The 59544-nt window shown below is 43.6% G+C and overlaps 1 protein-coding gene across 1 annotated transcript; it reads right to left on the reverse strand.

The window, feature by feature from the left end:
• Positions 1 to 12403: 12403 nt before the first annotated feature.
• On the reverse strand, positions 12404 to 47589 carry PPT1 (palmitoyl-protein thioesterase 1). Its single transcript, XM_068265385.1, has 9 exons — positions 47438 to 47589; positions 47213 to 47322; positions 35853 to 35980; positions 32409 to 32479; positions 29561 to 29663; positions 29350 to 29440; positions 25298 to 25396; positions 18179 to 18250; positions 12404 to 12767 (listed from the first exon to the last, which is right to left on the reverse strand). Exons 1-9 carry the CDS (start codon positions 47550 to 47552, stop codon positions 12645 to 12647), a joined length of 912 nt encoding a protein of 303 aa, XP_068121486.1. The 5' UTR covers positions 47553 to 47589; the 3' UTR covers positions 12404 to 12644.
• Positions 47590 to 59544: the final 11955 nt, after the last annotated feature.

Below are 59544 nucleotides of genomic sequence, written 5' to 3' on the forward strand. Positions count from 1 at the left end.
TTAACGCAGGAAGAAGTGAAGGCAAGACTAAATAAATTAAAAATAGACAAGGCACCTGGCCCGGATGGCATGCATCCTCGGGTCCTAAAGGAATTAAGTTCAGTTATAGATAAACCCCTTTATCTTATCTTTTGTGACTCTCTTGCAACTGGCACAGTCCCAGTGGATTGGCGTACAGCCCATGTTTTCCCATTATTTAAGAAGGGCAAAAAATCTGATCCAGGAAATTATAGACCTGTAAGTTTAACATCAGTTGTATGCAAACTATTTGAGGGGTTACTAAGAGATACTATACATGACTTCATAGTAGAAAATAATCTTATTTCTCAGCATCAACATGGGTTTACTAAAGACAGGTCCTGTTTGACTAACATGCTCAGCTTTTATGAGGTAGTGAATGCTAATATGGATATTGGGAATGCTGTAGATGTGATATACTTGGACTTTGCAAAGGCCTTCGACACTGTTCCCCACAAAAGTCTGGTGCAAAAGTTGAGGATGCAAGGACTGGGGAAGAGTCTGTGTTCATGGATAGGGAACTGGCTAATGGACAGAAAACACAGAGTTGTGGTCAATGGATCGTACTCAAAATGGGAGACTGTTAGCAGTGGGGTCCCACAAGGGTCTGTTCTGGGTCCAGTGCTCTTCAATTTATTTATTAATGACCTAGTAGATGCAGTAGTGAGCAATGTTGCTATTTTTGCAGATGATACAAAATTGTGCAGAATCATCAACTCTCAGGAAGATAGTGTCATATTGCAACAGGATCTGGATAGGATGGCTATATGGGCACATACATGGCAGATGAAATTCAATGTTGACAAATGTAAGGTCATGCATTTTGGACGTACTAATGGTCTAGCACCATACAAAATAAATGGGATACAGTTGGGGACATCAAACTTGAAGGACTTAGGAGTACTCATTGACAACAAGTTAAATAATCATACTCAATGCCAAGCAGCTGCAGCTAAAGCTAACAAAATTTTGGGATGCATTAAAAGGGAAATAAAAACTCGAGATGCTAGCATAATATTGCCCCTGTTTAACCCTCTAGTAAGGCCACATCTGGAATATGGAATTCAGTTCTGGGCACCACATTACAAAAAAGATATTGCAGTTTTAGAGCAGGTGCAGAGACGAGCAACAAAATTGATGCGTGGGATGGAAGGTCTCACTTATCAAGAAAGGTTAGATAAACTGGGTTTATTTAGTCTAGAGAAAAGACGCCTTAGAGGGGATCTAATTAACATGTATAAATACATCAGAGGGCAATATAATAGCTTGGCGGATGAGCTTTTTGTCCCTAGGCCTTCTCAAAGGACTAGAGGACATGATCTGCGCATGGAGGAAAAACGTTTTAGCCATTTATTTAGGAAAGGGTTCTTTACAGTTAGAGTGATTAAGATGTGGAATGCATTGCCACAGGAAGTAGTTATGGCAAACTCTATACCTGCATTTAAAGGGGGCTTAGATGCTTTCCTTGCGTTGAAAGACATCCATGGCTACAATTACTAGGTAATGCCTAATGATGTTGATCCAGGGATTTTATCTGATTGCCATCTGGAGTCGGGAAGGAATTTTTCCCTTTAGGGGCTAATTGGACCATGCCTTGTAAGGGTTTTTTTTGCCTTCCTCTGGATCAACAGGGATATGTGAGGGAGCAGGCTGGTGTTGTGCTTTATACTGGTTGAACTCGATGGACGTATGTCTTTTTTCAACCAAAATAACTATGTAACTATGAACTCACCATACTCAAACGGAATACCTTGGGGTGTCTTCTTTCTAAAAATGGGGTCACTTGTGGGGTTCCTATACTGCCCTGGCATTTTAGGGGCCCTAAACTGTGAGGAGTAGTCTTGAAACCAAATGCCTCAAAATGACCTGTGAATAGGACGTTGAGCCCCTTAGCGCACCTAGGCTGCAAAAAAGTGTCACATGTGCACTGGTATCGCCGTACTCAGGAGAAGTAATATGTGTTTTGGGGTGTATTACACATACCCATGCTGGGTGGGAGAAATATCTCTGTAAATGACAATTTTTTTTTTTTTTTTTTTTTTTTTTTTTTTACACACAATTGTCCATTTACAGAGATATTTCTTCCACCCAGCATGGGTATGTGTAATACACCCCAAAACACATTATACTACTTCTCCTGAGTATGGCTATACCACGTGTGGCACTTTTTTGCACCCTAACTGCACTAAGGGGCCCAAAGTCCAATGAGTACCTTTAGGATTTCACAGGTCATTTTGAGACATTTGGTTTCAAGACTACTCCTCACGGTTTAGGGCCCCTAAAATGCCAGGGAAGTATAGGAACCCCACAAATGACCCCATTTTAGAAAGAAGACACCCTAATGTATTCTGTTAAGAGTATGGTGAGTTCATAGATTTTATTTTGTCACAAGTTTGTGAAAAAAAACAGTCAGTTTCCGCCAACTTGTGACAAAAAAATAAAATCTATGAACTCGCCATACTTTTATAACAGAATACCTTGGGGTGTCTTCTTTCTAAAATGGGGTTATTTGTAGGGTTCCTATGCTGCCCTGGCATTTTAGGGGTCCTTAACCGTGAGGAGTAGTCTTGAAACCAAATGTCTCAAAATGACCTGTGAAATCCTAAAGGTACTCATTGGACTTTGGGCCCCTTGGCGCAGTTAGGGTGCAAAAAAGTGCCACACATGTGGTATCGCTGTACTCGGGAAAAGTAGTATGTGTTTTGGGGTGTATTTTTTTACACATACCCATGCTGGACAATGGAAAATTGTGTGTGTAAAAAAAAAAATAATAATAATTCTCATTTACAGAGATATTTCTCCCACCCAGCATGGGTATGTGTAAAAATACACCCCAAAACACATTCTACTATTTATCCTGAGTACGGCGATACCACATGTGTGACACTTTTTTGCAGCCTAGGTGTGCTAAGGGGCCTAAAGTCCTATGAGCACCTTTAGGCTTTACAGGGCTGCTTACAATTTAGCACCCCCCAAAATGCCAGATCAGTAAACACACCCCACAAATGACCCCATTTTGGAAAGTAGACATCCCAAAGTATTCGGAGAGGGGCATGGTGAGTCCATGGCAGATTTCTTTGTTTGTCACAAATTAGATTTTAATTTTGTCACAATTTTTTTTTTTTTATAATTTCTGCTAACTTGTGACAAACAAAAAAGAAATCTGCCACGGACTCACCATGCCCCTCTCTGAATACTTTGGGATGTCTACTTTCCAAAATGGGGTCATTTGTGGGGTGTGTTCACTGTCCTGGCATTTTGGGGGGGTGCTAAATTGTAAGCACCCCTGTAAAGGCCCCTGAGGCGCTACACCTGATATTGTCAAAGTTCTGTTTTGTCCCCATGTTTATTGCCTGATGAAGCAGGCTGGGCCTGCGAAACGCTTTGCACTTTTTTGGGGTACTATTTAATAAATGTGATTGCTGCTATTCAGACAGTCTTTAGTGTCTGCTTTATGGAGGCAAGTCCACCACTTCCTCCCAGCAAATTTTAAAGTTTTTATCTGCTTTTATCCTGCTGGCGCCTCTGTTCTCCTACTGCTATACCGTGTCCACCCCTGGTGGAGGGGTGATCTACCCCCTTTCGCCTCTACAGAGAGCAACTTGTTATCCCTGAGTGAGGACAGGTCTAATCTCCTCACCTGCATATACAGTGGTTGCCTTTGTGGTAACCCATGTTTGTGAGTATAATTTTCTCACGATAACCTTTACTTCATTTATGCTTAACATTCTACACTATATTGGGCTCTCAGTTTCTCTACATTTTTTGTCAAAGTGTCATTTTCTGCTAACTTGTGACAATAAAATCTTCTATGAACTCACCATGCCTCTCAGTGAATACTTTGGGATGTCTTCTTTCCAAAATGGGATCATTTATACTATCCTGGAATTCTAGCACCTCATGAAACCTGACAGGTGCTCAGAAAAGTCAGAGATGCTTCAAAATGGGAAAATTCACTTTTTGCACCATAGTTTGTAAATGCTATAACTTTTACCCAAACCAATAAATATACACCGAATGGGTTTTTTTTAATCAGACATGTAGCACAAATTTGGATACAAAAATTTTTCTTTATTTAACAAATGTTATCACAGAAAGTTAAAAAGAAATTTTGTTACATTTGTCTTTTTTGATGAATATAATAAAAACTAAAAATCACAGCAGCAATCAAATAGCACCAAAAGAAAGCTGTATTCGTGACAAGAAAAGGAGGTAAAATTCATTTAGGTGGTAGGTTGTATGACCGAGCAATAAACAGTTAAAGCTGCAGTGGTCTGAATGGGAAAAACAGTATCTAGTCCTTAAGGGGTTAAGAATGGTCTACAATGTTTGAGGTATAAGATGTGTTGTGTGGTAATGTATTCTCCAGAAAAAAAAAATGTGCACTGCAGTAACACAGGGCAAAGTACCACAACAGAGGTGTGAAAAGATCAGGCAATTTAACTTATAACAAGCTGGTTGTACAACTGAGCTATATTTTTCTAGTGAAATGTATATGCTTATGTGGAGAACTTCTTATATATTGTTTATTTGTTATATATATATTATATACTATGCCATTGGATACTTACATAACTTGTATGCTGAAAAATTTTTCAATAAAAATTGTGAAAAAAAAAAAAGATCAGGCAAAATCAGACTCTTTCTGCATGTGCTGCCTACTGCATTGCAATGTATCACACAGGACTTAAAGAGACACTGAAGCGGAAAAAAAATGATATGATTTGTATGTGTAGTACAGCTAAGAAATAAAACATTAAGATCAGATACATCAGTCTAATGGTTTCCAGTACAGGAAGAGTTAAACTCCAGTTATCTCTATGGAAAAAAGCCATTAAGCTCTACGACTTTCAAAGTGGTGGAGAGGGCTGTTATCTGACGTTTATTATCTCAACTGTTACTAAACAAATTCCTTTTTCTCTGCCAGAGGAGAGGTCATTAGTTTACAGACTGCTCTGAAAGAATCATTTTGAATGCTGAGTGTTGTGTAATCTGCACATATTATAGAATGATGCAATGTTAGAAAAAAACACTATATACCTGAAAATAAAAATATGAGAATATTTTCTTTGCTGCTAATCTTCTAGTAATTATTCATAGTACACAACCAATTCATTATATCTTTTTTTGCTTCAGTGTCTCTTTAAGGGGTTGATGCATTGCTGGTAAAGTGGCTGCGCACACAGCTATACTACCAGGGCCGTGGAGTCGGTACAAAAATCCTCGACTTCTCAGGTTAGGATTCCATATACTAATTTGCTTAATTACAATCTTGTTGATTGAAAGTATGTAACATAAAAGGCATTTCATCATTGCCAAAGCTTAGGAATTGTAAAGCTTTATTAAGATGGCATCTTCTTTTGGTAACAAAACGCTCCTGGCCAGAAAGCTGACGCTGTCAGCCATCCTAGTCTGTCAATGCCTTTGTATGTTTGTAGAAGATTCGCCAGAGCCCCATATCTGCTGGGTACCAGTGTGTAGCCCTGACACTTTGCAGAAAAAGGACTTACTTTTTCTATATCTGATATAGAAAAGGCTAAGGCTATTTTCTGCAAGGAACCAGAACTATGCACCAAATGACTTACAGTGGAACTAAATAAAAAATACAAGATTTCAGAAATAAAATCTATTTTCTAAATTATAATAGCAGCCTTTTTTCAGCTGCATGATGAAAAATATAAAATATTTTACATTTATTGGAGGAACCCCTCCCTTTCATATTGCCAGGACAGAATCCTGCAGACTGGTGGAAGAGATAAAAAAACAAAACACAGGCTGCTACTGATGTCACAGGGGAGGTCATCCAAAGGTGCGTACACACATGCGACTATAGTCGTTTGTAACGATCGTTCCCCGATCTTTACCAACGACGATCGTTACAAAAAACGAACCACCGACTATTAAGGCAAACGACGAACGAGCCAAATCGCTACAAAAGAAAGTTCTGTCTCGGCGGATTTTAACCAACGACGATCGTTTGCAAAAGTAGTACATCGTTGGAAACGGTCGTTCGTACTAGGCTTGACATGCGCATTTCCCAATTTCTCCGTGAAACTTCTCATTTTTATGCGCAGGCGCAATAGTTGCTTTACGTGATGTAACGTTCGTTCTAACGATCAGATCGTTACACACCTTTTAAAACTAACTTTACTTAGGTCGTTCTTTTATCAATTAAAAGTTCGTTCGTCGTCCTCAACGAACGATCGTTGTCGCATGTGTGTACGTAGCATTAGCTTGTGTGAGATTTCACATAGACAATGCCCCTGTGAGGGAGGGTAGTTGATGACAAACACACCCATGATCTAAAACCTCCTACTAAGCTCAGAAGTAATGGCTGCCACCTGTATAACCATAGTTGTGAAAAAGCATGCACTGAAATGCACATAGGCTTGAAGAAGTGTTTATCTCTGTATGTATCAGAGTGGTGCAACTAAATATTTTGAATTTAAAAAAAATTGTTTGGGTCTGCTTTAACCACTTGCCGACCGCACGCTTATACCGTGCGTCGGCAAAGTGGCAGCTGCCGGACCAGCGACGCAGTATTGCGTCGCCAGCTGCAGGCTGATTAATCAGGAGGCAGCCGCTCGTGCGAGCGGCTGCTTCCTGTCAATTCACGGCGGGGGGCTCCGTGAATAGCCTGCGGGCCGCCGATGGCGGCTCGCAGGCTAAATGTAAACACAAGCGGAAATAATCCGCTTTGTTTACATTGTACGGCGCTGCTGCGCAGCAGCGCCGTAAGGCAGATCGGCAATCCCCGGCCAATCAGCGGCCGGGGATCGCCGCCATGTGACAGGAGACAGCCTGTCACTGGCTGCACAGGACGGATAGCGTCCTGTGCAGCCCGGATCTCCAGGGGGGGCCAGGTAGGAGAGGGAGGGGGAGGATTTCGCCGCGGAGGGGGGCTTTGAGGTGCCCCCCCCCCGCAACACCCGGCAGGCAGGAGCGATCAGACCCCCCCAGCACATCATCCCCCTAGTGGGGAAAAAAGGGGGGCGATCTGGTCGCTCTGCCTGCACGCTGATCTGTGCTGGGGGCTGCAGAGCCCACCCAGCACAGATCAGCTGAAACAGCGCTGGTCCTTAAGGGGGGGTAAAGGGTGGGTCCTCAAGTGGTTAAAGATATTCCACAATTTTATATATAAATCTACTTTAAGTTTTTTTTTACTATTGTATTTGCTCAATGACCCATTCATTGAAGTATGCCACAGCTAAAATCTACTATATACTACACACGCCTTGAGAAAGGGGGACCCTGCGAGGCCCCGAAACAATTGTCGGTCATCACTGTGGATATGTCAGCTCAATAAAAGAGCGTGAATTTTTTGAGAAATTGGAGTGCTGGTATATTTGAACACCAAAATCTACTATTGACCCTTTTCATCTCTTTCCTGCTCTCAGCCATTTTCTGCCAGGAAAGTGTTTTATAGTTGTAATTTCTTATCAGTGAGGGTCACACTATAGTCTGACCCAGACAAGAAGTGCCACTTACTTACCTGATGATTAACTTTCAGGCAGGGAAAGAAAAGAACACAGCATAGTTAGTTATGTGCTAGGCACTGTACATATGTCTAGCTCATGTCATCTAGGGTATCATTTAAGCATTAGTGTATTTTTTATTTTTATGTACACCAGAGATATATTTTAACTAAACTTAGGATATTGTTGTAGAGTAGCTGTTAAATAGAAATCAAAACCAGTCCTTAGTAAGTGTACTGGTAAAGCGTACAGACGGGAACAAAAAACATCCATAAGACCCTAGGCCAGTGATCTGCAAACTTTACTCTCCAGCTGTTAAAGGGGAACTGAAGAAAGAGGTATATGGAGGCTGCCATGTTTATTTCCTTTTAAGTAATACCAGTTGCCTGGTTGTCCTGCTGATCCTCTGCCTCTAATACTATTAGCCATAGCCCCTGAACAAGCATGCAGCAGATCAGGTGTTTCAGCCTTTAAAGTCAGATCTGACAAGACTAGCTGCATGCTTGTTTCTGGTGTTATTCAGATACTACTGCGTGCAGCGGTGAAAGAGGGTCCCCCCCCCCCAGCCGCCCGAGCCCAGCGCAGCCGGACCAAACTGTTCCGGCCAGCGCTAAGGCTGAAGTCCCTCCGCTCATCGCCATGGCGACGAGAAAAGCATAACAAGAAGGGCCGCTCATCGCGGCCTTTCTTGTTACTTCTGATCGCCGCAGGCGATCAGAAGTACGCATTAGGAGCACCCTCTAGTGGGCTTTCATGCAGCCAACTTTTAGTTGGCTGCATGCAATCGTTTTTTTTCTATTAAAAAAAAAAAAAAAAAAGTCCAGTCGCCAGCCTGACTATCTTAATAGAACGCCAGGCTGGTTAAATGTGTTTATGGGGTGGGAGGAAGCCATAAGTGAGTATCAAATCTTTAATTTACCTGGTCTCTGGTTTACTTTAACTGTGGGTACAGCTAACCGTGATGTGCAGGTATTCTGCAGCAGAATGAGGGGATTATTCCTCTTTTACATATGTACAATCTGAACCAGGTTTGCAGGTGATAGAAAGCACCTCTGCGATCATTGTGCAAAACATTCTCAATAGATTCCCTACAGCTCTGTGGGCAGTGCATATGTAGAGTATAATACCACTGTATATCCCCAAATTAAACATAGCAGATTGATTTCATGAGTAGAGATGGCCCAAACCTCCGATTTTCGGTTCGCGAACTTCCTCAAAAGTTCGGTTCGCGTGAACTTTTGCGAACCGCAATAGATTTCAATGGGGAGGCGAACTTGGAAAACTAGAAAAAATTATGTTGGCCAGAAAAGTGATGGAAAAGATGTTTCAAGGGGTCTAATACCTGCAGGGGGACATGGTGGAGTGGAATACATGCCAAAAGTAAAAAAAAAAAAAAAAAATCTGAATTTGATGCAAAGCAGCATTTTAAGGGCAGAAATCACATTGAATGCTAAATTGCATTCCTAAAGTGCTTTCACACATCTTGCATGTGTTTACATCAATCAGGGAGTGTAATCCTTCCTTCCCTCCCTTCCTCCTCCTCTCTTGTCTTGTCTTCCAGGGATTTGTAGGATGTCAAAAGCCAGCTTACATACATTGGCCAGGAATCAAATCCAGGTCAACTGCTTTGAAGGCAGCTATGCTCACCACTGTACCACCAACGCTACATGCTGAAGCCAGCCTAGCATGTACCATTGTGATGTACACAAGAGAAAAATGAGCTTGCTTATTTGCCTAATTTGCTAGATGAAAGCAGTGGGACACATGGTGATACTGCTTACAGGCTTCAATTCAAGACTTCAGAAAGATCATGTGCCCCCCTGGATGATGCTGGTGTAACACACACAGCAAAGGACAGCAATTTGAAGTGTGGAAGATTCCAGGGCAAGAGTGGGAAGGATGAAAAGCTAGGTGGCCATGCAACCATTCCTGCTAACCTAAAGCTTACTTGTGGCTTACAACACATTGGCTTAAGACTTTACCAAATCCAATGCTCCAATATGGGGAAGCTTCTCTGTTTTCTGTTTTTTTTTTTTTTTGTGGTTTGTTTTTTCTTAAGTGTGGTGTCACAGTTCACTCATCTCTTTAACTACAAGAAAGGCCCAGGAGTAGTCTTAGCTACCCTAATGTCTATGTTACGGCAGGGCCCTTATTACACTTTCTCTTACAGGGCTATGGAAACTGTTTTGCGCTTGCGATAAAGCGAGGAGAAAAAATGAAATCATACCTAGCAGAGGATGGTTTAGAACCATTAACCTCTGGGTTATGGGCCCAGCACACTTCCGCTGCACCACTCTGCTGCTGTACAGCAGATGCTTCGTTGTAGGAAAAAGTGAGTGAGACCGCTTAGCCATTCGGAAAAATGGGCACTCCTTTGCCTACTTCTTTCTGGCCTTTGTCATCATGAAAGGATCATAGAAATATATGTAGAAATTTGATATATACAGTTTTTTGTTTAAAGTGGCGTTAAACTTCTTGGAGCAGACTTTTTTCCTCCCTCCACAAGACGCACATGCATCCACATAAAATCATTTAGAATCAACTGTGTGCACAGTCTCTGTCGTTCAATCAGTTCGCGTGTTCGGATGTTAACCGAGGGTTGGTGGTTCAAGCCCAGAGAGAGAAAGATGATTCTACATGGCTATCTGGGGTACTCTTTGGACAACTGTTGAATGCAAAAGGCAAGGCTGTCCCTGGGTGGGCTTGAACCACCAACCTTTCGGTTAACAGCTGAATGCACTAACAGATTGTGCCACAGAGACTATGTGTGTCTTTTGGAGGGAGGAAGTAAGTCTGCTCCAAGAAGTTTTAGCATGTAGCGTTGGTGGTATAGTGGTGAGCATAGCTGCCTTCAAAGCAGTTGACCTGGGTTCGATTCCCAGCCAATGTATGTGAGGTTGCTTTTGACATCCTACAAATCCCTAAGCAAGCTCATTTTTCTCTTGGGTACATCACAATGGTACATGCTAGGCTGGCTTCAGCATGTAGTGTTGGTGGTATAGTGGTGAGCATAGCTGCCTTAAAAGCAGTTGACCTAGGTTTGATTCCAGGCCAATGTATGCAAGCTGGCTTTTGACATCCTACAAATCCCTGGAGGAGGAGAGGGAGGAAGGTGGAAGGAAAAAAAAAGCACAAGATTAGCTCTCAAAAGAGATGTTGTGGGGTGCTATTTTAGGAATAAGAATCAGCCAGGAGCAAGCTAACAAGCTTACAAGAGCCTAACTAATCTTTCCCTGTGAGAGTCTGCCAGCAGCTTTCCCTTCACTAATTACTACAGGGACACGAACGACTATAATGGCCGGCGCTGCCTGCCTTATATAAGGGGTGGGGTGGCTCCAGGAGATAGTGTAGCCTGATTGGCTACAACGGGCCTGCTGACTGATGTAGAGGGTCAAAGTTGACCCAAATGGTGCACTATGGGGGCGACCGAACTTCTGGGAAAGTTCACGTTCACATGCGATCGCAAGCCACCCAAAGTTCGCCGGCCAACTGTTCGGGCCATCTCTATTCATGAGGGAGTCCCTGCAAAATTTGCATAAACCTGCATCAATACAAAATTATTTGCAGCTCCTTGACCATCCTTACTAGTGACACAACTACGCATCAGGCTTTAGTCTTATAACAGAGATGTTCTTTATTATATATAAAAGATTCCAGTGTACACAAAGATAGTCACAATCTGATATGTATATCTGATTTTAAAAATACAGTGACTGCTTTATTGCAGAGGCACCAGTAACTTGTTTTTTGATTAATTTCATTTTTGTGGACTAAACACTACTTACTGTATTTATGGTGACTTATCAGACATAAAACTTTTTTAAATTACAGTCTAAATTTATTAGAAGTCAAAGCATTTTGTTTCCATCTCCACTGCCCTACCACCAGGTGCAATGGCATAGCCCACAGTATATGGATAATACAGGTTACTGTAATAATGCTTGGGATAAAAATCGTACTGCGTGTCATGCAAATTGCGTAACACTAGATACTACACACGACTTACCAGCAGTTAGTGCATTAACACCTTTGTGTAAGGTACCTAAATCCACAATGAAATTAGGAGAGAAAAAAAATGGAAGACTAATGCAAAACAAAAAGAGCCATATAGCTTCAGATTAAAGTGAGACCAAAAGCCATGTATAAATAACTCTCATATGCATGGTAATAACATTTGCATATTTATAAGTTATTATATTGCTAATCAGTCCACCACTAATATAAAATAAACAGTTACATACCCAAAGTGACATTATGAGATAGACGTGTATGTACAGTGCCTAGCACACACATAACTATGCTGTGTTCCTTTTTTTTTCCTCTCTCTGCCTAAAAGAGTTAAATATCAGGTATGCAAGTGACTGACTCAGTCAGGAAGTGACTACAGTGTGACCCTCACTGATAAATTCCAACTATAAAAAAACACTTTTCTAGCAGAAAATGGCTTCTGAGAGCAAGAAAGAGGTAAAAAGGGGGGATTTCTTCTTATCAGTCAGGGTCACACTAGACACTTCCTGTCTGAGTCACCCACTTACATACCTGATATTTAACTCTTTCAGGCACAGAAAGAAAAAATTGGAACACAGCATAGTTATTTGTGTGCTAGGCACTGTACAAACATGTCTATCTCATGTCACTTTGGGTATCCTTTAAAGGGACACTGTAAAGCAGCCACTCACCGATGCTTCGGCCCCTCCTCCAGTTTACTTCTGGAATTTCAGACTTTAAAGTCTGAAAACCACTGCGCCTGCGTTGCCATGTACTCAATCCCGCTGTTGTCACCAGGAGCGTACTGCGCAGACACAGACCATACTGGGCTTGTGCTATACACTCCTGGTGACATCAGCGGGATCGAGGACACAGCAACGCAGGTGCAGTGGTTTTCAGACTTTAAAGTCTGAAATTCCAGAAGTGAACTGGAGGCGGGGCTGGAGCATTGGTGAGTGGCTGCGCGGGCGCAGGATGTCTGTGGGGGACCATTAGAAGCCCCGGGTAAGTTCAACTCATTTTCCCCCCAACCCCCCTACAGTGTCCCTTTAATGGAGACTTTCACTTTGGAATGTAGTCTTCATTGCTAGAGGTATAAGCAAGAGTGCAATTAGTAATCCAGTGCAATTTCTTTTCTAGTAACTTTGCTATAGCCAGAAAAAACTAGTGAAGAAAGGGCAAAATTTTCTCATTGAACCATTCCTCTGAAAACTGCAGATGGTCACCTTCTGTGGCCAAGAACACCAGCTTTCCAGCCTTATCCATTTCTCTCAAACCCAACCGATCCTACAAAAAAAATAAATAAAATAAAATCAGAATGTACTTAGTAAACTACTAGCCTCCCTCACCACCATAATGAACACTTGTTCCCTGCACCAAAACAGGGTTTTAATCAGAAATCTAAAATAAATTAAAAGATCTTTCATCTTCATAATTAACTACTCTATATATACAGTAGGATTAAAATAAACTGATCTACTAAAACTCTGGCTATTAGTAAACTCGGTCCCAGACAGCATATGATGAATTCTGATCAGGGCTCTAGAGTCTGCACAAAAATCATGAAACGGCTACGTGCCCAAAATGGCTCAGACTCCTTAGTCTAATACTTACTAGGGCTGTGGATTTCATACAAAAATCATCCGACTCCTCAGTTTATGAAACAGTCTCCACGGCCCTGATTCTGATATAGTAATTTACTTGGCAAGGAAAGCAATGCTGCTCACCCTGAGAAGAACACGATTACAACCTTCTCTTAAGGAGAGGTACATTAAAAAAATAAAAAGGTACTTAGTTCATTTTAAGGTGCCCATACATGCACAGATTGTAATTAGGTGGCAATCAATGCAGCTCATAATGCTATACATTTCTGGCAGATTCAGAGTGGTCAGATCTGATGGGGAAAATGTATTGGTATGTGTCTGGCCTGCTTTAAATTTTCCACTCAATAGATGGGTCTTTTTCAAACCTGATTTCTGATATGCACCTGCCATGTCAAGAACATTGCATAACCATCACAACTCTCCAGTGGTTAATGGTAAAACTCTTCTTTACTATTGCATCAGCTCACTGCTGGCTAAAGCAAGGCCTACAGTCCATACAGGCAAGTAACCAGATGGGAGACCAGCTTTCGTGTGTTTGCCAGTCTACCATGTGCAGATTAAAGTTGCCAGTCTATGGCTACTTTGCAGTCTGAACAGACAACAATCTGATATATTTACATGGCCAAGTTATGTTGCTCATAGCTTAACTGCCAACATCCTCTATTTGCAGTGCCTGGCACGTATAACCATTCTGTTTGTCTGTAACAGTCAGATATGTAATGGGCAGATGAAGTTACTTTACTGCAAACCAAAAAAAGTTTCAAGCACCAGGTTTAAAATGCAAAACCAGCTACTCTACCAGCCCTTCGTTGTGACAAGTCACAGTATATAACTTTGGTATATGCTAGCAGGAAGCAAAACTTACACAGGTACTATGACACGATAGCCGACAAGCTCACCATACACTTACAGCAGAGCTATGGTCTACACGCACAAATGTGATCTTTCCAGTTTGTCCAATATAGTTTAGCTTCACTAAAAATACAAAGTACCTAATAGACCCAAAATTGAACAAGCAAATTCAATAAAGCTAATAAGTACAACCGACACTTCCTGTAACCGATGCAATGTTTTAGTTCTACACCATGAAGCCAATGTTTCTAAACCACCAAGGATCTCTTTATCAAGGCAAAGAAAGGTCAAAAGCCCAGTCTACAAAACAAACCAAAAAACGTGATGGGAAATCAACTGAACTATGTACTTGCTGTTAAAGGACCCACACGGACCAATTGGTTAAATGGGGCCATTGTCACGGCTAATGTTGCAGCACACAACACACTGCCGCATGCATTTTTAGCACACAACAGGCTGCTATTTGATAAATTGAATGGCATTTTTGTTGAAACGGAGAAGCTGTGCACTGCTTTAAAATGTAATACAATGTAGATGCACAATGTAAACTGGGATTCGAATTTAGAGATGGAACAGAAACAATTTATTGTGGATGCTATAAAATTCATACTCGGTCATAATTTTTTTGAATATGAGGGGGAGTGGTTCCTCCAGACGAGTGGGACGGCGATGGGGACCAGGTTCGCTCCGGGATATGCCAATTTGTTTATGGCGTATTGGGAGGCGGGCAATGTTTTCTGCCCGGATGGTCCCGGGGAGAGCCTGGTCCTATGGAAAAGGTTTATAGATGACGTCCTATTCGTCTGGAGGGGCACGGAGAGTTCCCTAAGAGACTTTCTGAGCAGCATTAATGACAACGATAGGAATATCCATTTCACAGCAACCACCAGTCGAGAAACCGTTAACTTTTTGGACCTGAAGATTTATGTAGAGGATGCATTTTTAAAAACCAGTACCTATAAAAAGCCCACTGATGTGAATGGCTATATCCTCGCGACAAGCTGCCACCTCCCTGTATGGCTTAATAATGTCCCAAAAGGACAATTTATCAGGTTAAAAAGAAATTGTACGGATGATAAACAGTACAGAAAGGAGAGAGACATATTGGGTGAACAATTCCAACAAAAAGGGTACGATGAAAAAATAATCGAGCAGGCGAAACAAGCCGTAGAACAACTAAATCGTAAAGATCTCCTTGTTAAAAGATGTAGAGATACAACTAAGGATCATAGTTTAAAGATTAATCTTAAATACTCTGCACAGAGCCATGCAGTCAAAAAATTGATCGCGAAACACTGGCATATATTAAGAGAAGATAGGTCTTTGAATGAATTATTGTCTGATTATCCAGAATTTATCTATAGGAAACCTGGGAATGTAGGTCTAATGGTTGCAACAGCAGCCATGAACCAGAAAGATAAAGTACAATTACAGTCAGGTGGCGGATTTGTAAGATGTGGGAGATGTAAAAACTGTCAGAGTACCCAGGGCTATAAAAAGATTGAAACAGTAGAAGGCCCATCAGAAAAGTATACTATTAAACAGTTGATAACTTGTGACACTAAGGGGGTTATATACTGTCTAATTTGTCCCTGTGGGAAAAAATATATTGGACGAACAAAAAGAGAGCTCCATAAAAGGATAGGGGAGCATTTTAACAATATACGGAAAGGCTGGGTTGAACATCCCCTCTCTAAACATTTTAAGAAATACCATGCTTGCAGTGTACATAAAATATTATATTTTGGTATTGAGGTGATCAAGCGGGACACAAGGGGAGGGGACTTTATAGCCAAGATGTCTAGAGCTGAAAGCAGATGGATCTTCAACTTGGAATCCCTTGCTCCTAAGGGATTGAATGAGGAAATGGAAATCTTTGGCTTTTTATGAGGACTGTATATGATAGAGTAAGTTATGTAATAGTATGTAAGGGGAGTCATTATGGTGATCCTGAGGAGCATTGGTGTCCTTTGGTTTTTTATTATTATTATAATTTTATATTTATATTTATTTTCATTTTTTTCTCTATTCTCATTTTTTGATCTATATTTATTTATTTTTATTTTTTATTTTTTCCTTACCCACTGTATAGTCTAAGTATCCATGTATGGACTTTGGGGTCGTGTATGCAATATCACATACATGCATATTGAGGCAAGTTCCATATGCATATATATAGCTAATGGTTTTTTGCACTAGATGTTAACTCGAGTAATTGAATAACTTTATTTGGAGAGGAACAAAGGGGAAAAGGGGGCGGCACAAAGAAAGGAGGAAGAGGAGGATCCTATAGGATTTATAAAGATGGAAGCCACTAGTGAACAGGAGGTACTGATTCTGAGGAAGACAATAGTTATTGTCGAAACATGTCAATCAAAGTCAGTCTGTAGGGGCGCCCCATTGACTGCTGAAGTACCGAGCACTAGGAGGTTTGACTGACATCTGAAGTTGATGCTAAAAAATCTGCTGTTTATTTCAACTCTTGCAATCCAGGAAGCGCTGTGGAACGCATCCAATCCAGGAAGCACCGTGGAACGCAAAACAGCAAGGTGAAAACCCGGAGCTTAACACAAAATAGAGCGGACCAATACGCAGCTCCATACCACTGGGAAAAGACGTGACGTCACCGCGCAGGAGCGCTCTGAGTTGTATGACTGGAGAGTCCGGCGAGTTCCCGCGAGACTATAGGAGAACTCGGCCGGTGACACCGTCCAGTACCTACGTGGAGCCACGGAGATCAAAGCGTAGCTCGCCGCTACCCAGGTCGGGAGTTCAAAACGAACTAAGCATCAGGAATACCACAGTGTCAGGTGACATCAACCTTTTTTTTCAAAACCCACCAAACAGTATATATAGTGCATATTTGTGGACAACAATTTGTTTGGGACATAAACATATACAGGGTAAGCTGATAACAGCCACGGAACTGTGGGATTGATTAGAGATACTCTTTCAGTCTTTTAGTATTTTTAAAGAAAAACCCTGCGGAGTCTCTAAGTATATATGTAATTTACACATTTTTTAATGGACACCATATGACTCCCATGCATGTGGATACAGTGTGATTGAGGGTAATGCATGTGCATTATGCATGTAATTTTGACTTTTATAATAAAATATTGATCCATTTATTATCGATTAATTCTCCATCCATATTATTCAGCACCTGCGCACCCATAATTAGGATTTGAAAACAATGTAAACTGGCCCTTTCTGAACAGGAAGCAAGCAAGCTGCAAGGTTCTGACATCTGTATGGATATATAGCTGCTGGCAAGCAGACCTAAGACGTTTTTACATTTGAAAGTACAGTGGCAAAAGATATATATTTATTACAAGGCATGAATAGATAGCTATATGTTTTTCATGCTGGACAATCCAAGATTTGAAGTTTTGCTAAACTGAGATCATCTGCTCAACTGAAAGTGTTACAGTATTAAAGAATTTTATTCTGATAAAAAAGGTCGTTATGACTTAGTCAATGGATTTTGACTGCAAGTTTTTGTTTTGTTATGAAATACCTGTAGTGAAATTTTACATCCTGTTGTGCAAGTAAAAAAAAAAAAACATAAAAAAAACTTGAATGCCTACCAAAATCCCCTTTTTAAAAAATGCTTGGAAAGTAAAATCTCCATTCTCCCCATTGCCATCTGCATTTCACTGATGATGAACTGGGGTCTTCTGTGTACCCCCCACATGCACTGTGTGCTCATGCCTGCAAGCTATTATGTAATCCTGCCAGCATGCTCTGTGGCTGCACCTATACTGTACAGAGGGAAGGCATGGAATGTAGTTGGGGAGTGGGCAGGACAAGCGTGGCACTTCAGGACAGACACCTCTCAGGCTCCACCATCACTGGACCTGCAGAGAAGCCACAGAAGGCAAGAATACATTTTTTCACCTCAACCTTAAATGGTTTCCCTTTTAGAGAAAATGCAGGCAATAAGGATGAGTATACATGTACTCTTTTGTTGCCCAAGCATTATACCAGTATGGTCTAGAAATGACAGCTCATCTTGAATGGAATCCCTCCATTTACTGCCAAATGGTAGTTTGTCTGCCGCCAGCTAGGCAATGATCTAGGTTACAAGAAGGTGACTATTATGAGTTATTATGACCAAAGTAATCATATATTACATAGGGTTCCTTTACTAGGCTCTCATAAATAATGAACCACATGAAATTAGATTATATCAACACTAGTAATGTGTATCACTTGAAACAGCGGTTTTCTGTTTCTTACCTCTGAATATAGGGAGCTCTCTTGCAGAGTGATTGTCTCTTTGCCTTGTCCTGGTTTATAGAATCCAAACCACTACAGAAACAGATGAGAATTGTCAGCAATTGTGAGTGAATACACTATAACTAGAGATGAGATTAGATTGTGAGCCCCTTTGAGCGACAGTTGGTAACATGACTATAGTTTGTGGAAGATGTTCACACTATATGAATACACAATAATAACAACACAGAAGCTGCTTTTCATCCAGTCCAAACACAAAAATGGCTGACACAAGCACTGGCACAGAATTGTAATCTAGACGTAAAGGTGGACATACACTGATGGAATTTGTTGTTCGATTAAAAGAATCAATGCTTTTATCAATTTTTATTGATTCAAAATTTGCAGGTTTTACAAACAAACCAATCAATCTTGGCCAGATAATGGAAAAACACAATCAAACAGAATAGAAAATTTCTGTTGATTGTACAAGAATGAAGTGCATTTCAGTTATACTTATACTCTGCATCATTACCTTGGTGGAGGAGAGAGGCCTGGCCTCATGACTTGCATCAACTGTGTGACAGACCACACATTATTTAACAACATTTATCAGATGTCAATTCCAGTTTGTGGAATACTAGATCAGCTAACCGTTTTCTGATTTAAAAAGAAAAAAATTGGAACATTGATTGGACATAGTTCCATTGGTTTATGGCCACCTTAAAGAGTAACTGTCAGGCTGCAGAAGCTAATTTAAACCTCTATTCTCCTGTGTTAAACAGTTTAGAAGGAAGCCCAAAAGCAATTAGTGAAGATAAAAATCTCAGTTACCTTTGATGTGTGCTTATCAGCAAGTCTGTTATTCTTAAGAAGACGCAAGCCGCATACCATACTGCAAAGCATTCTGGGGCTCTCCCCTCGGCTGCTAATGAGACGTTACAGCAGCTTGTAATCGCGTAGCACTGATAAATCTCGGGCAGAGTACACTGCAGGAGTCAGCTATTGTTCCTAGCCACATGGCTCATTAATATTCACTGCACACTGTGTTATTTAGTACCAGCTTATCTGTGATCAGGAAGCAGGCAGGACATGACGACACATTTGACAGAAAAACATGGAGCCTGCCATGAGCTGTCAGGAGCATCTATCTCTGCATATACTATATACAAATTCTGTGAAATCCAAACGTGGACAGTGAAATGCATATGTAATGTAAGTACAGCCAATCTTTAGCTACTGATATATGTGTTTATTTTCTCTGAGACCTTATACCTAACAGCTCCTCTTTAAATCAATCCCAGAGAAGTCATTTATTATTCCCTTAGTACAGAACGTGAGGACTGCTGAAAGGGTACTAAACTGGTGTATGCCTACTGCCGTTTGATTGCAGACAATTCTTATAGTCTAGGTTTGCTGAATCATCCAAGGAGAACTCAAAGGATATAACTAGGGAGTACCCAGTTGCAGAACAGATAAAATAAGGACCCTTTTAACTTTTCAGCACAAATGCTGTCATCAGTCTTTTCTCAGCCAAGTAACGGTTTTGTTTTCGATTTACTTTTCAAGACATTAAGCTTAAAGGGACCCAGAACAGAGCTGAAAAATGGAATACTGAATACTCAGTGTCTTCTGGGTCCCATCTGTTTTTCCACGATGGACCTGTAGGTGGTGCGACTAGGCCAGGAGTTGTGCGCAACTGCGCATGCGGGGCCTGTCCGCGCACCCACTGTGATCACGTGCCAGTTGCTGTGAGCATTATTAGGAGAACCGCTCGTACGCAGAACGCTCATGGCAATGGGTGCTCAGACAGGCCACGCATGGGCAGTTGCGCATGACTCCCGACTGGGTCACACAGCTTACGTTGCCACCAGCAGGAGAAAGGAGGGGACCCAGAGGACACTGAGGGACCTCATGCGCTAAAGGGGGCTGGAGGATGTCCCAGGTAAGTTCATTATTCCATTTTTCAGCTCTGTTCAGGGTTACTTTAACTCCACTTTCTATTTGATTGCATCATTAGCACAGATATACTGTATATCTTTTACACTTGCTGTAAAGGAACTTTAGACAATGTTTTAGTAGGACTAGTACTATATGTATGTGTGTTTATCCAATGTCAGATGTTCGGTACCTTAACCTTTTGGGGACCGCCTCCTATTATATCCTACGCCGCACTGTTCTAGCCTGATGTGGCGTAGGATCTATGCCGCCCGCCGTTTCCACTCCCGACACCATTGTGCGCACCCGAGAGGGGAGATTAAGCTGTCATATGACAGCCGACATCTCCCCTCAGTGATCAGAAGCCATCTGATCACTACGATCGCTGGCTGATCGTAGTGATCAACTTGACAGCTGCGGCGTTAGGGGGGGGGGTGGATCCACTCACCTCCCTGCCATTCCCGCGACGATAGGTGCTCCCCACCGCTCTTGCCGGCATCTCTGCTCATTGTGACGCAAGTCCCGGGCCGCGGCTTGATGACGTCATCAAGCCACGACCCGGGACTTAGTGTCAGAACGGGCGGGGATGTCGGAGAGAGCTGTGGTGTCCGCAGCGGCTCACCGCTGGAGCCTGGAAGGTGAGTGAAAGCAGCTGCTGAACGGGAAGGGGGGGGGGGGTGGGGGGGTTGACACCTGGCCACAAAGGGGGACACAGCCCAGCAACAGGTAACTGCTGCCTGACCCCCCTCCCCCCTCCCATTCAAAAGTGCCTGGTCCTTAAAGCAGTAGGATCAGCCATACTATGCTAGGGAAAAAAAACACATATAGAAGTAGATAAATACTTGACCTACTTACATAACTCATGTATTATACTTTCCACGTTTTGATTTCAGTAAATGTTATATAGTAAATTACGAGAATTCTGTTCCTGGTGGGGGCCATGTCTTTTGCCCACAGCTGTCATTTCTGCCCTTTACTTTTTTTCTTGTCTCCTCCAATCGCTGAGTCGCCTCAGCCTTGCTTGTAAACACAAGTGAGTAGTGGATTAGGTTTCAGATAAAAAGCTGGCAGGGAAATAAAGGGAAGAGGAGGAATATATTATACATAAAAAGAACCCCCAGCATGCAATTCTTTGGCACGACTACTAAAGGGCCAGTGTTCCTTAAAGTGATACTTAAGTCAAAAATAAAAAATTATTTTTACTCACCTGGGGTATGCCTCAGCCCCCTGAAGCTGTATCGTGCCCTCGCAGCCTCGCTCCGATCCTCCTGTCCCCGCCAGCGGCTACTTCCGGGTTCGGCGACAGCCGCCGACAGGCTGGGAACGCGAGTGATTCTCCACATTCCCAGCCGCTATATCACCCTCTATGCTGCTATAGCGTATAACATATACATAGCAGCATAGAGGGTGATATAGCGGCTGGGAACGCGGAGAATCACTCGCGTTCCCAGCCTGTCGGCGGCTGTCGCCGAACCTGGAAGTAGCCGCCGGCGGGGACAGGAGGATCGGAGCGAGGCTGCGAGGGCACCATACAGCTTCAGGGGGCTGAGGGATGCCCCAGGTGAGTAAAAATCATTTTTTATTTTTGACTTAAGTATCCCTTTAAGTATGTGATAACTCCAAATCATAACAGCAGAAAAAGTTTTGAAAGTTTTGAATGCAGGATTAGCATCTTTATCACTTAATACACTCAGACCAGTTGCTGTTGAAATTTGATTTTTATGGTGACAATACCGCTTTAAAAGGGGGTTAGGCGGCCAGTCCTGAAAGGGTTAAAGTGAACCCAAGGTGAAAGGGATGAGATAAACAATTCCTCCTACTCCTAAAATGATTTTTTTAAATATCCTATGGTTTTCTTTTATATTTAACCATTTACAAAGTAGGTTGAATGTTTTACTTACTCTAGTCAGTGGCAGTCTATTAAAGTGAACCTGTAAAATTATTTAAAAATAAACACGTTGTACCTGCAAATGAATATTACATATCTTACCGTCAGTTCCTCTTAGATGCTCACCTATTTTCTTCTTACAATGATTCTTTCCAGTTCTGACAAGATTCTGCCAGAACTTAAATTTAGCAGTTGCTGTCAGCTATAACTGAAAGGACAATTGATGCGCAAGGTAATTTCCGTGTTTCCCTATGGTTCAAGTGGGCGATATTACAGAAGAACATTGTGCTGACCAGGAAGCTGTTATGGGGTAATGGCCATTTTCAAAATAGAGGACACAGAATTCTATTGATCACAGAGGGCCAGATTTATCAAGAGTCTGAGGCAAAATATTGGTAGGTTTTTAGAAATCCATGCAGAACTGTCTCAGGAACGTTAAGAAATCATTAGGTGCAGATTCCTTCTAAAACTGTTGTGAAATAGGAGCTAAGAAGGTCTGTCAGATAGTGCAGTGTGTGATGGGAATTGCTGTTGCTGAGGAAACCAAATAGAAAAAACAAGAATTGCAGGTGTCTACCAAAAAACAGACTTCCTTTATTCAAAAAATTCTTGATAAATTAACAACCATAGAAAACCCCTCTTATCCCCCCTTAACGTCTTTCTGTTCTGGCGAGGGCCGAGGGAGGACCTTCCGGTTTTCCTCGACCATTTAAATATGAATGATAGAAAAATCAGTCTCACACATACAGTGGATACACATCAAATTAGCTTCCTGGATTTATCCATTAAAAAAAGATGGGGGAATGAAATTAGCCACCTCAACATATAGAAAGCCCACTGCTGGGAACATGCTCCTGCATGCATCGAGCTTCCACCCCTCCAGCTCAGATTAGGGGAATACCCACCGGCCAGTTCCTGCGAGTACGCAGGAACTTTTCCGGTGAGGATGATTTCAAGGTGGAGGCCCGTGCAATGCAGGAGAGGTTTAAACAGTGGGGATACAGTGACTTTACTTTACAGGAGGCAAAAGAAAGAGCTGAGGACACACTGAGAAGAACTCCTCACAAGGAGAAAAGGAAAGAAAAAACAAGGAGTGAGATTGTGTCCGAATGATTACACGCTTCGGTACCCATTTGGGTCAATTGAAAGCTATTCTTTCGCGACACTGGCACCTGCTCACCCTAGATCTCAAGATAGTAGAAGCAGTAGGAGATTTCCCTAGACTGACAGCAAAAAGGGCACCTAACCTGCGTGACATGCTCACACAATCGGATTATCGACTTAAGGGGACATCGGGGTCACGCATGTGGTTGGGGCCCTCAACTCGTCCGAATGGGATGTTTCCTTGCTCTAAATGTAGTGTGTGTCACCTTGTAGAACAAGCTAACCTGTTCATGGATGCTGACTCGAGGTTTCGGTAAGAGATCCGGTCGTTTATTAACTGTGACACTAAGTATGTTTTTGTATACAATTACGTGTCCATGCGGGTTGAAATACGTAGGGGAAACGACAAGTTCCCTTAAGACTCGCATCCAGGGACATGTCAGCATTATTAGGAATGCTGTAGTTGGCACACCATTAGGCAAACATTTTATGCAATACCATAACAGTGATCCAGGTAAATTAAAATTCAAGGGCTTCTTTAAAGGGTTCCAGAAAGAGGAGGTGATTTGGAGAGGATGCTTAAATATAATGAGTTAAAATGGATTTTCAGATTAAATACCCTGATCCCCAGAGGACTTAATTCTGATTTCTCATTGGTTTCCTTTCTACCCCCATAATGGGTAAAGGCTCTGCTATATTGTGTGTAAGGTCCACTGACAGCATGAAGGGCGCCTTTAAGTAATCTATTTGGGACCGGACAGATTTACACTGACAGTAAAGTATATAAGAAACAATGTGGTGTTCTGAAATCTTGCATTCCATAAAAGTTTTGGGGTGAGTGGTTCCATTTTAAGTGATAAATGTGTGGAGTCAGGAGTGATCGATAGTAATTCTGCGCTATGACTAATCACATGTAACACTTGAGATATAAAATGGAAAAAAGTTCCCGTTGTCATCAGTTGCCAGGGAGAACACAGGCTCACTCTGATTTGATGGTACTATGCACCAGTAACTAGAAATGAGGGACTGTGTGTCAAGCCTCACTTTCGTTTGAGAAAGCTCCGTGGGCAGAGCGAAACATGTCACGTGGTACCGACCAGTGACGTCGGCAAGAGTGAGGATCAGCATCGTCAGTGCAACACGCTGAGTGGCGTGTATCTTTGCGGAGGAGCTGCACAGCAGGAGGAAGTACGGGCGGAATTACTTGGGCACACACCATACAGCAGAGAAGCAGAGACGGACGCTATTGGTTCGCTGACGCGGTGGTGGTGAGAACTGTCTGAGTTTAATGCCAACTGCAAACTGCTTTCATGCACCTACTGCTTAGCCTTTGAATTGAGGTATGTTAGCCCACTACTGAGCCAGCTTCCTGATTTTCATGCAGCATACGAGCATAGCATCTAGCCAAGAACTATCACAGCCTGCATCCCTTGTGGCACAATTGATTGAGGCACGTTTCAGCAAAGCTATACAGTAAAGCGGTGGACTTGTGCATATGAATTGCAAGTGATTATAGGATGGCCATCCTGGAACTTTACGGGCCCGTTTCCACTATAGCGTTGCAGAATCGCCGGCGAATGTTTTTTGGTAGACACCTGGAATTCTTGTTTTTTCTATCGGATGTGCTTGTTCCTAGGTGGCTCCCCCGCCATTGTGGGGTAATCAGACAATATATAGTTAGTCATCGCGCTCCTCATTGTTTGGTTTTGCATGAGGTAACCAAATACATTTGCTGTATTGATAGCAGCAGGCTCTGAGGAGGAATTTAGCAGGGGGGAGGAGCACCACACAAATCATATCTAGCCTGCACTCTGAAATCATGTCTAGCCTGCAGTTCTACATCTGTAGAACTGCTATCAAGCACTTCTTAATCTGCGCCAGTTTAGGGATGGATTTGCATTTTTCTTAACTGTAGTGCAGCTATTACCTAGGATTTAAGAAGGTTCTTATCATGCAAAACTGTTCTCCTTGCTGGTTAGAACAGATTAAGACGAAAAAACTGACGGTAATGCGTTAATAAATCTCCCCCACAGAGAAAATGGGATGCAGGAAAGGGTAAAGAAATGGAGGAGTAGACTACACGGGAGGCAAGTATGACGTGTGTATGTTTATTTTGCCTTTTCATTTTTTAGTTCAGGCTTGCTATAAATTTGGGAATTACAAGTACAAATAGAAAAACACATTAGCAAATAAAATAGAAAACATCTAACCTCTGACTCAGGAGGATCCACCATGGTGTCTTTAAGGAATTTCACCATAACAAACTTATTCAAGGTTTGTAAATTGTGCTTGTAGCTCTCATTTATGCCCTAAAAATACACAGTAAAGCCTTTGAGACAAGAAGAAGCCGATCATTTATCATTTGAACTATCAGAACTACACCTGAATGGGTATAAATAGTTAAATCTGCCTTATAATTAACCATTTGTAGGAGAGCCAGGCTTTAGTGCAATGCACATGCTATTCTGGAAATCTGCTTAAAGGACAACTGAAGTGAGGAGTGTATGGAGGTTGCCATATTTATTTTATTTTAAACAATACATGTTGCCTAGCAGCCCTGCTGATCTATTCGGCTGTAGTAGTGTCTGAATCACACCAGAAACAAGCATACAGCTAATATTGTCAGATCTGACAATAATGTCAGAAACACCTGATCTGCTGCAGGCTTGTTCAGGGTCTATTGTTATAAGTATTAGAGGCAGAGGCTGCCAGGCAACTAGTATTGCTAAAAGGATATAAAATATGGCAGCCTCCATATACCTCTTACTTCAGTTGTCCTTTAAAGTGAACCTTAAAGGATACCCGAACTGAAATGTGACATAATGAGATAGACATGTGTATGTACAGTGCCTAGCACAAAAATAAATGCTGAGTTCCTTTTTTTCTTTCTCTGCCTGAAAGAGTTAAATATAAGGTATGGAAGTGGCTGACTCAGTCCTGACTCAGACAGGAAGTGACTACAGTGTGACCCTCACTGATAAGAAATTCCCCTTTTTTACCTCTTTCTTGCTCTCAGAAGCCATTTTCTGCTAGGAAAGGGTTTTATAGTTGGAATTTCTTATTAGTGAGGGTCACACTGTAGTCACTTCCTGTCTGAGTCAGGACTGAGTCAGCCACGTCCATACCTTATATTTAACTCTTTCAGGCAGAGAAAGAAAAAAAGGAACACAGCATAGTTATTTGTGTGCTAGACACTGTACATACACATGTCTATCTCATTATGTCACATTTCAGTTTGGGTATCCTTTAAGTGTAAAAAAATAAATTGAGTTTTACTCACCTGGGGCTTACCTCCGCCCCCTGCAGCTGATCGGTGCCCACGACGAGTCGCTCTGATGCTCCGGGTCCTGCTGGCGGCTGATACTACGCATTCCCAGCCAAAATAGCAACCCTATGCGGCCATATGGCCACATAGGGGTGCTATTTTGGCTGGGAACGCGTAGAAACGGCCGCCATCCCAGCCTGACGGTTCCTGACTGCGAAAACGGAAGTGGCCGCCAGCGGGACCCGGAACATCAGAGCGTCTAGTCGTGGGCTCAGATCAGCTGCAGTGGGCTGAGGTAAGCCCCAAGTGAGTAAAACTCAATTTATTTTTTACACTTAAGGTTCACTTTAAAGAGAATCTGTAATGTCAAAACATCCCATGGGGGGTACTCACCTCGGGTGGGGGAAGCCTCAGGATCCTAATGAGGCTTCCTACGCCGTCCTCCGTCCCTCAGGGGTCTCGCTGTGGCCCTCCGTACAAGATGACGTCATTATTTACCTTCCCGGCTCCTGCTCTGACGGCTGTCGGCTCCGAAGTAGGCGGAAATACCCGATCGCCGTCGGGTCTGCTCTACTGCGCAGGCGCAAGTTTCCGGCGCCTGCGCAGTAGAGCGGACCCGACTGAGATCGGGTATTTCCGTCTACTTCGGAGCCGAAAGCAGCCACAGCGCCCCCGCTGGAGCCAGCAAAGGTAAATATTGAATTGACAGTCGGGTCTGTCGCCGGCTGTTCGGAGGGCTGCAGCGAGACCCCAGTGGGACAGAGGACGGCTTGGGAAGCCTCATTAGGATCCCGAGGCTTCCCCCACCCGAGGTGAGTACCCCCAGGGGATGTTTTTGATGTTACAGAGTCTCTTTAAAAAGCAGAGACCACAATTAAGTTCTCATCAGCATACTGGTGTTCTTCACAGCCCAATTAGGCAGCTGACAACATGCGCATTCTAAAGGTGCGTACACACATGCGACTATAGTCGTTTGTAACGATCGTTCCCCGATCTTTACCAACGACGATCGTTACAAAAAACGAACCACCGACTATTAAGGCAAACGACGAACGAGCCAAATCGCTACAAAAAAAAAGTTCTGTCTCGGCGGATTTTAACCAACGACGATCGTTTGCAAAAGTAGTACATCGTTGGAAACGGTCGTTCGTACTAGGCTTGACATGCGCATTTCACAATTTCTCCATGAAACTTCTCATTTTTATGCGCAGGCGCAATAGTTGCTTTACATGATGTAACGTTCGTTCTAACGATCAGATCGTTACACACCTTTTAAAACTAACTTTACTTAGGTCGTTCATCAATTAAAAGTTCGTTCGTCGTCCTCAACGAACGATCGTTGTCGCATGTGTGTATGTAGCATAAGGCCTGGGGCACACCAGAGGAGTTTTTCTGAGCGTTTTGAGTTTTTGAAACCTCATGCTGATGTTATCCTATGTGTCTATGCAGACTGGAGTGATGAGGTTTTGAAAAAAAAAAAAAAAAAAAAAACCTATAGCATTACATTGGGAAGAGCTTTTGAAACCTCTAGCGTTTGGGGAGCTTTTCTGGTGTGTCTCAGCCCTAAAACTCTGCTTGCTAGAATTGCAGTGGAGAAAAGTGATGCCAGAATTCTCTACAGTGGACCACGGGACTGCCTGGATAGTTTTCAATAGCTTTTGGCAGGTTCACTGGATAGATTAAAAAACGTATTAACAGTATAGAGATGAGGTTTTTCTGTTTGGTCTCACTTCTACAATTTTGTGTCACTCTAAGTTTGGCCTTCTAAACTGTCCAAACACATACTGTACAGTACATCCTCCATAAATATATCCTTCTGCACCATCTACTGGTGGAAATGGGGAACTTCATATAAGTTCTGTGTGCTTCTGCCATCAATAAGGACAGCCAAGTGTACATGGATTCTTGGGGCATTATTCAAAATCCTAATAAATAAAAAAAAGTCAACCAAGATTCTGCTATGTGATCTGGCAGACCGAATGCTCCCTTCAGAATTTTATTAACTGTAAGATGTCTCCAGTTGAGCAAGTCCAAAGGACCTGGGAGAGGTCTCACTGCATAGTTATCCTGCTCTGGTGAAGACAGAGGCTTCTATTTATTTTACCCATGTAAGGTATAATTTGTTCAATAAGCTAAATTTATCGATTGGCTTTGAAAAAAACATTGATCAGGAATGTTTAACCACTTTACCTCTAAGGGTTTCTTTTCCTTAAAAACCAGAGCCAGTTTCACATTTCAGTGCTGCTTTCATTCATTCGTGCAACAATAACTTTATCACTACTTAACCACCCTGGCGTTCTATTAAGATCGCCAGGGCGGCTGCGGGAGGGTTTTCTTTTAATTAAAAAAAAAAAAACTATTCCATGCAGCCAACTGAAAGTTGGCTGCATGAAAGCCCACTAGAGGGCGCTCCGGACGAGTCATTCTGATCGCCTCCGGCATCAGTGCACTACCACACACCGCTGCACCACTCATAAATAGGAAGGGATAAGTATCTACGCCACTGGGAAGTGTAGTTTTCAGGGACCTAGATATTCGTCCCGCGGGAGGTGAATCGGTTAAATTCCTGTTTTTAATGTAAAAGACCAAAGGGTGACCGCACAAAAACATGAAAATAGCTTACAAGTAGGAATGGTTGATGGGATGCAAGTAATTCCGAGGTAAAATCAGGATTATGCAAATTATGTCTTAAAATAGATGTAGCTTGAAAAATTACCAATCGAATTCTGCCAAAGTGAAAATGTGGTCAAGTGGTCAGAGTCAGTGGTCAATTTTCAAGCAGCATACATTTGAATACAGAATTTGCATACTCATGCATCAACTTAGAATTATTTGAATCTCATTGACCATCCCCACTTAAAAGATTAAATATTATGCTCAAGAAACTATAACCAGTGTTTGCTTGCCTTTAGCTGGACTGATGGTGCATTTAGAATCAACCAACCTACATTAGACATCAAAAAATATTTCAAAGAAGGCTGCAGCTTTTTCACTTACCCGTTCCTGATTAATATCTGCAAGAAAAATGCTGCTGTTTCTATATTCCTCTTCATGAATTGGATCATGCCAGTACTCTGCCTGCACCAGGCTAATGAAAAACACATAACGGCAGGGTGACACTATATTCATGTGCTAGTCACACAACAGAAAGCACATATACCCAGTTCATTAGGGGTCTTTAGGCATATACCCATCCCTTTATACTTACTGTTCTTGGATAGTTTTGGTGTAAACACCCAATTTCAAAGCCTCTCTAATCCAGTCACAAATTCGTGTTTTTTCTCCTGGACAACGAGGGAAGCCATACACACCTAAATATATAATATTCATAAGCATCAGTCTCCTAACAATTATATCACACTGTAATATCATGAGCCTGTAAGCATATGGATCCATTATATATATATATATATATATATATATATATATATATATATATATATATATATATATATATATATATATATAAATAAAACTTGCTATGCACTTGCTCGGGAACTGAGAATACATTCAGTGACTGCTGTTCAGCAAACTATTTTTGTTCCAGGGATTTGACTTCCCCTGATTCGACATGGGGAGAAATGGGCTATTTTCCAGGGCCCCCTGCAGGGAATCACAGTAACTTTACTGTCAGTACAGTACTAAAATGTAAGGGGCCCCACATTTTTACACAAAAATCTGTGTCTGCAAAAATACAAATCACAGGGCAGAGATTGCCTTGCAGTTAAGTCCACTTCTCTACTGTATATCAAGTACACATGTACGTGTAAAATGTTTGACTTTCTGGAGAGGAAGCAAGTAAGGATACACATCCAGAGATGGTACCAGGTGGGAAACTGGGGGCATATATTTAAAAGCAGTAAAAGAAATACCTCTAAGAATGGAGTTATTAACTGCACTTATTTTGCACTAGACTAGACTGAACTACAAAAAAAAAAAAACTATTGCACAACATAACTGTGTACACAGAGGTACTAAAGAGGTAAAAGACTAAGCAGAAAGTTCCGAGTTTAGTTCCACTTTAAAGGGAACCTAAACTGAGAAGGATATGGATTTTTCCTTTTAAAAAAATACCAGTTGCCTGACTTCCCTGCTGATCCTGTGTCCCTAATATGGTCAGCCATAACCGCTGAACAAGCATGCAGATCAGATGCTCTTACTGAAGTCAGACTGGATTAGCTGCTTGCTTCTTTCAGGTGTGTGATTCAGCCACTACTGCAGCAAAAGAGATCAGCAGGGCTGCCAGGCAACTGGTATTGTTTAAAAGTAAAAATCTATCCCTCTCAGTTTATGTTCCCTTTAAGAGGTTAGCCACAGCGTGATGACCTTTACGGGAAAAAAAATATCTTCATTACAATTTATGGAATATAGTACAGCCTCCTTGAGAAGCACCTGGAGTTGTGAGCACGTAGGACAGTCTCCCTATCCCTACTTGGTGCCGGTATGTGGGTGAGACAACTACTTTACACATAATCTCTAGCACTATTGCACTTTGTTACTGTATATTGCATAAACTGGCATCTACCTCTTATTAGCACTCCTCACTTTATTGTTATGTGAATTAGCACAGTGTTTTGTTTTTTCTGTTTTTGTTTTTTTATTTTTGAATGCGGTTTTGCACTTGTTTGGGGAAGCACAAACTTCCAGTGGAGGTAATATCATCTTGCTCTGAAATACTATTTGCAGATTTTAATTATGTCTGATTTCAATTGCTTTTAACCACTTCTGTACCAGGGGGGGGGGGGGTTGCCTGATCGGTGCTGCGTGGGCTCTCCAGCCCGCAGCACCGATCAGCTATCAGCCAGGGCGATCAGACTACCCCCCTTTTTTCCCCACTAGGGGGATGTCCTGCTGGGGGGGTCTGATCGCCGCCGGCTGTTTGCGCTTGCGGGGGGGCTCTTCAAAGCCCCCCTCCGCAGCGCTTCCTGGCCTCCTTCCCCTTCCCTCCCCCTCCCCCCCCCCCCCCCCCCCGTGAGCGGCGCAGGACGGAATTCCGTCCTGCGCCGGATAGGACAGGCTTCAGCCTATCAGGTGCCGGCGATTCCCGGCCAATCAGAGGCCGGGGATCGCCGATCTCCGCTACGGCGCTGCTGCGCAGCAGCGCCGTATACATGTAAACAGCGGGGAAGATCTTCCCCGTGTGTTTACATTTACCCTGCGAGCCACGATCGGCGGCTCGCAGGGTGTTCACGGAGACACCCACCGTGAACTGACATGGAACGTTTCCATGGAATCCACTTCAGGATTCAGGGGCGTAGTTAAGCGTACGCCGAATCCTGAAGTGGTTAAGGGATATGTCCCTAATAAACTCAATATTATTGTGACCACTAAGAATGGAATTGTGATGACTTATTTATTTAACCCCATACGGGCATCTTTTTTCCTTGTGTAATGGTTTACACCAGAGATATAAGACACTACTGAATTCTAGCTGTAGTACTGACAAAAAGAGGTAGTGTACACACATCCAATTTTGTTTGGCCAATGAAAGGCCACTTTTACCACCTCCATGCAATATGAGGGCAAACAGATTTTGAATACTATGAACAGACTGTGTAGGTAAGCTCTCATACTACACGGAAGTGGTAAATTGGCCAATAAAAATTGGATGTACGCACAAGGCTTTGCCTCTCAGAAAAAGGGAGAGGAGGCAGACAAGGTCAGGTGATCCGCGCTCACGGGAAAAGTCTAGATGGTCTTTTTATACTCCTAAGCCTGGTACACACTTTCAATTATGATTGGCCAATCACTGACCAATTTTACCACCTCCATGTAAGTATGAGGGTTTACCTACACAATCTGCTCATAGTATCAAATATCTGTGGCCAATCAAAATTGAAAGTGTGTACCTGGGTTAAGGCAGCAGATTATTCTGGATACTTCCAACTTTGCTTTCACTTAAAAATGATGAACTTTTTGTGTTTTAACATTATATTCTACACACTAAAACCCTGGCAGGCTTGAATAATACAGGATTGAAATCCCTTTACACAAAAAGCCAACGTGCTATTCACCATTTCACTACGGTTAATGCAAAAGCAGTGTGGCTCATTTACCTTGATGTTGTCCCCCAATGGAGATGAGATTCTTCATGGGAGGTGAGGGACATCTCTGAGCAACAGTCCTCCTGTAAGACAATGCAACGCATAATAAATCACTGCGCATCAATTTCTCAGCAGAACGGCACAAAGAAACTGGTAACATGTGCGTGGATCTCTATCATAACCGTTCAAACATACTGAATAAAAATGATGGTGCTGACCACAGGAACAAATACACTGTATAATCAGAGCCTGAAGGCCAAAAATCCAGTGTTGCTCTCAAACCCAATCTCACTCACTAGCTACACAAACCGATACATATTTGACAACTATATTAAAATTCAGATAAAAAAATAAAAACCCATAATACAATAAGATGGAAGAAATTAACATTTTATATACACTTGAAAAGGTAATTAAGAGTTTCTAACAGACTAAAATACATGGGTCAGCCAGCTGACTAGAGCCAGTGTTGGAAGCCTCCGGAGCTAGTAACGTTTGAAGGGCACAACATTTTTAATAGGTATACATAAATATTATTCCTGCTTAATGCATAAATCAAAACAGTTCCTGGAGTACTCCCTTAAAGGAAGCCTGAAGTGACAGCAAGTTCCCCAGTTTACCTTACCTAGGGCTTCTTCCAGCCCCCTGTAGGTGTCTTGGTCCATCACCATCCTTCCACTCTTCTCCCTTCAGCCGCTGTGCCCCTCTGAAATCTGGCCAACTCAGCCAGTTACGGGCTACTGCACATGCATGGCCCTAGGCCAACACCAGGCAAACTATGGCCCTCGCATTGTACTTCTGACCTGCTCATAGGCGGACGGATTCCTCTCTTTCGCCTCTCCCTCCCTACAGAGTTGCGAACTTGCGATTAGCAGGGGTTAACTCACCTACATAGCGATTCCTGCTCCACATTTCCATAGTAACAGGCCATCACGTGACACGCATCACATGACTCGCCAGCGAATTGCGCGCTGACCGTGACTCTGCAGGGAGGGAGGGGGGAAAGAGATAGGGGGCGTCCAGGAATGTGGCTCAGGCCATGCAAAGTTTACCCAGGCCATGCGCCTAAGTGTAATTTTGTGAACTTACAGAATGCCCCAGGCAACTGGATCGTAATCGAGGCATGCGCGGCCCAGGGCCACTCATGCAGCTTTTGGAGGGGATAGCAGCTGAAGGGAGAAGAGCGGAAATGGACCAGGATGACAACCCCTGGAAGAACCCCTAGGTTAGTTAGCCTCCGAACCTTACTGTCACTTTAATAAAAAGTGAAATTACACATTAATGTAAATTCTAAAAGCTATTCAATCAAGTGAATATAAACACTGTATAAAAGCAAATTGGTGAGCAGAATATCTTCAAGACTCATGTGTGCCTGTCACTGCAGTACAGCTGGCTTCCTGTCCTCTCCTGAATTAGCTGGTGAGTAGGTCCATCATGTGAACCCATGACTCTCAAAGTAGCAAGGCTAGACTAGATTTGTCAGCATTATATTAGAAAACGTGGCTGAAGGTGGTGGCAAAGGGACATGACAAAGGGCAAGGGTGGCGTATGGAAATAGCAAATACATCTACCGTATATTCCTCATTATTTCTTGCAGGATCATGCTATAGAGGTGTGAGCAGTCTTTCTTTTCTAGTTTTCACATTTATTTCCTTGGCGGCACAGTTCACCACCATCCTCATCCTTATTCAAGTCTATGCACAAGTAACCTGTGGGAGCTTGTTTCAGGCATTACACTGGCACAGACTGCTTTAGGTTTGTAGCTCACATTAAACAAGATTCCACTTTTCTAAACATAAAACCAGCCAATGTAGAATTGTTTAAATCCATATGGTATGTGTATGGCTTCAGGCAAGCATATCTATAAACCCTTTTACATTGAAAACCGCAATAGGAAACACACTGTGATTTTTCTATTTTGCGGCAGGCACTTTTTTGGCTTGATTTTTTTGTGATCAAGGTGCAAATGTGTTTTCCCCACAATACAAAGGAGAAAAAACAACAACACACAAATGCAGAAAGAATGCTGCATGCACTGTGTAATCACAGTGCCCTTGTCATTGGAAATTTGACACCAATCGCAGGTGTTCTGAAAACTGAATTGGAACACGTTGTGGAAAAGGGACTTTTAAGAGGAACCTGAAGTGAAAGGAATGCAGGTTGCCATCTTCATTCCCCTATAAACCATGCCAGTTGGTATACTTTATTTTATAAAAATACATAGTGTGCCGTGGGGGGTAAACTGAAAAGCTGGTAGTGCTATCGCACACAGCAGCTAGAGACTCTAATCTACTTATGGAGGGGTCTTTGCTGATCCCGACTCCTTCCAATATGACTGGTATAGCTATTCCCCACAGACTGGAGCAGTAAATCTTTTTCCAAGAGGAGCCGTGTGAAGATGTACCAATTGTCTAGCATGTAACCTGTCCACTCAGCTCAACGTGTGGCACGAATAGGGGTATTGATAACCTCTGTTGGTCACGTATTGGGTAGCAGCTCTAGTATAAATAAACTGTATAGAGGAGGTGCACAATATATAGAGTGTCTATAAGATTCTACCCCAAAGGGCTTCCTCAGGAAGTGCAACAGTTTACCCAATACATGACCAATAGAATTTATTAGTACCCCTATTCATGCCACGCATTGAGCTGAAGTGGAGGTTATATGCTAGACATTGGTACCTCTAATGTATTCATGCAGCTCTTCTTGGCAGAAAGGTTTACTGCTCTAGTCTGTGGAGTACTGATAGCTATACCACTCCTCAGATTTGAAGGCGTGTGGGATCAGAATCTCTAGCTGCATTGTGATGGCACCAACAGCTTTTCAGTTTGGCTACCACACTACTATGTGTTTTTATAAAATACACTATACTTTATAACTTGTACAATATTAGAGCTAGTTTTGCAGATTGTACTCTCTTGCACCAAATTCAAAGTGTGTGCAAACAATGCCAGTTGCCTGGCTGCGATGCTAAGCTTTTGGCTTTAGTTGTTTTGAGCCACACACGTGCAACAAGCATGCAGCCAGTGGAATCAGACCAGAGTCAAAGGGCATCTACTCTACATGCTCATTTTCTGGGCCAGTGACTTGTAGCATTATGATGGGAATACACCATGAGTTTTTTTTGGCAGATAGATGGCTCTATAGATAATTTCCAACAGGTCTGATCTGATTTAGATCGTTTTTCTGATTGATTTTCGCATAGAAGTGAATGGAAATCGATCAGAAAACTGTCTGGAAAGTAAATCTGCCAAAAAAACGAATTGTGTATTCCCAGCATAAGAAAAGTATCAGCACAGAAGTCCGGCAACTGTCATAGTTTATAATGGAATGAGGATGACAGTCTTTGTATACCTTTCAGTGCAGGTTCCTTTTGATATTTATCAACTTTGACTCATTTAGTCCTCATATGAAAGCAAACCACTGCAGAGGTTTGCAGCTACAGGAATTACTTACAAGAACTGTCCTCCTTGGGAGAAGCCCATGCTGTTGTAGCCCTGCTTTAGATTTGGATCCTTTCCAAGCTGCTCACAAACTAGGTCAACCTGCTTATTTGCATTCAATAAAAAACTGTTCTCCACATCCTGTGCACAGAAAAAAAAAAAAAAAAAGTGAATTATTTTAGATGGTGTCCTGGTAAATATTGTGTATATAAATCACCACACTCTTCTACAGTTATCTTCACAAATTCCCAGCATAAGCTAGACTTTGGCATATGTGGAATTAATGTCCACATTGTAGAGACATCTGAGCTGAACAGAATTGGGTCATTATCCAATAAAGAGAAGAACCCAAAAACAAATCTGAACTATACTTTTCTTCACTTAATCCAGCTTCTTCCATGTTCTACAAACCTAAATAACATTGTTTTACTAATGCACATCATCACCTCACCCTGTTAGGCAGAGCTGCGATGTACTTCCCTGCTCCTCACCTGTTTTTTTAGATTCTATAAAGTCAATCTGAATCCTTGTATACTAGCTAGAGGGAATTCGGCCAAAGTGGCCGTTTGAGGCCATCTAAGCTGAGGACCTACTGTGCACACAGCTGCTCATTAACCTCCTTGGCGGTTAATTTTTTCTGCAAAAATTGCAGAATTCCAATTTTTTTTTATTTTTTTTTTAATGTTTCATGTAAAGCTACCAGAGTGGTAGCTACATGAAACACCACTAGAGGGCGCATGTGGCCCTCTAGTCCGATCGTCGCCGGCATCTATAGCAAACAGGGGAACGCGTATATAACGCGTTCCCCTGTTTGGCTTCTCCTGTCGCCATGGCGACGATCGGGATGACGTCAGCCGACGTCCTGACGTCAGGGACACACGATCCAGCCCATAGCGCTGCCCGGAACTCATTGATCCGGGCAGCGCAGGGCTCTGGCGGCGGGGGGCCCTCTTCAGCCGCTGCATGCGGCCGATCGCCGCAGAGCGGCGGCGATCAAGCTGTGCGCGCGGCTAGCAAAGTGCTGGCTGCGCGCACAGCAATTTACAAAATGAAAATCGCCCCACCAGGGGCTGAGATCTCCCCCTGCGCGACATAGCCCGAGCTCAGCTCGGGCTTACCGCCAGGGAGATTATCAGCCTGTACATACAGAGATGTGAAAAACTATTTGCCCCCTTCCTGATTTCTTATTCTTTTGCATGTTTGTCACACTTAAACGTTTCTGCTCATCAAAAACCGTTAACTATTAGTCAAAGATAACATAATTGAACACAAAATGCAGTTTTAAATGATGGTTTTTATTATTTAGTGAGAAAAAAAACTCAAAATCTACATGGCCCTGTGTGAAAAAGTGATTGCCCCTTGTAACAGCGGTTCTGGAGGTGTGTTTAGCTTCTAAGGGTACAATGGTTAATTTGCATATATTCAGCAGTGGTGCTCTGGGAGACATCTCGAGCTCACTCCAACCTGAATTATCGCAAATTCTTTCTGTTTTAGGAAAGCAAATTTTTGTTTTTCTTAAAAAATAACTTAAAGGGACTCCAAGCAGTGCAGAAACTATGGAAAGATGCATATCATGTTAAAGCTCTCTTTCTCCTCTTTCCAATGATATATAAACCGCTACCCTACGCATTTTAGTTTTCGCTATTTTCGCGATTGAAATTGCCGCGGCCGCAATTTCAATCGCAAAAGTAGAGAAAAGTAAAAGGCGTAGGGCGACGATTTAGGTGTCGTAAGAAAGAGGAAAAAGAGAGCTTTAAAATGATATCCATCTTTCCATAGTTACTTGTATTACACAGGACGACACTTTCTTCAGTGTCAGCAGCTCTATTCAGCAGAATGGAGCTGCTGACTTTAGGAAAAAGTCGCCCTGTGTAATACAATATAACTATGGAAAGATGGATATCATTTTAAAGCTCTCTTTCTCCTCTTTCTGGCGACACCTAAATCGTCGCCCTACGCCTTTTAGTTTTCTCTATTATCGCGATTAAAATTATGGCCGCGGCAATTTCAATCGAAAATAGCAAAAACTAAAATGCGTAGGGTGGCGGTTTATACATCGTTGGAAAGAGGAGAAAGAGAGCTTTAAAATGATATGCATCTTTCTATAGTTTCTGCACTGCTCGGAGTCCCTTTAACTGTGGTTTAGCACACCTGAGTTCAATTTCTGTAGTCACCCCCAGGCCTGATTACTGCCAAACCTGTTTCAATCAAGAAATCACTTAAATAGGAGCTATCTGACACAGAGAAGTAGACCAAAAGCACCTCAAAAGCTAGACATCATGCCAAGATCCAAAGAAATTCAGGAACAAATGAGAACAAAAGTTATTGAGATGTATCAGTCTGGTAAAGGATATAAAGCCATTTCTAAAGCTTTGGGACTCCAGCGAGCCACAGTGAGAGCCATTATCCACAAATGGCAAAAACATGTAACAGTGATGAACCTTCCCAGGAGTGGACGGACGACCAAAATTACCCCAAGAGCGCAGAGAAAACTCATCCGAGAGGCCAAAAAAGACCCCAGGACAACATCTAAAGAACTGCAGGCTCACTTGCCTCAATTAAGGTCAGTGTTCACGACTCCACCATAAGAAAGAGACTGGGCAAAAACGGCCTGCATGGAAGATATCCAAGGCGCAAACCACTTTTAAGCAAAAAGAACATTAAGGCTAGTCTCAATTTTGCTAAAAAAAATCTCAATGATTGCCAAGACTTTGGGGAAAATACCTTGTGGACCGACGAGATAAAAGTTGAACTTTTTGGAAGGTGCGTGTCCCGTTACATCTGGCGTAGAAGTAACACAGCATTTCAGCAAAAGAACATCATACCAACAGTAAAATATGGTGGTGGTAGTGTGATGGTCTGGGGTTGTTTTGCTGCTTCAGGACCTGGAAGGCTTGCTGTGATAGATGGAACCTTGAATTCTACTGTCTACCAAAAAATCCTGAAGGAGAATGTCCGGCCATCTGTTCGTCAACTGAGGCTCGTTTCCACTATTGCGAATCCGCATGCGTCCAACGCATGCGGATTTGCACATGTAATGCAAGTGGATGGGCCTGTTTCCACTGTAGCGTTGTTGAGGTGCGTTTTTTCAGCGGTGAAAAAACGCACAAAAGAGCCGCAGAATTCGCCTGCGAGTGGAATGCATGCGAATCGCATGCAATGTATCCAATAGGGAAATCGCATGCGGTTTCCCCATGCGTTTTTTTGCCGTGAATTCGCATAGGTACCAATGTAAATTCACACAGGCAGTGACATGGTTAAAAAAAAAAAAATCGCATATACCCTCACCTATGCGAATTCGCAGCAAAAACGCATGGGGAATCGCATGCGATTTCATCAGCGGTGGAATCCAGGCGATTCCGCACCGCAATAGTGGAAACGAGCCCTCAAGCTGAAGCGATCTTGGGTGCTGCAGCAGGACAATGACCCAAAACACACCAGCAAATCCACCTCTGAATGGCTTAAGAAAAAACAAAATTAAGACTTCAGTGGCCTAGTCAAAGTCCTGACCTGAATCCTATTGAGATGTTGTGGCATGACCTTAAAAAGGCGGTTCATGCTAGAAAACCCTCAAATAAAGCTGAATTACAACAATTCTGCAAAGATGAGTGGGCCAAAATTCCTCCAGAGCGCTGTAAAAGACTTGTTGCAAGTTATCTCAAACGCTTGATTGCAGTTATTGCTGCTAAGGGTGGCCCAACCAGTTATTAAGTTCAGGGGGCAATTTCTTTTTCACACAGTGCCATGTAGGTTTTGAGTTTTATTTCTCACTAAATAATAAAAACCATCATTTAAAACTGCATTTTATGTTCAATTATGTTATCTTTGACTAATGGTTAACGGTTTTTGATGAGCAGAAACATTTAAGTGTGACAAACATGCAAAAGAATAAGAAATCAGGAAGGGGGCAAATAGTTTTTCACATCACTGTATATGCTGAATGTTTATATGACAATATACAAGGAAGCATATTCTTACCCCACCCTCTGGAAGCCACTGCATTGTCCCTCTTCTCCATGGAATAGTACATATCATTAGTTCCTGGAACTGTCACCCTAACTAACTACTGGGTCCCAATTACTATGGACAACAGTTATGCGTGTGTACAAACCTTAAAGCACCCCTGAATCGGGAAAAAAAAGAATGAAATTAGATTACCTCATCATAAGAAGCCAGATGCTGCTCATTATCTTCGGGTTCCCTCCCATTCCTTTACGGTCCTCAACCTCCCGGAAGTACCAGAGTGGTGAAGTTCCAAACCGCACATGAACAGTGAAAATGCTCCTGCCCGATTGCTTGCTTTTCCTATGCATGCGTGGATCAGAACTTGTGCATGCACCATTCTGAATTGCTAATCACAACTGGGGTAAACGTCCAAGAGGTTCAATCGAAGGAGCCAACCAAAGAAGAAAAGGAGCAGGTAAGGTGAATGGGAGGGTCCATGACAACAAGAAGGATTATGGTTCTCAGGATGTGGTAATCCAGCCCACTGTGGGCTTGATTCAATTCAATTATAATTTAAGCGGTTGGTTTAGGCTATGGTGCTATCCACAGACAATATATTTTCACAATGTTAACAAAACATTATAACAAAGTGTGCCTAATTATATTTATAATAACCCAAGTGAAGGTCTGATGGTAGACCTAATAATTAGGGGATGCTTAAGTCAATGTATTGGATTATATAATAACAATCAAGAAATATAAGAAGGGAAGTCAAAGAATAAGGAGGGGGAGAGAAGGATAACTAGGAAAAGAAGAAAAATAAGAAAGAGAAGAAAGGAGTGGAGAAAGAAAAGAAGGGTGAGAGCTAACTAGAGAGACTTGCTCAATGTAAGCTAAATGAGTTTAGGTGAGGTGTCTTTGTGCTTTATAGCCAGGTCTCCTGGTTTAGAGGTCTCTAATCCATACACTTCTTTCCTGCCCCAAGTAGTAATTAATGAGTGGGTACCAGATTTTATAAATTTCCTCCATCGTGTCTTCCATACTCACTCTTAATTTCTCTTTTAAGCCTGTTTTAAAAACGTACCCGAGCCGAAGCTCGGGTACACCAAATCAGATACTGACCTAAAGAGAGGGAAGCCTCAGGATCTTATTGAGGCTTCCCTCTCTCTTCTTATGTTCTCCGTCGCTGAACGCACCCCCCGGAAATTAGAGACAATGTTTTTGACTGATGCACCCTCATTAATGGTTTTATAAGCACTGGTCCTAGAAATGAAGAAAAGACAGAGAGGAAGAGAGAACGAAAGGATACTAGTAGTAAGTTTGAGAAGATTTGGGGCAATTGGCTTGCTGCAAAGGACTATGTTGACCCTGACCTAGTCCGGGATCGGATTTTTTCTACAATAGGGGTATCTCAGAGATTGAATGGCAAGATATGATGTGTCTGTAGTTTAATGTTGGAAAGTCATGAGTATGTAAAGGGACAGACCTTCACCTTACAAGTCAGTGAGTAATAGAACTCCATTAGGAGCTACCTAATATTTATAAATACACTAGGGGTATCTAGGAAGCGGTATCCCAGAGTGAAAATCACTCTACTAAGGAAATTAAGTGAGGAGCATGGGACAATCACAAAGACAAACATACATATAGTGTACTCAAGGGAAGCTTCAAATAGAGTATTTCATTCATGTCTCTTAGTAAATTAAGATCAGCTTGTTGCATGTTACTCAACCTTCAATATATCCTATTTCATTGAATAGTTGTAGGCAGTGAAACATTTTAAGGTTAGGCTGTTACAGTTGGAGAGATACAGTTTGTGGAAATAGGTATAAGGAGTCCAGTGACAAGACAGCAATAAATTGTTGCAAGGGTATAGACAGGTATAGGGGTAGGGTAGGGGAGTTTAGGGAGGATAAGGAGTGGGGCTACCCATCTCATGGTTAGAGTTAAAGTTATGCTGATCAGGGTTCAGGTATCGGCCATTATCAGAGTCGAGTTGGAGTGCCATCTAGAATTCTGGATGGAGAATGTCTTGATTGTCAAGTTGTATAAAGTATACGGAGTGTGGCAGTCTGATATGTAAAGTCTCTAGTTATTTAGGGGATCTTGTAGTGGGGTTAAAGTGACACTGATGCAAAAAATCTTATGGTATAATGAATTGTATGTGAAGTACAAATAATTAATTGGAACATTAGTAGCATAGAAAAGTGTATCATTATATATATATATATATATATATATATATATATATATATATATATATATATATATATGTTGTTTTTTTTTTGTTTAGCATCATTCTCTAATACAGGTATTTGCCATTTACAAGCTATACTCTGTATTTTAAAACTATGATACAGAGCAGGAAAGTTCAAAAGGTTGTTAGCTCTGCAGTAAAGCCTTAAACAAACAAGAAACTGGAAAACTGTATACTCACCTTGGGTAGTTTTCCTTTCCTAGTGTTTGTCCATGTCAGTATACTACTGGGCAAACCCCCGCCTCCCTTTGCTCTGATAGGACATGTAATTAATAAAGGCCCCTGCACACCCCATACTGTCATTCCATGTTACTAGAACGAGCTGACAGCATAGGACAGGGCCGTATACTGACATGGACAAACACTAGGGCCTGGTGCACACCAAAAACCGCTAGCAGATCCGCAAAATGTTAGCAGATTTTGAAGTGCTTTTTCTTCTTTTTCTGTAGTGTTTCAGCTAGCATTTTGCGGTTTTGTGAAGTGTTTTTGGTGTAGTAGATTTCATGTATTGTTACAGTAAAGCTGTTACTGAACAGCTACTGTAATAAAAATGCCTGGCAAACCGCTCTGAAGTGCCGTTTTTCAGAGCGGTTTGCGTTTTTCCTATACTTAACATTGAGGCAGAAACGCATCCGCAAACCAAAATCTGCAGCAGCCCGGGAGTATGCGTTTCTGCAAAACGCCTCCCGCTCTGGTGTGCACCAGCCCATTGAAATACATTACCCTAGCGGATCCGCACCCGCAAGCGGATCGCAAACCGCAGCAGAACCGCTCTGGTGTGCACTAGGCCTAGGAAAGGATAACTACCCAAGGTGAGTATACAGTTTTCCAGTTTTCCTAGTGTTTGCCATGTCAGTATACTACTGGGCAATAACTAGATAAAATTCAGGGTGGGTATGCTGAACACAACTTTAATTCAACTCCAAAACAATGAAATCAAACCGCATCTTTCACAGCAGAGGAAATAATTTTCTTTCCAAACTGTACAGTTGAGAGAGAAGCTGGCTCAACACAGTAATGCTTGAGGAAAGTGTGATTGGTAGACCAATTTGCAGCTTTGCATACAGTCAATAATGACACTTTGTTTAATGCTGCCCATGATGAGGGTATACTCCTTGTTGAATGGGCATTAATGTCCTGAGGTGGCTCTAAGTCTCTTGACTTATACGCCATTTGAATCAACTTGACAATCCAACAGGCTAACGCTCTGGTGGAAGCCATTTTCCCTTTTCTGTATCCTGCCGGGATAACAAAAAGTCTTTCCGACTCTCTAATTTGATTAATCGCTTCTAGGTAGGCTTTATTGTAGATGGGATATCCAAAGGATGAGCCCGTTCTTACTTGGGTGATTTGCGCTAATCGCCGCAAATCGCGCAAAAACTGGCAAAACCGCCAAACGCAAAGTGTTTTCAGGCGATTTCCCGACGATAGCGTTTCAGTGCTATAGAAGCGCTAAACGCAATTGTCACAAAATTGCCGCACTGTTCAGCGATTTTTACGCATAAAATCGCGGAAAAATCACTCCTGCAAAATGCCGGCAAAAATTGCCAGAGTTTTGAAAATGCAGGTGTGAATAGAACCTAACTCATATCTGTGCTACTAATGTTCTGTTTCTTAGCTGCACTACACATACAGCTCATTATCACATAAGTTAATTTTCAATTCAGATTCCCCTTAATTAATCCTGTTGTCTCACCTTGTGTTAGACTTCTGTGCCAATATATTGCCATGGAGAGGGAGTAGGTGAGATGATCGAGGGAATCCAGTTACTGGGCTTCATTGTATTGAGACCTGGGTATGGACTAATGTGGGTATGGGTAAGGGGGAGTAAATGAAGGGGTAGTAGGGAAAATATCAGGCTGGCCCTTATGGTGGGTGCCTTGAGTTATTCTTAGCTAATGAGGACTGCTTCTGGTCCTGGGCGGTGGTGATGTATTGTTTATAAATGCGTTTATTAATAACAGGAGTTGTTATGTCTACTCTTATGGCTCATTTGCACTATGTGCATTGCTGGCAGTTTTGATGCACAGCACATACTGGGCTTGATTCTCAAAAGCGTGATAACTGCTATCACAGAAGTTATCACGCACTCTGCCGCTCACATTGCTTATAGTTCACGTGATAGGCGAAGTTTATTGCGCAATCACGTGCACGGTTCACATTAAAAGCGCACGTGATTGCGCGATGACCTTCACTTATCACGTGAACTAACGATGTTCGCATGATAAGCAATGCGAGCAGCAGAGCGCATGATAACTACTGTAATAGCAGTTATCACGCTTTTGAGAAATCGAACTCACTGTGTGATGCGCATGGAGATATAAAATGAATAGGACTTTCGTATTACTGTTCACAGTACAGTGTGCGTTCCTGCGAGTTTCAATGTAATGCTACTGAGAACAATCTTATCACATGTTTTTTTAAAATCAGGTTCAACCAAGTCGAGGATGCCAATGTCTGCATTAAAACACTACAACGTGCATTCCATGTGTCGGGAACACATGCACAAAATTACGTTTGTGCTTGCATTGGGTAGTGTGAGTGAGGCCTTAAAAAGAGTGGAGAGAAAAAGACAGAGTTCAGCACTGGCACCATGGCTACTTCTGAAGAGCAGCTGCATAAAAGAGCTAAAGCTGCTGACCTGTAGTGGGGTCACTCTGTGCCTGCTCTTACCGTAGTAATAGACAGACGTATCATCAACTGGAGAGAAAAACTGGAGAGTTTGGCACTTTTATCAAGCGCATTTATTAGCGTGCAGTCAATACAAATCAGTGATTTTGCATAAAGAGTGACATGACAAGTTCCGCTGCAGGTCAAGAGGCTGTAGGTGGGTGCAGGGCACAGTAAGCGTGATGACCGTTTTGCACAAATGCGCTTCTACAGAGGCTGTGGGTCAGGGGCGGGAGCGGTTTCCAGTTTAATGCCTCTGGAGAACCCTCATTCAGCCTCCTGCCCTCTCACCTTTCTTCAGTCAGCTAATCAGACCAAGCAGGAAACTTCCTGCATATGAATTATTACTATGGTGCTAGGATTGAGCTTGACTCCCTCCCTCTTTAGTTAATGCTCCCTTTGTTGTTTTTTCATCTCACAATTACATTTTCTTCCAGCCCCCTACTTTTTTGTGTCACTGTAAGGAACTCCTTAGCACCTTTTCTCAATAAGATGGTCACTTTCACATCTTTTATGTGTTTAGCCAACCTTAATTAATTTACAGCTTGACACACTTTGATAGAAACTGGACTTCATGCTTTTTATTATTCACAACTGTTTACTAATTAAACCGGAAACAGCTCCGGCCCCTGACCCACAACCTCTCTAGAAGAGCATTTGTGTGAAACGGCTGTCAAATGACAAGCATTTATACTTACCTGGGGCTTCCTCCAACCCCCTATAGGCCGTGGGTTCCCTTACTGTCCTCCCATGCCACTCTGTTGACCTGCAGTCAGCTCCAGTGAATTCCCAAGCCATACTCAACTGTGCAGATCCCCAAGACTGTAACTGCACAGGTACAGAACACTTCTAAGAGAGAGATGGGGGGGGGGGGGGGGTGGTTACGTAGAGCACATATAGCCGGTCCCGCACATGGGCAGTGTAGCACGGCTGAGGAATTTACCGGAACAGTGATTGACTGCTACAATGAGAATGTTAACAAAAGTGCAGCAAGGGCCAGAGAGGTGCTGTTGGGAAGGGACTCTAGTATTAGGTGGCCAGATAAGTATGAGCTCCTCTGAGGGACAGTTGGTGTTGTGGCTGGATAGTGTACTGGTTTAAGGGAACCTGAGATGGGCTGGAGAGAAAAAAATTATACATACCTGGGGCTTCCTCCATCCAGGCTGATCGGTCCCTCGCCAACTGGATCCTCCACAATTCGCCCTAGAAAGTCCTCTGGACTGGGACGTACAGTGCATGCGTGGCCCAACCATGGTAGCGTGACAGGGAAGTGCACACTGATGGACTACGCCGACTGAAGGACCTTCTGGGGCGAATTGCAGAGGATCTAGACGCCACAAGAGGACAGTGAGGGACCGATGACCCTGAAGGTGGCTGCAGGAAGCCCCAGGTATGTATAATTTTTTTTTATATCCCCGTCTCAGTTACACTTTAAAAGACACATCTGACCAATTTAAAAATAAAAAAGCCACTTATCTGGGGCTTTCTCCAACCCCTGCCAGGAGTTCTGTGCCCTCGCCGCTGGTGCTCCTGGGTCCCCTCCAGCACAAGATTCCTACTGCGCCTGCGGCTCTCAAGAGTCACGCTGACGTAATCTGGACTGTACTGCACCTAGCGTGACCATTGAACCGCATGCTGGAGCGCAGAGGAAGCCGACCTGGCAAGGTTGGCTTCTCCACCAGAGGGAACCCAGAGCCACGGCAAGTGTACAGGACAGATGCCAGGGCTGGAAGAAGCCCCAGGTAAGTGGAAGCTTTATTTTTAAATTTCTCGGACCTTCCCTTCAAGGACAATAAATATTGCCCATCTGTATACAGCCTAAAACAGGATAAAATGTGTAATATCTCACTACATGAAGTTGTTATTGCACATTCTATATTTGAACTTAAAGGAGTGATCAATTAACTTATGCTACCCCCAGTACCACTTACCCAGGGCTTCCACCAGCCACTGGCAGCCGCTCTGTCCCTTGCCCTCATTCCTGTTCCAGACCAGGTGGAGATGATTGACAGCGGCGCTCGCGCACGTGCAGTACAGGACAACCTGGAGGTCATCCTGCGCACCATCTGGGAACGGGGGCCAGCGGAGCTGCGGCGAGGGACATAGTGGCTGCCAGGGGCTGGAGGAACCCCCTGGTAAGTAGTACTGGGGGTAGCATAAGTTAATTGATGACTCCTTGAAGAAGAGCCTGGATATATTGCTTACTTTTAAGGGCACAGCTGGAATTACTAATGACAATTAATGTGATTTTTTTTTTTTTCAAAATATAATGTAGACTATTGTTATTCCGCTGTGTAGAACTAATGAATACCTTTGTAGTATAATGATTTGCCTGAAAGATCAGTTTGAATTATATTCAGTATATTTACCTTATACTACATAGATTTGGAACAAACAAAGGCGTACCATCCTAATTGTACAGTGTATAACCATAATGCATACATGAATGCAGCCTGTCCTTAGAGCACAATACCATATTGCTGCTGTCATGTTGCTCTCACCTCTACCATATTGTTTCCTATCTTCAGAGACAGCACGTATATTCCAGGGATCTTATTCTCCACCATCTTCTTTATGTACCCCATACTCAAAGGGTTACAGCACGAATCACCTTACCGATGAAAAACATACAACAAAGCTTATAAAATGAAACCAAAACAAGAGCTGTAAAGCAAGGACTGTCCCGAGTCATTTTCGCCCCACCGGCTATTCTTCCCCATGCTTACCCATCCCATGCCATATGACTAGCGGTACAGGTGCCTCCGCCCGAGACAGAAGTGTCTCCCCGAACTTAGCGAGGATACAGAGCCCGATCACCAGCACAGACTTCCCAGCCTCCATGTCATCCGATCTCCTGACTGCAGCCGACACTTCCGTGTTCAGTCACATGACCAAGATATCACATGACAGCTGAACTTGTAATAGAATAGGCAATGAGACGGCTCAGTCTATGAATTAATACTGTAGAACTGACGTAAATAGAAAATGGGAAATGTGTGATTTCATGTTTTCTTTTGTTTTTATTATATCACTGATGGCGTGGTGCTCTGCAGAATAAAACCTTATTTAAAATTCTTTAGATTGTAAGATCGCAAGGGCAGGGCTCTCTCCCCTTTTGTGTCTTGGAAATCATTATACATTTTATTCATCATGCTACTTTTATCATTGTCATTACCAGTTGTGTATTTTGTATTCTGTATGTTGTATCATTTTTGTATTTCGTCACTAATTATGTATTTTGTATATTGGTATACAGTATCATCTGTATTATTATGTCCCCCATCCCATGTTAATTTCTTACTTTGTACAGCACCACAGAATATGTTGGTGCTTTATAAATCAATAATAATAATAAAAATCATTTCTATTTTTACCTTTTTCACATAGATACTGTTACTGCTGAATTCATGGAGTGGCATACCAACTAAAGCTAGGCATACATTCAGTGGCGGCTCCAGGAATTTTTTTTAGGGGGTGCTATGCAGGTGCTGGACCAATTTCCGGGGAGCACGCCACGGCAAAAAATGGGTGTGGCTACAACCTGCAGCGCGCGAAGCGCGCCGCAGCGAAAAATGGGCGTGGTCATGACCGGATGAGGGCGGGGCTAACTGTAATTTAAAGTGAACCCAGGGTGAGAGTGATATGGTGGCTGCCATATTTATTTCCTTTTAAACAATTCTAGTTGCCTGGCAGCCCTGCTGATCTATTGGCTGCAGTAGTGAACTGAATTACACCAGAAACAAGCATGCACAGGGGCGTAGCAATAGGGGGTGCAGAGGTAGCGATCGCATCGGGGCCCTTGGGCTCGAGGGGCCCCGAGGAGCCCTCCCTCAGTTGCAGTTTTAGCTCTCTATTGGTCCTGTGCTCATAATAATCACTTGTATAGATACTTTGAATAGTGGTAATCACTAACAAACTGTTCCCCATTCCCTTCTTGCACCTCTAACACTGTGGTTGCCATTGGCAGGTTTTGTCCCGCCGTATCAATTGTTATGTATAGAGTGCTTGGGGGGCCCCATTGTAAAACTTGCATCGGGGCCCGTAGCTCCTTAGCTACGCCACTGAGCATGCAGCTAATCTTGTCAGTTCTGACAATATTGTCAGAAACCCCTGACCTGCTGCATGCTTGTTCAGGGTCTATGGATGAAAGAATTAGAGGCAGAGGACCAACACGGCAGCCAGGCAGCTGGAATTACTTAAAAGGAGATAAATATGGCAGCCTCAATATTATTCTCACCTCTGGTTCCCTTTAAAAGTGCAACGCAAAGACAGAGGGCCCAAATTTTGGTGACCCTTTCCCCAGAAAATTCACATAATTGTGCAGGTTTTCTCAAGAAAATACACGTAATGTGAGCAGATTTGAACAAAAAACACGTTCAATGACCCCAATATGCACAATTGTTATCAGATATGACCCCAATATGCACAATCATTATCAGATATGACCCCAATATGCACAATCCTTATCAGATATGACCCCAATATGCCCAATCGTTATCAGATATGACCCCAATATGCCCAATCGTTATCAGATATGACCCCAATATGCACAATTGTTATCAGATATGACCCCAATATGCACAATCGTTATCAGATATGACCCCAATATGCACAATCCTTATCAGATATGACCCCAATATGCACAATCCTTATCAGATATGACCCCAATATGCACATTCGTTATCAGATATGACCCCAATATGCACAATTGTTATCAGATATGACCCCAATATGCACAACCGTTATCAGATATGACCCCAATATGCACAACCGTTATCAGATATGACCCCAATATGCACAACCGTTATCAGATATGACCCCAATATGCACAACCGTTATCAGATATGACCCCAATATGCACAATCGTTATCAGATATGACCCCAATATGCACAATCCTTATCAGATATGACCCCAATATGTACAATCCTCAGCAGATCTGACCACAATATGCACAATGCACAGCAGATCTGACCCCAATATGCACAATGCTCAGCAGTTCTGACCCCAATATGCACAATGCTTAGCAGTTCTGACCCCAATATGCACAATGCTCAGCAGTTCTGACCCCAATATGCACAATGCTCAGCAGTTCTGACCCCAATATGCACAATGCTCAGCAGATCTGACCCCAATATGCACAATGCTCAGCAGATCTGACCCCAATATGCACAATGCTCAGCAGTTCTGACCACAATCAGCAGCACCACCTGAAAAAGAAAAGAAAAACCCATTTACTCACCTAGTCAGAAGACCTCCTGTTCCGACCTCCTCCTCTCCCGACCTCCTTGTGGCGCGCAGCTCAGCTCCCACGATCCTCTTCCTTCCTGCAGCAGCCTGCATTGCCCGGCGAGCAGGGCTACGGGAAAATGGCCGCCCGAAGCCCTGCACTGCAGACTCCAAGTCTGCAGAGCAGGGCTTCGGGCGGCCATCTTACCGTAGCCCTGCTCTGCTGCTTCGGGCTGCCGCTGTGAACTGACTCGGCGTCTCTTAGACGCCTGAAGTCAGTTCACGCCAGGGGGTGCTTTGGGGTGCTTGGACAAATTTAGGGGGTGCTTGAGCACCCCCAAGCACCCCCCTGGCGCCGCCACTGCATACATTGTTATTATTATTATTATTATACTATACTAGACTATACTATACTTTCCTAATGCCTCCATGGCAGCACCTACGGGTAGTTGCCCCGCCCACTAACCCCATTGGACAGGTAACTAGATAAGTTTAACACCCACCCCTGTACACCTGTCTATGTTTTTCGTCCCCACCTCGGACAAGGTATCTCTTTGCAGTGCATTCCACCGGCCACATTGTGGTTTTTAAGCAGGTTCAGCCTCTCCTGCTGATCGCCCGGAGATTACTAAAAGTAGTCCTGAGGCAGCCCCACTTCTGCTGGTCTTGGGGGGCGGGATGCCGCTGGGGCTGTCAGGTAGGTGATTAAATATCACCTTGAGCGGCATTCCCTCATGTATGGCATGTTCATATACATTATTGTGGCGGCTAATAGCGTGCCTCTGTGCGGATCCTTACCTGCCGGCGGTTAGTCTTTTGCAGTGTCGGGGTGGGTTCGCTCGGCCTGCGCCATGCGTAGTCTGGGCGTCCTCCGGCGCGAGACGCGCGCCGGCTGAGGAGGGAGGCGACCGCTGGCCCGTGGGTCGGCGAGTCGTCACTTCCGGTTGCGTTCCAGCAACCGGAAGTGGTAATCTGGGCCAGTCACGCCCATCCAGGAAGTAAGCGGCCAATTTAAACGGCGCTACTACGGCGTACGGCGTCCATGCCTCAGAGCCCTCAGCGTGGTGGGTCTGGACGTCGCTTGGTCGCCGTGCGAGTAGCTGCTGGCGCTACCCGGGCTGCTGAATTCCGGTAGGTGCAGGCTGGACGGATGGGCGTACATTAGGTACCTATGCAGGGGCATACTAACATAACCATATTCCCTCCTCAGGCCCTGTGTGTATTCCCTCGGGACTATGGATCAGGAAGCACTCACAGACCAGCCTCAACCTGAAAGGTATGGAATGCACTAGGTGAGTATTTAGATTAACCAGATAGAAAAGAGAGCGAAGATCTAAGAGACATCCTTTTGTCTCCTGACAGCCCCAGAAGATTAACAGAGCTGACGACCAGTGAGGATCAACAGCAGCACGAAGCGGACTACAGGGACTACAGAAGCTATAGAGATGTACAGCCTAACTACTATGACAGACCACGGTCACCTAGGAGAGACTACTACTACTACAGGCCCCACTATAGATCTAGGAGCAGATCACCTAACGAGTACCATAGGGAACACCGTCACCACAGACACTTATCAAAGTATTGCTGGGCTTGTGGAAAAAGGGCCCTTCCGGAGAAGCTAGTATGCCAGACATGCTTCACGCAGATGTCTTCAGAGCAACAACAGCCCATGGAGGTTACTGAACTAATAAGGAAAGCCGTGCAGGAATCCATGGCAGAGTATGTAGCCAGTGTCCCGCAAGCTACACAACAAGAATCGCTACCGTCTACATCACAGGAAGACGCGGTGTCAGTGGAAGAGTTGGATGGAGGATTCGACTTCAGCTTAGTGGAACCCTATATCACTGCGGTGAAGCAGGCAATCGACTGGGAAGAGGAAGAGGATGAACCTCAGAAGGAGACAAAACAAAAGATAGTTTACTTCAAGCACCTTAAGAAGACCTCAGCCACCTTTCCATTCATGGATGAAATTTTGGAAATCATTCAGGAGGAATGGAACAAGCTGGAGAAGAAGACGAGTCTGAATAACAAATTTTCAAAACTCTACCCCCTACCAGAAAAGAAGTGTACTAGTCTTGATAACGTTCCAACAGTGGATGCGGCGGTAATGAGACTCGCAAAACATGTTACACTGCCACTCGAGGACGCAATCTCATTCAAAAACCATTAGAGAGGAAAATTGATGGCGACTTGAAGAAAGTGTATTCAGTGCTTGGAGGCACTATGAGACCGGCAGTATCATTGACCTCAGTGAGTCGTGCAATTAAAGTATGGGCCGAGAATCTGGAGTCGGCCATCTTAACAGATACGGATAAGGAGTCACTCATCGAGTCTCTCCAGGAGTTCAAACTAACCGCAGACTTTGTGGGAGAGGCTTCGGTGGACATCGTCCGCTCCTTGGCGAGAGCACTCCTACATTCGGTCACGGCCAGAAGAGCCTTATGGCTCAGATCATGGTCCGCAGACCCCACATCAAAGAACAATTGGTGTAAGATACCCTATGACGGGAAGAATTTATTCGAAAAGTTGGAATCCGCAATATCCCGAGTCACGGGAGGGAAATCTGGACTAATCCCGCAGGACCGTAGACAAAAGAAGACGTTCAATCAACAGGGACGTCCTCAGCAGACAAGATTCCGGAATGCGAGATCTTATAAGCCGGGTAAGGATTACCATCGCAACTGGCAAGGAGGCCAAGCTAACCTACAACGAATGAATAGACAGAAGACTACCCCCACGACCACAAACACCACGAAGGGATTTTGATGGTGTGCGCGCCCAGCTTGGTCCCGTAGGAGGCAGACTCCAGGAATTTGGGTCCATCTGGGCGAAGCATGTCAAAAACCCTTGGGTAGTGCAGACAATAACCAGAGGGCATCGCTGGAGTTTCAAGACAAATCCGCCGAACAACCTTTTCATACCAACACGAATGCCAAAATCTCAGGAGAATCAGATCATTTTAGACACGTATATACAGGAGCTGATGATAAAGCAGGCAGTGGTCTTAGTCCCACAGTCGCAAAGAGGGAAAGGCTTGTATTCACCACTCTTTTTTGTGACAAAGAAGTCGGGAGAGCTCAGACCGGTGCTAGACCTCAGAACCCTAAACAGCCATATAAACCTTCATCATTTCAAGATGGAGTCACTCCAGTCAATTCTGCTAGTCACGCGGGCAGGGGACTGGATGCTGTCAGCAGACCTCGAGGACGCCTACTTACATGTACCCATCCATCCAGAATTCCAACAGTACTTGAGGTTTGCAGTAGGAGAGCAACACCTACAGTTCAGATGCTTGCCCTTTGGAATCAATACCGCACCCAGGACTTTCACCAAAATCTTAGTTCAGATTATAGCTCTCCTCCGTCTGAGAGGTCTACGTTTACATCATTATCTGGACGATATATTTCTACTAGCACAAGACAGAGACCTAATCCTATCCCAACGAGAGATTCTTCTAACAACTCTGCAGCACTTCGGCTGGCGTATAAGCTGGAAAAAAAGTTGCCTCGAACCAACACAGGATATGACGTTCTTGGGAGCAAGGCTGCAGACCGCTCTGAACATAGTGTCTCTCCCAGAAGAGAAGAAGAAAACGGTGATCAACAAGACCCAACAGATGGGCCTTCAACAGACGCTACAGGCAAGACAATGCCTCAGTCTGTTGGGGACCCTGACCTCAACTATACAGATGATCCGCTGGGCACAGTGGCATTACAGACCATTCCAGTGGGGGTTCCTGTCCCAATGGAATGGATTGAGTATGTACCAGTGGATACGCATTACCCCACAGATGAGGGACAGCTTACAATGGTGGTCAGTGAGGGGTCACCTGTCCAGACCTCACGATATAGAGCCAAGAACTCAGCTAGTGGTGACCACAGATGCCAGCGGCAGAGGTTGGGGTGCCCACTGCCTAGAACAAACTGCTCAGGGGATCTGGAGTCAGTCAATATCCCTACTACCGGCCAACATCCTGGAACTAAAGGCTGCTTTCCAAGCCTTACTCCACTTCCTGCCGCTTCTGAGACGCCAATCGGTGTTGTTAAAGATGGACAACAGGACTGCTGTTGCTTACGTGAACAGGCAGGGGGCACGAAGAGTTTGAGACTACTACAGGAAACAGAGCACATCATGACTTTGGCGGAGGAAAATCTGTACAATCTGAAAGCAGCCTACATACCAGGAGTGGAGAACATCAAGGCGGACTACTTGAGCAGGAGTTCTATCTCCAACAACGAATGGTCTCTCCACCAGGAGATATTCCAGATGATCTGCAGGAGATGGGGTACGCCGGAGGTGGACCTGATGGCCACCTTCAGGAACACGAAATGCAGGAGATTTTATTCTCGCCAGTGGGATCCGAAGTCGGAAGCAGTGGATGCAATAACAACGGCATGGAATTTCCAGTTAGGCTACGTATTTCCTCCTACACCAATGGTCAGCAGAATACTCAAAAGGCTAACCCAGGAGAAGGTGACCTTACTAGCCATAATACCATTTTGGTCCCACAGGCCATGGTTCCCCCTTCTCTGGAGTTTGAAGCTGGAAGAACCTTGGGAAATTCCGGTGACAGCACACATGCTAAGCCAGGGGCCAATCCTACACCAAAACCCGCACAGGCTGAATTTGACGGCATGGCGATTGAGGGGGAAAAGTTAAAAAGTCAGGCTGCTCGGAGAAGGTGATAGAAACCCTACTAAGGGCCCGGAAAGCTACAACGAATAAGACCTATCACAACATCTGGCATAAGTTCTTACAATTCGCAGAGGAGAATGGATTTGACTCATCTCAACCTCTACCAAGCCAAATATTGGAGTTTCTCCAGACGGGAGTCGACAAACAGTTAAGCCATTCAGCATTAAAAGTACAGGTTACAGCCCTCTCAGCGTTAACCGGAACCAGGTGGGCAGTAAACCCGTTGGTGGCCCAGTTCCTTAAGGGCGTTATGAAGATCAGACCGCCGAAGAGAGCTTTTTTCCCCAAATGGGATCTTCCCACAGTCTTAGACTTTCTTACAGGGCCACTATTCGAGCCTATGGACACATGTACAATCTGGAACTTAACCTTGAAAGCGGTATTCCTCACGGCTATATCCTCTGCAAGAAGGGTGTCAGAACTACAGGCAATTGGAACAACTGAGCCATTCCTGACTTTTTTTCCGGACAGAGTGGTCATAAGGCCAATGCAGCACTTTGTGCCGAAGGTAGTGTCGGCCTATCACTTTAATCAGGACTGGACATTGCCAACTTTTCAGGAAATAAATGAGGATGAACCGCATCGGCTGGACGTCGGAAGGACCCTAAAGCAGTATTTACAGATCACTCAGCCCTTTAGAAAGTCAGAGAGACTCTTTGTAGTACCAGCAGGGTACAGGAAGGGTGAGCCAGCATCGTCACGTACCATAGCTAACTGGATAGTGAAGACGATCCAGGCAGCATATAAGGATAACAACATGGAGCTCCCGGAACAAGTCGGAGCACACTCGACAAGATCAGTAGCCGCCTCTTGGGCAGCATATGCCAAGGTTTCGGCGGATAAGATCTGCCAAGCAGCCAATTGGCGAACTATAAATACTTTCATGCAACATTATAGGGTAGACCCAGCGGCTAGCTCTACTCTGCAGTTTGGGAGATCAGTACTTGCTGTATTGCCTACCTAAAGTTTTGTTTACTTTACACTGTATGGAGATAAAATTCTGTCTCATTAAACTCAATTATACTTTTTTCAGCACCTGCAAACTGGCCCTCCCTGGTTTTTTACAGTATTTCTCTAGTTAGATCCCTAGGTGCTGCCATGGAGGCATTAGGAAAACGGAAAATTGGATACTCACCTACCGGTAATTTTCCTTTCCTGATGCATCCATGGCAGCACGGGGAGACCCGCCCCTTTGCTCGGTGTGGTCGAAAAGTACTAGACAGGTGTACAGGAGTGGGTGTTAAACTTATCTAGTTACCTGTCCAATGGGGTTAGTGGGCGGGGCAACTACCCGTAGGTGCTGCCATGGATGCATCAGGAAAGGAAAATTACCGGTAGGTGAGTATCCAATTTTCCGTTATAGTACCAACATCTTGCGCAGCGCTTTACAAAGTTACTATATTGTGCATGGCCAGTGGCGTAGCTGAGGAGATATGGACCTCGATGCAAGTTTTACATTCCCCCCAGCAGCACTTTATACATAACAATTGATACGGCGCAACAAAACCTGCCAAGGACAACCACAGTGTCAGAGGTTCAAGAAGGGGATGGGAAACAGTTTGTTAGGGCTCGTTTACACTAGAGGCGCTTTTTCATTTTTTCAAGCGCTGCCGGTTTTTCAAAATCGCCCTGAAAGCGATTACACCATGGTTTCCTATGTGCTAGTTTAGATTGTGGCGTTCCATTCGCTTTCCGATCTGAAAAGCGCTGCATGGACCATTTTCGGGGGGATTCTGCCTCAATGGAAGGTATAGGAAAACCGCAAACGCTCACAAAATCGTTTTGTGCAGCAATTGCGTTTGCGTTTTTAGGAATAAATACATTGTATTTATTTTTTCCGGGTCAAAGAGTTCGCTTCCTGACTTGCGTCAGGGAGCAAATTAAAAAAAACGCTCTGGAAAAGCGCATAGAAAAGCGCTTTTAACAAAAACCCACCCAAACGTCGGGAATTGCAAAAAAAAAAATCACGGCAAAAACACGAACGTTTATGCGATCGGAACGCAATGTGAACAAGGCCTCAATGATTACTACTAATTAAGGGCTTGTTCACACTAGGGGCTTGATTCACTAAACTGTGATAACTCATATCACGGCCACGCTAGCGTTTTCGCATGCAATTGCAAATTTTCCCATGCAATCGCACATTTTCGTGCACAAATATTCACAATTGCGCACAAAAATTCGGGATTGCATGCAAAAACAAAAACGCGCACAAAAACACTAGCACGGACGTGATATGAGTTATCACTGTTTAGTGAATCAAGCCCTATGAGCGATTTGAGCTTTTTTTCAAGTGCTAGTGATTTTAAAGTGCTGTAAAAGCACAAGTGCAATGAAATCCAATGACAGTGTTCTCACATGAGCAATGAGCTTTTTTTATAATCGCAAACGAGGGCCCTGCACCATTTACTGAGCGCTTGCAATTTTGTGAGCGCTTTTCATGTAAAATTACTTATAAAGGTCTGCACACAGAAAATCACAAATCGCAAAACAAAAGTGCTTGCAAAAGCCCTTCTAAAAATCACAAATTGGCCAAAAAAAGCCTGTCAATTGCTCAAGAAAAGCGCTCACAAAAGCGCTCACAAAAGCGCTCAGTGCTTGTGATTTATAATGTGAACTAAGCTTAAAGCATCTATAGAAGTGATTATTAGCAGCACAGGGACAATAGAGAGCTAATACTGCAGTTGAGGGAGGGCCCCTCTGGCCCGAGGGCTCTAGTGTGGTCGCAACCTCTGCACCCCCGATAGCTACACCACTGTCCATGGCTGAAAGAGACCTTTCAGGAATCCCTTCCTTGAAATCCTGGGTTTGCCCCTGGACATCTTCTAAAGCGCTGTCTAGGGCCAATTTTTGCAGCTGCAGAACCTGCATAAGGCCTCTTTTTCATGGACAGTTGATAGACAGTGAAATGCCTCTCAAACTCTCAAAACTGCTTGCTGCTGCCTGGCAACTACTCACTGCTGCCTGGTAACTGCTCACTGCTGCCTGGTAACTGCTTGCTGAGCACACAGTTCAACTGTACGTGGAAAATAGGCCTAACTTTAAGGACAACTAAAGCGAGAGGGATATGGAGGCTGCCATATTTATTTCCGTTTAAGCAATACTAGTTGCCTGGCTGTCCTGCTGATCCTCTGCCTCTAATACTTTTAGCCATAGACCCTGAACAAGCATGTAGCAGATCAGGTGTTCCCATGGTGTCTCCATGTCAGCATACTAATGGGCAAAGCTCCGCCTCCTTTGCCCCAGTAGGATGTCCAAAGATGTTAAAAGGTCATCCCTACCCTATACTGCCATTGTTTTTTTCGTCCTCGCTTTCAGTAGGGATGCTATTGATGTTCTGCCTATTTCCCTTACCTTCGCAGTTTTTTTGCGGGCACCAGCAGGTTCATGCTCTCCTGCTGGAGTCTACCTCTCAGATTGTTAAATACTCCTAAGAGGGGTAGAGCGCTGGCCGTATCTACTGGCTTTCCCCTAGGGCACTGTTTGGTCAAATATCCTGCTGCCACGCTAAACATCTAAATGATGAAGTGGCTTCCTCTATGCTGCAGGTCCCCAGGCTTGGCAGGTTACCTGGAATCGGTCGTTGCGGCGCTTCTGTCTGTCTATGTGGCGTAAGTTTTTTGTAGTGGCTCGTTCGGGCGGCGAGGATAGCGTTCGTTCCTGTCGGGTTTCCTGGTCAGAGGTGATTGGTAGTTCTCGCGCGCGAGAGAGATTTCGGTTTCCTTTATTTGCCCGCGGCGGAAGTGTTTCGGTGGCCATCTTTGTTGAGGGCAAATACCGGTTATGCATGGATTAGGCAGGAAATGAGCCGGCTCCTCTACTTAAGGAGCAGAGTGAGCCGGCAGCGCTGCTGGAAGGACGTGTTGGTCCAGTAAGCGCAGTTTATATATTGGAAATCATTTATTTTGGTAAGTTTGCAAATACATATATATTTTGGCATAGATGCCTTCTCGCTCAGAGCATAAAAGCCTGTATTCTGATGAGACCATGTTTGTTTTTGCAGCGGCAATGGAAAAACACAAAGGGGGCAGTTCAAAGTCAAATAGGTAAGGGTGGTAGGTATAGTATTTTACAAAAGAGAAATACATAATTTCTTTGGCTAAATGAGCCTATTTTTTTTTTTTTTGCTTCTTTTTTGTTTAGACATGATAAAGAGAGTCGCCAGTCGGAACAGCGACGTAAAGATGAAGGAACTTCACATGGAGCCTCGCAGTCTTCGGCCTCTCTTAAAGGGGTTCAGCAGCAGCATCAGGATCGTCAAGATCAGCCTCATCATCAGGGCCGGATTTAAGCCAAGGCCACCTAGGCCATGGCCTACGGCACCACAGGAGGAAGGGCACCAAAGCAGCAGGCTAAACTCATGCAGCATTTGTAAGCTTGCAAATGTTGCAATGTAGAGAGATTAGGTTAGCGCCTGACCGTGGTACTCTGCTGCTAGTCCCCTGTGCAGCAGCCACCTGGTGGCTATGAACTTGGGTAGCATTGGAGACGGAAAGGAAGAGGAAGCTTCTGCACTGGAGACAAGTGGAGAAATGAGTGACACTGATGGCTGCTGCAGTGTTAAGGTGAGCTGGCTACCTATACTAAAAGGGGGATGGGTAAAGGAGGGATTAAGGGAGTCCTCTTTCTTCAGGGAAAGGGGAAGGGGTCATCAGGCTACCTATACTAGAGGAAAGGGGGAGGGGTCATCTGGCTACCTATACTGGAGGGAAGGGGAGAGGGGTCATCTGGCTACCTATACTAGAGGGAAGGGGGAGGGGTTAATCTAGCTACCTATACAGGGGGTCATCAGGCTACCTATACTAGAGGAAAGGGGGAGGGGTCATCTGGCTACCTATACTGGAGGGAAGGGGTCATTTGGCTACCTATACTAGAGGGAAGGGGGAGGAGTCATCTAGCTACCTATAC

The sequence above is a fragment of the Hyperolius riggenbachi genome, chromosome 2 (assembly GCF_040937935.1).
Source record: "Hyperolius riggenbachi isolate aHypRig1 chromosome 2, aHypRig1.pri, whole genome shotgun sequence".
NCBI classification, from domain to species: Eukaryota; Metazoa; Chordata; class Amphibia; order Anura; family Hyperoliidae; genus Hyperolius; species Hyperolius riggenbachi.

Bases quoted from the DNA above. Each gene is read 5' to 3' on its own strand.
- PPT1 (XM_068265385.1), bottom strand. From the start codon at position 47,552: ATGGAGGCTGGGAAGTCTGTGCTGGTGATCGGGCTCTGTATCCTCGCT. The intron at 32,480-35,852 runs GTAAGTAATTCC...ATTGTCTTACAG, and splicing joins TCCCAAGGAGGACAGTTCTT to GAGGACTGTTGCTCAGAGAT. The intron at 12,768-18,178 runs GTAAGAAACAGA...TTTTTTTTGTAG, and splicing joins AGAGCTCCCTATATTCAGAG to GATCGGTTGGGTTTGAGAGA.